Here is a 72089-nt window from a genome sequence, read left to right on the forward strand (position 1 = left end):
TTTACAATGTTAAGCTTTCATTTAGCTTACTAGTTTGGGAATTCGTAAAATGTTTAAATATTTATGCTAAGACTTTGTTATCGAAAAGAGACTATCAATCACACTACACATATTCTTAATATTATATCTTAAGTTATTAACTCTTTTATACTAAACAAAAATCACTTAAGTTCAAAGGTGCACGAATTTACTAAAACAAGTTAAGTTTTACTAGAAACAAGCTTTACAACTTGCTTATTCAATTCTTTTTATTGCGTTAGAAAAATTATAGCATTTTGCAAAGCAAAGCCAAGAAAGTAAAGATTTCTAAAAAAGTAAATAATATTTATCAATGGTTTATTATATGTTCAAACAGAACTTTTTTTTTTAAATATTACAAAACTAAAGTAATAATTTTACACTTTTATAACATTTTTGTGAAATCTATAAGTGAAATCAAACTAAATACAGCTATTTAAATCATTGTATAAAACTTACAAGTATGTCAACAAATATTATTTCTCTAAAAACAAAACCTTATATTTTTCATTAATATCGAATTTACAAAATAGTTTATTTCATTATGGCTTAAATTGGTAGTAACATATTTACGATTTGAAAAGTATAACTTCAATTTTTTTGGTTTGGTCACGTAACTGTGACATTAAAATTTTAGTTTATTGATAGCTTGAAATATAAATAACTTACAAGTTTATAAACAAAATTTATCAAATTTTCACAAAAAACAAACTACACACGTCATAAACAGTTTCAAAGTGCATATTATTAAAAAATTTACTAATTTTTATGTTTCAAATTCTTGTTATAAATTGTTTCTAAAAACTAATTTACTTATTTTATTAACCATGTTTAACTTTTGTTTTAAATAATAGTAAGAGCTGAAAGTTATTTCTTTTTAACTGAAAATAATTTTGACTCAAACTTTACAGTCTGCTTATTTCATTCCTTATCTACACTTGAAAAGATTACTTTTGTAAATATGTTTTATTTAAGCCTCTTATTCTAAGTAAAAACTAATATTATAAGATTAACTTCTACTAACTACTAGCTTTAAAAGTACATAAGGCGAAATAATCACAATGTGAAATTAAAATTTAAAGTATTAGTTCGAAAATTTGTTAATTATTTAGAAAAGAATTGTACTAAATATTTTATTGCAAAATTATGTGAAAAAATACGTTAAAAACTGATCTGTTTTACTAAAGCAAATATATAAAAGCACTATCTTGTTATTATTTTTATATACTTTAACTTTGTCTTATGTAAACTAGAAATTATATAAAGTTTAGAGACACATATTTTTAATAAAAGTAATTTGTATTATATTTAAAACAAACTTGCTTACAAAATATATTTATTGTATTTGAAAACAAATTAAACTTTGTGAAGCAAATCCGTAAATAGTTAATAACTAAAGATATTTTACTATGAATATGTGCAAAATACTTCTTGGATTTTTTTCAATAAAACAGAACAATTTTAAACATTTTTATACTAATACTTTGCATTTATGCTTAAGATTTTTACAAATTTTTAATTTGTAACTTAAATGTATGATGCGCATCGTAAGGGTTTTAATTTATTTAAACAATATAAACGCTATAAAGTGGGCTCCTAATTTTGAAATATTTGTACTTTAAAGCTATTTTTGACGAGCTAACTAGTTTATTTTTATGGTAAAAGTTTAAACAATATCTTTTTGATCTTAAAAGGAAAAAAAAAACTTAAATAGCTTAAAAAACAAAATTATTTTATACTTTACAGGTCTGTGATTAAATCAGTTTATTCAAAAATATATTAATGGAAAATGTGTTAGTATTTTTCCAAATTGTTATAATAACATTATAGGTAAAACTTGAACTAAAAAAACATCAATTGTTTAAACTTCTCAAAAGATTTTTTTTGAAGGACTTAACAATGCTTAAAATAGTTATTTAATTTCTTCACATGCAATAAGTCTTCTACTCAATTAAAACGGTTTCAAAACTACTTCTTTAGCAGAAAGATTAAATCAATATAGTTAATAAACTAAGATATATTACTAAAAACCTGTGTAAAACACTTGATAGTCTTGTTTAATTAAAACAGAGTAGTTTTAAACAATTTTAGCAACTTAGCATGTATTTTTGAAAACTTTTCAAAAACTTTAACTAGTAATTAAATGGACAACTTTTGTTCTTTAAACTTTTAACATTAATTATATTTTTTACATTAATAAACTTTGTTTAATGCAACGAGTAAGTCAATAATCTCTTTTGAAATCTAGACAAGTAATCGTATAGTCAAATCGTTATATTTGACCAAAAAGGAACTAAAATAAATTGCTGAAATAAAATCCTGTTAACTTTGAACTCAAATTAAAAAATAGCTTGAATGTAGTGTTTAGAACAAGTGTGTAAGCTTTAACAAACTAGTTTTTAAACTTGTATAAATAAAGAGAGCAATTTATTTTATTCTTTGTACTATAATTCGCACTGTTTTATTTTTAATTTTAGAAGTATTTGCACTCTGAAGCTATTTGTGACGTATGCAATTTATTTTCTTGTAAAACAACACAAGATTTATCTATAAATATTTAGGTTATTAAAAATGTATATAAACCTAGTAAAAATATAAATTTATAAGTCACTAAAAAATAAGTGGCTAAAAAGTTATACTTGTAGATGTTGCATTTTTTCATTCGTAAACTTTTTTAGCCATATGATATAAACTGTCTTTTAAATTGGCTGTTTGTACGAAATATAAGATATGTTTATTTGACAACCATAACAAATTGATATTCTTGATTAGTCTATATAATGATTTAATGTTTGCAGCTTATTAATCTAGTGAGTGCATTATATAAAATTCTTTAAAAAGTTATGAAATGTAGAGTTATTGTTTCACTTTTGTATTAATTATAGAAAAAAAAGATTTTTATAAACAAAACTTTTAAAACAATATTGATTAAAATCTTCGCTTTCTTTGTCATTTGTTCGCAAAATGTAATTTTCGTATAAAGTACTATGTACGCAAATTCTAATGTATTTTTTAATAAATTTAAATTAATATAAGTAACTTTAAACTTTAAGTAACATTATTCATTTTATAAATAATTATAGTCTTAAGATAAAAAACTTAGAACATATCTACGTGTAGGTATACATAATATATTTGATTTAATGAAAAAGAATAAATTTGCTAATTTTGTACTTATACTTAGCAATAAACTTTAGGGACATTTTAAAAAATTATATTAAAACATCACTTGGCATTTTTATTACTATATAAGTGTAATTACCAATATAGCTGTGCTTATATAATAAAGTTCAATTTAGTATCAGAAATAATAAGATGTATTTACCAATAGTCTTTTTTCAAATGTTGATACATTTGTAATGTTTGATTTAAAACGAATATAATTTATTTTTAGTAAATAAAGTTAACTTTTAACTGTTAGCTTTTAATTATCAGCTTTGTTTTGGAAAGGTATAAAAAATATATAAACAGTATCTAGAAAAAGTTTATTCGGCTTTGACAAACTTGTTTTAAAAAAACATAAAGAATGTTTACAATTTTTCTGCTACTTTTTTAAAATGTGTAACTTTATTACGTTCAAAATGTTCTCACTATGAAGATTTTTGTAAATAGATTTTATAAAATTTTATATTAAAACTATTAAATTAACAATATTCTGTTAATTTTAGCTGCTAATTTTTTTTTATGTCATAAGACTGAGACTAAATCAACGTTATATATTTTAACACAAAAAAGTGTATCTTATAACTCATAGTTTAAACAAGATCTTGTATTAGTTTTCTGTAACATAAAATCATCTTAATAACTTGGTTTCTTTTGCTTATTCATTCTTTTTATTTAAAATATTTAATTGTATGGTTTGTAGTTGTTTACAAACAATATTTGAAATATTAAGTTTGTAGTTAACTGAATTTTATTAATGTTTAAACTTAATTTTATTGATATTTAAAACGAGATGTCCAATACTATGAAACAAACTTGATAATTTGTTTGAGTTTGAAACAAATATTTACAAGAGATTACTACAATACAAAACTTCTACCGCTATAATTTATACATCTATTTAATGACAAATTTTTAACTTATTTATATCATATAAGTTATTTAAAGTTGTTATCTTTAATAGATTAAATAGATAAGTTATAAACTCTAACCACCAAAATATACTAATTACGTCATAAATAGCTTTAGAGCTTAAACATTTTAAAATTTAGTAACGTATTTTTTCTAAATTTTAGTATAAAGAATGAGAAAAGTAGTTTGAATTATTATTTTATGCTTTTTAAATTGATATGTTGATTAAAAATACTGTTTTTTTTTAAAGCTTGTATTTAAAGCTTAGTAGATAAAGTAAATTTCAATTATCATAAGTAACTTAAGTTCCATCTGAAATAAACGTAACATTTTGCCTATATAATTCCTTATCTAACTTTGAAAAAAGGATTTTTATTAAAATTTTTTATTTAAGCCTCTGTCATAAAATAAAATTTAATAATGTAAAAAAAAAATTAAGAAATAAAATAAAGTTCAGTTATCAAAAAACGAAAATCTTAAAAATGTGAAGCTTTAATCAAACTGGCTATTTGTGAAATTGTTAAACTTTAAAATATACATTCTAAGTATTAGAATAGAAATGTTTAAAGTTGGTCTATTTCATTGAAACATGACCTTCAAATAGTATTTCAAATATGTTCTTAGTGATATATCTTAAGTTGCTAACTCTTTTTATACCAAATGAAAACCATTAAAAGTTTAAAGATACACATGCTTACTGAAGAAATAAAATTCTATAAAAAACAAACTTCTTGCATGTTTTATTCTATTTATTGCATTTAAAAAGTTATTACATTTTGTGAAGCAAAGCCGAAGAAAGCAAAGATTTTTAAAAACGTAAATTTTATTTCAATGCTTTGTTTTTCTTTTTTGCCGAAAAACTAAAGCGTTAGCTACACATTTTATTATATTTTTGAGAAACATTTCAGTGGAAACAAACTAAATACAGCTATTTAAATCATTGTATAAAACAGACAAGTATTTCAATAAAAATTTCTTCTCTAATAACGAAATCTTATATTTTGTACAAATAGCCAACTTACAAAGTAGTTTATTTCAATATTGGTTAAGCTGCCAATAAAATATTTAAGATTCATAAGGGCTACTGTCAATTTTTTCACATAGGTTTAGTCACATCATTGCGATTTAATAATATATTATTTTTAAAATAGCTGAATCAATGAAAACTAACCGGTTTAACTTGAAATTTTATGAAACTTTTACACAAAGAATAACTGCAATTCGTCATAAATAGCTTCAAAAGCAAATGTTTTAAAAATTTGCTTATTTTTTTTTTGCAATCTAATTATATTTAACTTTTGTTTTAAATCAAAATTAGAGCTTAAACTTGTTTATTTTTTGATGAAGGTAGTTTTGAATAGAACACTACAGTTTGCTTATATAATTTCTTATCTACATTCGAAAAGAAACTTATTGAAAATATGTCTTATTTAAGCCTCTGGTAGTTAATAAAGTCGAATAACAAAAGAACATTTCTGTTGAAAACTAAAAGTAATGTTAGTTTATTAAAAAACGAAAATATTTACAATGAGAAGCATTCATTTACCTTACTATAGTGAAACTTTTAAACAAACATACTCAAAATATATTTTTTTTAAATCGTTCTGCTTTATTGATACAAGACTCTCAGTATTTGATATATATTCTTAGTAATATATCTTAAATTATTAATTCTTTTTACGCTAAACAAAAATCATTTTAAGTTCAAAGATAAACATGCTTACTGCAAGAAAATTAACAACAATAAAAAACAACTTTCAGCTTACTAATTTAATTATTTTAATTGCGTTGGAAAATATATTACTTTTTTTTAAGTAAAGCCGAGGAAAGCGAAAGTTTCTAGAAAAATTAATAAAATTTCAATGCTATGATTAAAAAGATGTTTTTTTGTATAAAACATTGTATAAAGTGAATTCATTGTATAAAGCAGACAAGTATGCCAATAAAAATTATTTCTCTAATAATGATATCTTATATTTTGGTAAGAATTACAAATTAGTTTATTCCAATATGGCTAAAGTTAGTAAAAATAATAACTTCGAGTAAAAAGCTACAGCTTCAATTTTTATACATTGATTTAGTTATAGTATTTTGACCTTAAAATGTTTTCTTTACTCAAAGCTGAACTATTGAAAACTAACTAGTTTAAGTAGAAAACTTAATAAAATTTTACTGTTAAATAAACTACATACGTCATAAATAGCTTCAGAGTACTCGAGTATTTCAAAATTTTACAAATTTTTATGTTGAAAAAAATCGATATAAAGAAACAGGTCTGTTTTGTTAAAATAAGCTTAAAAAATTAGAAACTATTTTTAGAGCTTTTGTGTTCAAAAACAGAGCATAAAGTTAAAAGTAAACTTCATTAACTGTGTTGTACAGCTTAATAACCAAAAGGTTTTTTCGTACACCGGTCCTTAAACTAAACTTTTTGAGCAGTTTTTTATCGTTTTATAAACAATACTAATAATAGATTAAGTTTTGATCTTACAAAACAAAACAGTTTACAACTATGACTCCTTATCTAAACTTAAAAAGAAACTTTTTGTACTTCTAATTATCATACTCCTGAAACTAAATTAAATTTAATATTACGAACTTAGCTTATCCTAATTATATACCTTAACGTAAAAAATAAAAACTAAAGTTATCATAATCTTAACTTCCCATTTAACTTACTAGTTTAAAGGTTTATGAAATGTTTACACAAAAGTTATCGTTATTTTTCTTTTTTATTTCTGAATGTTAATATAAAAGGTTACAAAAACTGTTCTGTTTCATTAAATCAAGTCTAATATATATGTACTCAGTGTTATATCTTATAAAATTAATTTGACATTGTCTTATCAAATTTTGATAATTTAAGCAATTACTCTGATCGGTATTAGTTTAGTAGTAAAGAACTAAAAGAGAAATGCTAACAAAGTTAAGTTTCTGTTTAACTTACTCGTTTAAACAGCTGTCAAATTTTAGCTCTAAAAATTGCACGAATTTTGTGTTGCCAAATAACAGTATAAAAACTGTAAAAAATGATGTTGTTTCAAACATTAAATTAAGTATCTCAATTACAATACTAAATATATATTACGTTTGAACGTTTTTTAATTAAAATATAAAGATAAGAGATAAACACAGCTTACTGTAAGTAAATTAAGTTAGACTAGCTGTGTAACTCACTCGTAAATTGTTTTTATTTAAATTGCAAATTTGTCACAGCTTTAACTTAAGCACTTAATATTAAACCAGTTTTGTCTGCCAGATAATATTATGTTTTTAGTTAATCTAAAAAAAGTTAAGATCTTAAGATTTAATTTAAGAAAATGTGTAGTGTATGTGGTAGACTTGTTTTAATGATACAGAATATTAATGCACGGCTTTATACCAAAACAAAAGTGTGTTTTTTTTTTGAATTAGGTTGAACAATTTTTTCAAGTAGTAAGTTAAATCTTTTACATTTTTGAAGCTTTTTGTGACGTAATGTAGTATCTCTACGCCTAAAGAAAACACATAAATTTTTATATACAAATAAGTTATTAATTTCTATAAATAAGTAAGCTGCTATTCTTTAAGTCATCAAACGGTGACTGAATCAGAGAAAAAAGTTTTTAGGGTTGAAGATGAATTCTTTTTAGTCTTTTGTAATTTATAACCAGCTTTATACATATAGAAATAAATTGCTTGTTTAAAATTTTGTACAAAATAAAAATTACCTTTATATTAGATATTGTCTTTATTAATGTGATTCACTGTTTTATCTGATAATTTAAATTGGTTATCTCGTTAATCTAATTTGTTTTACATAGAAATTTCACAAAAAATATATAGAGAATTGATTTACTTTGCAAAACGTAATTTACTTTAAAAATATATATATAACCCTGTTGTAAAGTTGTCTTCGATATAACTTAATTTCAGCAACATTTTCAAAAAAATTTAATCTATTGTACATTTATGTAAAAGCTCAAAGTATAGCATTAAAAACATATGTAAAATGCTTGATTGTCTTGTTTCAACAAAACAGAACAATTTGAACATTTATATACTAGTATTTAGCAAACATATTTAAAAAATTGACAAGTTTTACAACTAGTAAGTAATTGTAAGCTACACATTGTGACAACTTAATGTTATTTTAACTTTTATCAAAAATGGTTTTTACAATATTTTACTTTATTTAGTGTCAGAGGTATCAACTAACAGAGTAATTTCTTTTCTAATGCAAATAAAATATCATTTAACAAGCAGTTAAATTTATTTCAGATGGAGCTTAATTTTCTTTTAATAAAAAAAATGTTTTAACCGTTTAGTATAAGCTTTGACATTAAAAAGGAAAGATGAATACAGTAATTTAACTAGACTATTCGCTTTGTAAAACTCTCCGCAAAAAACTTAATTTTGAAAAACTTGTGTTTTAAAGCTATTTATGACGTATATAGTTCACTTGTGTTGGAAAATTTTTAACATTATCAATTTAATCTAGTAAGGATTATGTTTTAGTAATACTTAATTAATTATTTAATTTATAAGTCACAATACTGTGACTAAACCAACTTGTAAAAAATTAAGGCAATATAAGTTTTTTATTTTGATCTTAAATGCTTATATAAAATACTATTATAATATCATAAATAACACTAAGCTAAAAAAAATTTAATTATCAAAGGTTTTATTACAAACCACTTCATTTATCTATTTCTTTTTTGAATCTAACAGTGCTATAAATAATTGCTTTAATCTAAACATACATTAACTCTTTTACTTAATTGAAAGCGCGTCAAAACTATTTTTTTATCAGAAAAGAACTTTGAAATAAATATAACTTTCAATTTTTTAATAAAGTATTGGCTTAAGTTTTTGAATATACACAATTAAACTTTAATCGACTTTTCAATAAAAAGTATTGTAAACTCGTTTCCAAGTATGAACGTATAAAAAGGGAAACAAGTAACAGAATTTGTGTGTAAAGGATAATCATATTTACTTATAGTAAAAAAGTTTCATAAGAAAAATGCATTACAAATTACTTATAAGATGTTTTATATTTGCGATTTGGTTATATATGTAATATTGCAATTTAGTGCATCTAGTTACGTCATTGATGCTTTACTACAACAAAGCGTTTTAATAAACAAAAATATTTCTAAATAGTTTTACGCTCCATATAGATGTTTGTTTCTGAGTTAAAAGCACAAGTACATACTTGAACAAAAATGAAGTATTTAAGCGATTTTCGTTTAAAAGTTTGTTTATCATCAAAAAGAAACTTTAAATAAGATTATCAATTGAGAAAAAAATAATAATTTTAAGTTAGGTTGTTTAATATGTTACTATGTCAGCTGCTTTTTAAAAATAGAACTTAATTTCAAGTAACTATTTTATTAATCTTCATCTAAATTTAACAAGCAAACAAAATTATATCAGTTGATTTAGAAAAATAGTACTTGTGATCTTTTAAAATTTTCCTTTGCTTCTGAACAACTCAATTATAATAGTTTAAATTTAATTTTTGTAATTAATTTATGTATAAAGAGTACTTATACAAATTAATATATATACAATATGTCTATTGTTGTATCGAATTATTAAAAAAATATATACTTGATAACACCTGCAATGCAACTAACAGTCTTAAAATTTTAACAGTATGTACCTTTTTGATAATTACTTTAATAACTATGTTTTCATTCTGTTTATCTTTAATTAAATAATTCTAAAGCTGTCAAACTCGTTTGTAAATGCAAACAGTTACAGTGTCTAAAAATTAAAATATACACAAACTTGAGATAAATTTAGAACAATCAAACATTTATGGGCAACTTAAGTTTGTTGCGAAAAGTTGGTTAACTTTTGATTGCACTATTACTAACATAAAAAAAAAAGTTTTTAATAAGTTAATTATGCTTTAAAATTATTATAAACAGCATTTTTAATGAATTTTTTCTCAGTCAATATAAAATAGATATATTTTCTGAAGTATACAAGATGTTAAAATAATAAACTACTAGCTTAAATTTTACATAAGAATTTTAAAAAAGTTTATTTATTATTCCTGTGACGTAGATATTACATAACCACAGCAACTAGTTTTTAAATTTTGATTTTAATTAAAATTGCATAAGAAATCTTTTTTAACATTCCAATGCTATATACTTATACTTAGTATAACTTTCTTTTTTACACAGCTTATAAAACCTTTGAATTATGTAAATTTTATATTTTGCAAAGTAATTGTAGTAGTTACTTTATTTGTATAAAATATCAGATTGAAAAAAATTAAATCTTTGGCAAGGCTTTATGAACGAGTAGAAATGACACAGTATTTTAACAATCTAACTGCGTTAATCAAATAAAACTGTAACATCATTTACTTTTTGTGAAAACATAAACAATTGTAGTAGGCTTCGTCATTAAAAGTATACAGAAATGAAAAAACTGTCAAAACTTCAAAATGTAAGTACGTTTATTTTGTTTTAGTTATTTTTGCTACTATTAAACAAATTGTTTACATCATCATCTTTAAAATAGACTTTTATCAGCAGTGTTAAAACGAATATTAAAAATAAAAGGTAATTCGTTTTTTTTTACTTTGAAGACAGTATATAAACTTAACTAGTGCACTTTTATTAAGTTCAGAAACAATTTAATAGTTTTGACAAATGTTTGTATTAAAAAAAAAACAATTTAAATTAAATTTTGTCGTTAAAGAAACTTTTGGATTATTAGTTTTATTAAAACTTAAATTTAGTGTATAACTATATAAATTTGTATGAAAATCTAGTAGAAGTTTATTACAAAACAATATCGTATGTCTATACACACAAAAATAACTTAAACTTTACATTAAAACTAATAATTTTTTTATTTCAAATATTTTTTGTTAAATATCTTATTTATAAGAAAGCATTCATAAAATAATATATTTTAGAAACAAAACATTATAGAAAAAACTGCTACATAAGAACTTAAATTGAAATTATAAATTAAGAGACATAAATAACTTTTTTCAAAATTATAATTTTATATCAAACTAAGTGACAATAACTACATAGTGAACTATAATATTTTGAATACCTAAAAATTAAACTTAATTCAAGTTAGTATTCAACTAATCTTAATCACTTATATATAAAGACTTAAGTTTTTAAAAGATGTTGAACTTCAATAAAAATGTTAACAGGTGATAAATTTTTGTTTACTTAAGCTAATGGATAAATATTTTTAAATTAATAATTAAGTCAACTACTAAATGTCACCACGAACAAATATTAAATTAAAACTGTTAAATCTTGTCGGTGTAAACAACAAAATAATAGAATGGTTCTTTTATCGCACATTCAAGCTTAAAAATTTTTTGAGAGTTCTGTACACTTTTACAAAAAAACTTACAATCAAATTCTAAAAACTAAAAAGCGTTTAAAGTGAAAGAAGTTTATATTAGTTATAATAAGAATAAAATCAAGCATTTATATTTTACACTGTGAAGGCTTAGTACATAATGTAAAACAAGTTGTTTGTTAAAGACTATTGTAACACTAGGTTTTACCAGAAACTATTCTTATGATCTATAATATAGTTTTAGCTTTGTTACAATACAGTAAAACATTAACAACAAAGAATAAAAATAAAAACTGACCAATTAATAAAAATTATGAAGATATAGTTTGGTCTTTAGTAAAAAATTTACAGTTAAAAAATAAAGATTTATCAAAAAAATTCTCTCGATTCAAACGATAAAGCGATAACTTTTAAATATTTTAATGTACTAGACATAAAGATGCAAACTTTAAAGATATTTTTAAGCTACAGATAGTAAAAATAAATAAAGATATTGCTAAACTATTCTTATAATACAATTAAAAAGGTAGAACATTTCGCCATTATAAAATAATTAGATTATCATAGTCACAGTGTCGTGCCTTATAAATACTAACTTATATATTCTTATCGAGCTTTAGAAAAATTTTAATTAGAATAAACAAATTTGTATGATTTTACAATAACATTTTGTAAAAAAAAATCTTTTATTTAGAAAGAACTTTATCTCGATATGATTAAAGCTAATAATAAACTATTTACCATAACCTCTACCTTTATAGGCTTATCAAATTTATTTAATCACTGTTCAGTGGCATATAAATAATATTATTTTTACAAATACTAAAACTAAATAGTTTAACAGGCCTAAATAGAAGATGTTTGTATTTTTGACACGAAAATAAACTACATTACGTCACAAAAAACTTCAAAATTCAAAATTATTTAAACTATAGTAAAACTTTTAACTATGAAAATTAAGTATGAAATGTAAATAAATAGTTCTGTCTTCTTAACTGATTTTTTAAAGTCGATACATTTGTTATAAAAGTTATGTTAAATTTTATTTAATTTTAAAATCACAACTTTAATGTAAAAGCTTAAATAAAAAAGTAAATCTTATTTGTCAGAAACTAAGTTTCATCTGAAGCCAACGTTATAGTTTGCCTATAAGATTCCTTTTCTACATTTCTTAAAATAATTTTTGTAAGTAGGTCTTATTCGAATTTCTGAAACTAAAAAAATCTAGTATCAGAAAAATTTCAGTAAACATTTAAATTTATAATAAAATAACCGGAAATAAAATTAATAATATATCGAAGTTTTCATTCTATCAAATTTACTAGCTTAAAAATTAAGGAATTTTTACAAAAAAAGAATATACAAGTATGTTTGTTTTTTAGAATGTAGCAAAAGATGTTTACATGATTTTATGTACTAATTTACTAATAATAATAAAATCTTTTTCATTTAAACAGTTTATTGAGCAATGCTATTAAAGTTTAATTAATAATTTATTGAAAACAAATTAAATACTTACAAAAATTATTTAACTAAAAAAAAAATACGAGTAAACTAAAGAAACAATCAATATAAAAATAATTAAATTAGTCATAAAAACTTAAACAGATAATTAGAACCAAAATATATTTTCTTAAATATCGTAAATATTTAAGAAAAAACCAAAAAGCAAGTTTATAATAAAACAATAATTTCACAAAATACTAATTTGTGCTGAAATCTAACTAATATAGCTAACTAAAATGATCGTTGTAAAATAGTACAGTTATTTTATTCATTTAATCTATTATAAATTAAAAAGTACATCGAGAGTACGCTTAAATGTTTCAACTGAAACTAAATAAACTTATATAAGTTTTCGCAAGGCTCTGTTTAAACAAAGAGTATATAATTATATTACTTTATCATAAATTTAAGACAAAATTTTAGTACTAACATAAATTTACATTCAGTAACACATAGGTAATCAATCTTTAAAACTTAACTCAAAATTAATTAATTTGTGGTAAAAGTCTAATCAATATAGTCAACTAAAATAATTAATGTAATAAAAACAGTTTTTTTAACAATGAATTCTAAGGTAAAATGTAGGTCGAGGCTACGCTTTAATGTTTCAACTGAAAATTGAAATAATTTGTATAAATTTTCGCAAGCTTCTGTTAAAAACAGAAGTTATAATTATATTATTTTCTCATAAGCTAGTGACAAAATTTTAGCACTATATAAATTGAAATAATACTTCACTAACACTAACAACTATCAATTTAATGTTATATGATTTTGAGTTGACATTTGATTACCAACCTAGAATGTTTCTAATAAATTGTATGTAATCAAACTTCAAAAGTATAATTTTAAACAAAAAATATGTACTTAGCAAAAGGTTGCAAAGTTTCGATATGCTTTTCAGTAACGAGAATTTAAAACAAATTCATGTTAAATTGATCTTATAACGAGTTATTTACGATTTAAAAGATACAACTTGCACCGCTAAAATATAATTAATCTGATTCAATCACTTTGTTGTGACTTAGAAATAAGGTAAAAATGAAACAAAGTTAAAGACAGTATTTCAATTAGTAGAATATATAGAAAATGTTTAAAGTTTTTGTATAGTTATAAATTAATACGTCACAAATAGCTTCAGGGTGCAAATATTTCATATTTTAACTTTTTTATAGACAAACAATGCTATAAAGAATGTGAAAAGTTGTTTTGTTTTATTTAAAAAAAATTTTCAAAGTCAGTACTTTTGTCCTAGATATTATTGTTCAGATTTATTCACATTTATAAAGTTAGAGCTTAACGTTTTTTTTTAGTAAATTTGAATGAAACGTAATGGTTTGCTTTAATGAATTTTCAACAATACTTAAAAAATTTAAAGGTTTAAAGATGTTTCACTCAAAAGTGTTACACTAACAAAATGTTTTATAACAAAACAACATATATAATTTTTAACAGTAGAGTGAAAAGCAAACAAAAACAAAAAACAATAGTGTTAAGTCTCCGATTATTTACTAGTTTAAAAGTTTGCGAAGTTCTAACACAATACTTAGACAAACTTTTGTATTTCTAAATATTTACACAAAAGTGTGCGAATTTTTTCTGTTATATTAAAAAATCTATTAAGTTTGTTAAACACTTTTGTTAATATAAATGCTAGTTTTTTAATTCTTTGTATCTTAACTAAAGTTCTTAAAGTTTAAAGATACACATATTTTATTTTAGTCAGCAAAATCCATCAAAAAACAAACTTTACAACTTCCTTATAAAGATTAGTTTATTGTAATTGATAAGAAAATATTTGTCATTTTTATTTATTTAAATTTTTGATACTGAATATGATTTCATAATAACAACATGTTGATTATAAGTCTTTTTGTCAGTTTTAAAAATCAAAAGGTAAAATATTTGGTAATCAAACGTCAAAATATGTATATAGTAACAACTTAATTTTTTTTTTCGGAAATGGTTGTTTAAAATTAGTTACTAAACCATATTGATGTATTGTAACCGCTCTGTATCGGTAGAAAATTGTCTTATTTCTTTCTTTCTCTTCTCTGAAGTTTCCCGTTAAAAGTAAAAAACTAGTTTGAGTTTGGCTTTTTTCGTCGGCTGACTGTTTTAATGTCTTTGTTTTATTATTGTATTTTGCTTTTTTTTCGTTGCTTTGGCTGTTAAGCCGACGTGTTTTATGTCGAACTATTTTGCAAGTCTAGTTACAATTTTGTTTCAGTATCTCTACTTTATTCCCACTTTATTGTTTTTTAAAGTAATGTTTATGTACCATTCAAAAAGATGAACGTAATTTTGAATACAATAATCGTATTTAATAATAAGCTTTTAAAGAAACTAAACCACTATGTAAATAGTTTTCATGAATGGTTTTCATACAAAACAAATAACACCACTACACGATAAAGTTAAGAGGACACAAATATCAAGAATTTAATAAATAGTTTAATATCTATTTGTTGAAAGAAATGTACAAAAATATACTGTTTTATTGAAACAAGTTTGTCAAATATTTAGTTCTTTAAACCATACCTCTTAATACCAGTATTTTTGTTTGTTTTTATGTTAACTCAAATATCTTAAAATTGAAAAAAAACTATTAAAAAAAAATTATTCTTGCTGTAAATTAAATCAAAAACCAAAATATACGAAATGGTTTAAAATCAAGTACAAGAAAGAATAAATATATTTAAAAACATTTAAAAGTAGATTGTTTGTGTAGGCAACAAAAATTAATATAAGTTAAGCAAATCGAAACTAAAAACAAACAAAAAAAACAAAGCAAAAGTAATAGTAGATACAGAACTAATTTTACAAAACTATTTCTACTTATACTAAAAAAGACAAGAATTTTAATAGTTTTTGATAGTAGGCTCATACAATTTGTATCAAGTTGACAAAATATTTTTTATTAATTAAAGTTTTAACTAAAGTTTTAAAATAATTATTTAATAAATGTTGCTTTTTTACTGGTGCTTTACTAATAATTTCAAAATTAAATCAAATTTCATGTTTACTTGCGATGCTAATACAAGTTCTAAATTTATACGCAAAGTGTTTTAATAATTAATTGAAATTTTTGAAAACTCTAAAAACAACATATATATTTAATTCAATGTTTGGTATACACTAACTCACTTTGAGTATGGATAAAGTATTTAATTCACCACTTACTATGTATAACTACTTATATTATTGCATGTTTTACTTTTGAAACATTTACTCTAATAATTATTTACTTCAGATAGTTTGTATCAAAAGTGAAACATTAAACGCTTCATGTTTAGTGATATTTAGTTTTTTGTTGTCAATTTAATAAACTTATTTTTACTATAACCTACATAAAAAGGAGGTTACTTTACTTAATAAATAGTAAGGCATATTATATTTTAAACCTGCACTATGACCCATAATGAACAAAAAGTTAATTTAATATAACTATTAAAGATACTAATACTTATAGCTACTCTATACAAAACTATACATCACAACGAATGGACATATCGTACTGAAGAACAATTAATTAGGAAACACATAAACATTTACATTTTGATTCTTAGAGAAACATGTTTGAGAATGTAAAAAACAATGCAATATTTAATTACTTAGAATTTAAATCAAAAAACTGCTCGTAAAAATAGTATTGTTATAAAATAACTTTACAATAAATATCTTAGGATGATTTCGGATAGTTGTACTCTGCAAAAAACGTGTGCAAAAAAAAATCAAAAACAAGAAACTTCTAACAAATCAATGACTAAATCAGCACTATTTTGTGCTCAAAAAGGATCACCAGCTCAAATAACTTGTTGTAAAAAAGCACAGTTTAGTTTTCATTCATAATTTGTTCCAAGTTATAATAGTACGTCGAGAATACAACCAAATTTTCATGCAACCACATACTAAGAATAGTTGTGTAACCTTTCGTAAACTTCTGTTGAAACAAACTTGCTTTCCTAGTTTACTTAAGTTGGTAACAAAATGTTGCATTGAAATTAATATTCGTTTAAGAACACTTATATTTAAAACATAGTGATATTTACTCTGAAGTTTACACACAGCTACATACTCAAGTACTTATAATAGTTTGTATTCAATAGAAATAAACAGCGATAATTTTGAATCAATATATGAAAAGTACTCAGATATTTTTCAGTTGAACTAAATAATATTAAAAGGTTTAATAAAACTAATTACTTTTTTAATACAACTCAAAAGGTACATCACCCACCGTTACAAGTATTTTTATTATTTTTTTAGTCACAGTCTTATAACTAAATGAAATAAAGTACAAGCAGTGAAGTAAATATGTTAAAAGAAATACTAGCTTTAAAAAAGAATTTATAAATATTTTACACAAAACTAAATTACATTAAGTCATGAATATAACTTTTGTTGATTATGTTAATTTTTTGAGTTTAAATTTGTTAGAGAAACTATAATATTTTTATATAAAAAGAGTACAAAGTTTAACTTTGTATTAACAAACTATAACCGGTAAATAACTGTAAAGTCGAATGATTATTTTTTATTTAGCTTTTTGTCTGCTATAGAAATAGTTTTAATGCCCTTTAATGGAGTAAAAGACTTAAGACATGTCAAGAATTAAGAAAAAGATATTCAAATTGAAGATTTCTAAAATTCGTTAAACAAAATCTGTTCTACGAAATCTTTAAATAATCAAACGTTATTTAGCTCAAGCTTTATTCATATGTTATAATATTGATAAATATTTAAAATCAAGCCAATTGCTGCTGTTGGAAATTTACATCATTGATTTAGTCAAAGTTCAGTGACTTACAAATTAAACAATTGCTGGCCAATTTAGCCCTAGATTTATTACTACATTTAATAGAAAAGTTACATTATTTTCACACGGAAATAAATTACATTATGTCTTAATATCTTAGTATCTTAAATATCAAACTAAAGTTTATGGTTATTTCAGTTTTTTGTGTACATTCTATATCTGAGATATTTGTTAATTGTAATTTTACTATGTTGAAAACAAGTTAGTTATTTAAATGTAATAACATTTTTGAAACCTAGTGTTTTGAAATGAAACGAAATGCAGTTTTTAATTTAATCAAAGCTTTAAGAAAAATAATCTTTCGCAAAAGACGCAACTTTGAAAAACCTTATTTCCTAAATAACTTAGTTGATGATTATTTATTTATTTGTTGGCTATTCATACAACTAAACAACTATGCAATAAGTACCGTATTTAGAAATTATATTCCAACAAATACTATTTTAAAAAATGTAAAAAATAACTTAAAAGACTATAACTTATTAAATTTTAGTTATATATAGACTAACAGGTTATTTCGTAGCAAAGCAGTAGTTATTTTGTTTCAAGGATTTTTTAACCTTAACCTCATTTTAAATAAACTAAAAAAAAAAACTTAAGTTTGCTGTCAGTGGAAATTTATTTTTAAACCGCCCGTGATTATAAACTCCATAAACTTTTACCATAAAACAAGTATTATGAGCTTTGTAAATATCTTAATCATACAAAAAGATTGATAGTTTCTTTACACGCATAGAAAAAACTTTAATTTTGACTTAAAATTATACTATAAGAAATCTAAGCCTTAATCTATAGGAGTTGTACAACTTGACTCAGATTTTTCCAAGAATGTTTACTGCAATATTAAACTTAGTACGTTTATACAATGCATTAACTGCTATCTATTTACAAAGTTATATTATAGTTATTTTCTTTTTGTAGGTTGCTCCAACTACAATATGGTTTTTACTTAAACTTTAAAAACTATAAACAGTTTTTCTTCTATTTCTTTAGTAACTAACAAGCTTTTAATTAAGATTAGGTAGTAAGTATATACAAAAAGTAAATTTTACTGAAATTTTATCACTCACGTTTTGCAGTTTTAGTCTAGTTAATTAATCTATTTTTAAAGGTTGAAGAATATTTATAAATTAAGTTTAAATGCATCAACTAAACTTATTACGTTACAAAAAATAGCTTCCATTTATTTAAAATGATAATGAATAAATGTGCTTAAACAAAAAGATCCAAAAACAAACTAATTTTACTTAGCTAAAGATAGACATTAACACCTTACTAATTAAACATAAATTACATAAGTAAATATATGACCAATAACTTGATTTGATTATCACATAAAAATTTTAGTTGTTTATCAAAACAGTTAGAAAAAAACTAACTTAGCAAAACAGTAGAAAAAATAGCCTTTCTTTAAACCTCAAAAGAGACAACTTAAATAAAGTAATACTTATGGCTATTTTTTAATTTGTTGAAGTTTAATTGTTTTCTTGTTTTCTTTAACCACAGTTTCGTGGCTTACAAAATATTTATTCTTTGGTTTATCAATATCTGTAATGTTAATAATTTACTTTATCTAAATACAATACTATTTTTAGTTTTTATACAAAACGGATAACACTACGTCACAATTAAGTTAAGAGGATAAAATATCAAGAATTTGATAGATAATTAAGTTGCTAATTTTTGAAAGAAATGAACGAAAGTATACTGTTTTATTGAAACAAGTCTATCAAACATTTTATTCTTAAAGTTATGCCTCTTAATACCAGGATTTTGGTTTGTGTTACTTATGATGATTAATAGAGTTTAGTAAGGAGAAAATAGTTTAGGTAGTATTTAAAACTTGGTTAAATTTTCTTTAAAAAGTTATGTAAAATATTGTAGTGATGTTCAGCAAATTAGCAAAAATGTTCTGCTTCATTAATTGAAGTCTATCAAATAAACTACACATACTCTTACTATTATATCTTAAGATTTTAGCTGTTTTTATATTAACTAAATCATTAATTGATACAAATATTTATTGAATGTAAACTAAGTTACATCAGAAACAAACTTTAGAGTAGGCTTATAAAGTTTGTTTGCTACATTCGAAAAGTAATCACAATTAGCGAGGCAAAGCTTAATTATAAAGTAGATAAGCTTTAAATCCTCTGTTTAAAAAACTTCACTACAAAGTTGTGCAAGAAAATTATTTTTTCAGAAATAGCTTTGAATGTTCAGATAAAACATTTTTTTTCCAAAAACTAAAATAATAATTCTTTATTTTTTGATATTTTTTTTCAAATAGAAATGAAAAATAAACTACATAAAGATGAACCCATTTGAAATATTAAATAAAACAGTAAACAGATGAGTATGAAACATCTTTTGAATAATAATACCATATACTTTGCAAAGACAGCTATCTAAAAAATAGTTGATTTCATGACTAAAATTAGTAATAAGCTAATTACGATTATAAAATTATTACTTACACTGTTATAACTTCTGATATTGGTTTTGTCGCGTTTTTGTTACTCAAAAATATATGATGAAAATAGCAGATAACTTATGTGCTTAATTTACTGATTTAAACAGTAAATTTTTCTAATTATTACACGAAAAACAACAAGCTAGAAGTTCAAAAAAATGAACAAATTAAGAATTTTACATTTCTCGAACATTTAATATAAAGAGTATGATAAACGTTCTGTTTTACTATAACAAGCTTGTCAAAGCCAATATAATCTTTTAGTAAACAGTAGTCTTTATATTTTTTTTATAAAAGTTTTCTGTAGTAATAAATTTGAGTATTTACAAACTGCATTAAGCTGTCAAAATGTTTCTATTAGTTATTTTGATAAGATAGATTTAAATTTAAAAGTTTAATTACAGAATAGTATTTATAATATTATGTAACAATGTTAACAAAGTATTGCTCTAGCGTAAAAAATTTTGAAAATATTTTGTTAGTTTTAGTCAAAATTTTGCACCTTATAGCTTTTATACAATTTTATACATGTTTATCAAGAAAGTCAAGCTAGTACACAGGCTACTGTATTGTCTTTTTACCAAGAGCTTTTCTATATCGTAATTAATTCTTAACTGAATTAAATTATTTTACTAATAACTTTAGTACTTATCTTACAATACTTTGACAAACAATGAAGTATTATCTTTTTATAATTAATATTCTATGTATATCATTCTCAACTTAACAGTTTTATCAGAACGCAAATTTTGACGAAATAAACTCAAAGGTGTTACAAAATTTTAACAAAACAAATCGGGTTGTCAACAAAATTGTGATAGTTAGTTTAAGAAAGAGTTTTAGAAATTTATTTATACATTTTCAAAAGTAAATTTATGTTTTGGGTACTTTTTGTAATGTGGAAAAATAACGGAGCATGAAGTGATCTTTGCACAAAGCATCACCTTTTGTGACCCATTCGTTTTTAATTACGTCGTATACTACGGGTTTTTGTGAATTACTGTCCGCTGTATTAGTAAACACAAACAACTTGTTACCAATAGTTAGGGTTCTTGTGTAAAGGTTGTTATAACTTTTCATTCGTAGTTGTGAAGTCAAAAACACAAATCTTCTAGAAATGTTGTCATTTACCTCAGCACTACACCTTTGAGCTATTGTACCTATTACAAACATTTTATTTCCAATACTAACTGCAGAAATGTTAACTTTAGGTTCTAAAATTTCAGATAAAATATTCCATTTGTTCTCATGATGATCAAACGACTCTACTGACTTTAGCATTTTTCAAGAGTAACCTCCAATAACAATGATTTTGCCTTCAAATATGGTGCAAGCCGACGAACGTCTTTTTATGTTCAATTTAGCTACTTTAGTCCACGTGTTTAGTGATTTGTTATATGTGTAACAGTTGTTTTCGAAATGATAATCTTTTTCGGAACCTCCAATTACATAAACACTTTTCATGAATGAACAGGCACTATAGTATTTTAATGGTTTAGGGAGTTTTAATTCTTTCCAGCATTTGGTCTTTGCAGAATAAACTTCAAAAGAACATGTCTTGTCACGGTCACCACCAAATACATACAAATCTGAACCAACTACGGCTGTATTAATGAATATCATTCTTGGTTTTACCATTGGAATCATCTCAGAAAATTTTTGAAAATCAGGACCTTTAATTTCTCTAACCTCATTTGTAACATCCCAATTTTCATCTTTTCCTCCGCATACGACAATATTGAACTCATCCTGACTGCAGTAACGATTTTCATACAATACTGGAGATCTTACTTTGTGAAAAGGAGAACTCATTTCTGCTTTTAACATTGAGTGTTTTATTTAAAGCCTCTTAATTATTTTAAATTAGAACAAATTTAATTAGTTAAACTTAATATATGAATTAGTTAAGAAATTTATTTTTATAGTTTAATTTGAAAATAACTTATATTTAAACATAACTAAATAATATTTTTACGTAAAATGTATCACATTTGTATTACAAGTTTTAAGCTTACCAACAATATAAACAAGACTTTGCTAAAGCTTTAAATAAAAACACTTTACTAATCGATAAATATAATTAATAGTTTATCATTTTTCAACATTAAAAAACTTTGTTGTAAATTAATCAACAATAATTACAAACCTAAATTAGTTTTTTTAATTGATTTAGAGTCGTAAAAATGTCTTACATAATATTAAAACGAAAATTAATTTTTAGTAAAGAAATAAAAAGTCTGAGTTTAATGAGTTAAAAAAGCTAAAATGTATGAACTTTTAAATAAAGAGATTTATAAATAACCAATAAATAAAACTAGAAATTAACGTTGTCATCTTACTGAAGTATGTGAAATATAGTTTTGTTTTTTAACTCTAGGATATAAGAAAACACCATATATATAAAGTTAATTAATCTGTTAAAAAGCAAGATATTTTTTTGTTTATTTTCTAAATTTTTACAAATAAGTTAGCTTTAATTTGGTTTTTATAAAACCATAATAAAAGAAAGCTACTATCTTTTAGTTTAACAGTAAATTTGGCAATGTACTAAAGTTTATTGATAGGAAAAATATAAACTAATTTTTATTTATTTGTATAATTTATATAACTAAACTTTTTTGATACTTTATTTATTTAATTAGCTAGTACTTTACGGTTATAAAGTTTTAGTCATTAACAGATCTCATTATATGTCACTTGCTTAAATGTATTTTAAACAGATATTTAATACATTTTAACTAGAATAACCTAAAACGAAAAAAGATTGTTTAACGTTTTATTATTTTTGTTTTATTAAAACAGTTACAATATTATTAATATTATGTTATTATATATTTAAAACTAAAAATTTAATTATTATTTTTTATGTGAATATCTTTAATATTACTTTTTTGTTTTTATTTCACAAATACTTAAACTTTAAAAAGGATATTTATTTGAAAGTCTATCCTAATCATGTACGAATTAAGCTAATAGTCTATTTAAAATTTTACCGTAGCAACTAACCTTATAGTTCTTAAAAATATTCAATAGCCTGAAATTTTTGAATATTTATAAAAACCAAGTTTGTTAATTTCGTTTAGTAAAACTATAAGACACAAGTTTTTAAAACAAAGTAAAATAATAATTTAACTTTAATAACCGTTAGCTTAAAAAGTACAAGTCATTTATTTTGTTATTTTTTAACTTCTTTAAGTAAGTTTCTATATCAAAATTAATATTACTTATAATCATCAGTTCTGTAACTCCCATACCATCTTAGTGATAAAATTTATTTTTTCTGCATATACCTATTTATTAATAATTTAATCATGTATATATATTTTATGATAATTTAGTAGACAACTGTCCATAGCCGAATAATAAAGAAACGAAGGAGATAAAAATCGAATTTATAATATTAAACAGTTTTGTATTTATAATGTTTTTTGAAGCTTGTTTTTGCGAATAAAAACAAAACTATTATTTAAACAATTTTTATTATTTTATTATTGCTTTGCAAGATGAGAAAAACGATTTTTTCTAGAAACCTAAATATTTTAATGCGAAGTTTGTGTTAGTTTATTGCTTTAATTGAAAAGTTTGCGAAGTTTTGTAAAATTTCCTACTGAGTTGAAGAACATCTTCAAAAGTTTTAAGCTTTTGTTTAACATAAATAAAATTCAAGTTTAATGTACAGTAACAGTTTTAATTCAATAAAAAATTTTATTCGAGAAGTAAACTAAGACAATTTTTCTTTTTAATAGTAAAACTTAGTAAATTTGGACTTATCTTAGTCTTAGTTTAATTATTACATGTTTCTTTATTTGTTCTTTAAAAGTCTGTCTTAAAATGTGTCTTTAAAAATAAAACAACAATTTTATTCATTTAAATAAAAATTGTCAATCAAGTTTTTCAGACTATTTATAATTATAGTTTATACCATAAACTATAATTTTTTTAAGACTTATACAAGTTTCAGTTAAGTTGTTGTAAATAATATTTTACTTGCCACTTTTTAGTTTCAATACAAAATATACATTTTGGTATCTTTTTATTATATTAATATATATTATTGGAAAATCGGAAATATCACTTTCTGATAATAATACTCAACCAAAAATTATGTGACATTGAACAAAAGTGCACTGAAACTTGCTAAGTAATCCTTTGAAATCATTATAAACTTCCGATTTTATATTAATGTATCACCTTCAGCTTTTACTTGCACAATAAGTTTTTAAGTTCAGGTTTTGAAAAGACATAAAAAAATTAACTTCAAATCTCTTCATCTTGATGTATTGCATTATGTAAAACTATTAAATTTTGCAATTATTGAATTTTTTAAGCTATTTATGACGTGTGTAGTTTATTTTGGTGTGAAAGTAAAACAATTTTTCTTTTTAAAATATTAAGTTAGCTAAGATTAACAACAGTACAATTGATCAAGTTTTGAATTCATAAAACTGTGACTATTCAAATATAATAAATTTAAATACAAAAAGTTAAGTTTTTGTTCGTAAATTGAGTATTAAAAGATTAGTTTAGCAAGGTCATGTATTAACAATTTTTACTGAAAATAAAACTTGATAGTTTGAACCTTCTTGTTATGTAAGTATTTCTAATTAAAAATATCGCTGTATAGTTTGTTTACAGAAAAGTAATTGCAAGTAATTAAATTATTAATTAACTGTAAACTAAAACGTAAATGACATTAAAGTTCAAATCGTATATGTTACTAACCTAAAACTAACGTCTAACGTTACTAACGTAAACTCGATTCGAAAAAAAATTACCGTAAGATAAAAAAGTTGATCAATACAAATTAACCTGTATAAGTTAAGTATAGTATTTTGAAAAAATGTATCGGTTTTCCGATCTTATTTAAACAAAACAGAATATTTTTTTACAATCTATATACTAATACTTTAAAGTTTAAAATTTTAATTAAATTTAACATTATAAACTCTTAAACTGTTTATGACGTAATGTAGATTGCTTTTGTGTTACATAAAATTTATTTTTAAACTAGGAAGTTAATCAATAATGGTTAGTTTTGTTTTTAAAACTATTTATATGTCACAAAACTGTGAATAAATAAATTAATAATTATTAAGTCAAAGTGTGTCCCAACCAATTATATATAGTTTAATGACAGCTTTAGCAAAAATGGAATAAACTACATTATAAGTTAGTTATTGTACAAAATATTGAATATCATTCTTTTAGAAATTATTTCTATTGATATGTTTTACTGTTTTATATAATGTTATAAACGGGTCTAGCATACTAACCTAGTTTATTATAAATAAAGATTTTACAAAAATGTTTTAAGTTTTAGAGTGTTTTTTTTAATTTTATTATAATAAAGAAAAAATACGGTTTAAACAAAGCTATAAAAACTACACTAGTTTCTCAAACAGATTCGCTTTATTCAACTTTACATCAAAAATGTTTCGTTACAAGTTTCGATAAACCGGTCACGTCCTTCCTTCAAGGCTTGTGGTCTGATGATCGAATTGGCATGATCAAACCTATTGTTAAACCTTAGTTTTGTCTCAGGGCAAAAAAAAAGTCTTCAGCTCTTCATATTTTCGTTGATATTTTGTTGAGAATGTAAACTTCTATAATATAGAGCAATAATTTATATCCAAACTGTAAATTTTTTTCTTTGTATTTTAATTAACTTTCTATGAATATATGTATCTTTTAACTTCAATCAAATTAAATATACAAAAAGTTAAAAAGTTTAATTATAATACTAAGAACATGTGTAGAGTATTTAATAAACTCGATTTAATGAAACAGTACAGTTTTGTTAATTTCCCATTCTAACATAATAACTTAAAAGTTTGTTCAATTTTTGTGTAAAACTTTAACAAAATTTAAAGCAATGAAAATAAATGGAAGTTATATGTGGCTACTATTTTTTTCCTTATTAACTAAAATTTTTATAAGTAACATAAACTAATCTTACATTATCAAATTTTATTTAATGTCAAAATATATAACAAATACTTACGAGATGTCTCTTATCAAATGTAAATGAGAGATCAAATACCTGTTTTTTTTGCTTTAAATGGAGTTTAATTTACTTAAGTAATAAAATCACTTTCAACTTTAAGAATTTCACCTTTTACTCCGTTTTAAAATTGAAACAAAGTTAAAACGGTATTTAAAATCTATATAAATTTTGACAATCTTGTTTTGATAATACTAAATATAAACTAAATAAAACTTAATTCATACAATCTTATCACTAATATTTTGCAACATAAAAATTTTTTTAAATTTTGAAACATTTTTGTTTTGAAGCTTTTTTCAAGGAAAGTATTTAACATAGTGTTAATTAATTACAAATTTTCTATTTAGATTTTTAAACCATATTAACACCTACGTGTTATCAAAGTAAAGTATTTTATAAGCCACAAGACTGTTGGACTAAATTAAAATGAAACGGTTTAATAATTAACAAAATTAAGCTTGAGCATTTAAAACTTATTTAATATCAGTGGTTTAAAAACAGTTTCTTTTTATATACAGATAAGAAGCCATGTTGAACTGTAATATTTTTATTAAATAGAAGTTGAATTCATTAAAATGATTTTCTTTTTTCTTATAAGCTTTAAATAGAAAAATGAATGAAGTGTTTAAGACAAATATAACCGCTTTGATAAACTCGTTCCAATAAAATAGAATAATTTTATACTGTCCTTATATGTACATACTTATATTTTTGAATAATTTTTCAACTAGATTTTGAAATATTTTAGTTCTTATTCTGTCTATGACGTATTTACTTTATTCGTGGTAAAATATTAAAACATTTCTATTAACAAATTGATTAGTTTGCGAAAAATTATTAATTTAGTTCAGTTTGAAATATTTTGTAAGTCATAAAACTTTGACTAAATCAACGTTATATAAATTGTACAGGTTGAAGTTGTATCTTTTAAATTGTAAATTTGATTAACCATGTTGAAATAAACTGCTATTTCAAGTAGCTACTTGTGCAAAATGTATGGTATAATTGTTTGAGATCTTTTTTTTTCAAATAATGACTGTTTTGTGTAGCAATTAAAATGTTTGTAAGTAATAAATAATTATTTTTCATATACATTTCACATAAATATAGATGTAAATAAATAAAGTTGTAAGATTATTGCTGTAGTTTCTTGGTAATAAAGAATCAAAAACTGCGTTTACATAGACAAAGCAATCAACGGTATATTTTTTCCCTTTTGTCGCAAAATTATATTTCGTTTCAACAGTAATAAAAAGAAATGTAATCAAGATGTTTTTATAGGCAAACAATTTTTTGTAAACTATTAGATACAAAATTTTGTACACTGATTTACAAAATTTTTTGCAGTTTATAAGTAAGTCCGTGAAAATATAACGCCTTGCGAAAGTGACGCTTTTCGAAAATGTTGCCATGAAATGTAACGTCGTGCAAAAATTTTGAAGTGTAAAAATGTCGCCGTGCAAAAAAGAAGCCGTGCAAAAATGACCCTGCATACAAAAGTGATGACCGTGCAAAAGTGTCCCCTCGTGATAAAGTATTCAAAATTGTATAAATAAAAATTTTTCCTAGTTAGCGCTTTAAAATGCTAATTTCACCGAAAGCATATTTAAAGACAGCAGTAAAATACAGTTAAAGTATATTTTTTTAAAATAAAAACGTATTTTTTATTGTTATCGTTTATTCTAATTTATTCCAATAATTGTTTGTTGATGTAAACATTAAAATAGAACAATCGTAAAAATAATTAGACTATAAATATTATTTAAGAATAACTATTGAAAAGTTAACTATTTATATTAGTGAATTAAATTTTACTGTTATGTGCTATGTCAATTACAGGCTTTTTAAGTGACATTAACGCGACTAAACCAATATCAAAAAATTATAACAGTGTAAGTTGTCCATTATTAATTGTAATTAACTTGTTATTAGTTTTAGTCATAAAGAAAAAAATCGCTTTTAAATTATATTTTTGCATAATATATCATATCATTATTTAAAAATGATTTATACTCATATGCTTACTGTTTTACTTAATGTTTTTAAACAGGTTAATCTTGATTTAACGTGTATAAATTTTCACAAAGACTTTATAAGATATAAAATTTTTGTTTTTGTTTTGTGATAATTAAAAATAACAAATCTATTTAAAAGGAGTATTAAAAGAAATTTCTGAAAAAATATCTTCCCAGCAAAATTTTTGTAGTAAGCTTTTTTAATAATACATTTAAAGCTAAATTACTTTTATGTAAAGATTTGCTTTCTTCGGATTTGATTCGGAGATTTTGATTACTTTTGGAATAACGTTATTTTAATATTTTGTAAAGTTTTATTTGTGATGTTTATTTTATTTAAACATTTGTATCATTATACTTGAAATTATTTTAGTTGGTATAAAAACAGTAAAAATGTTAAAATATAATACTTTAAACATGTGTAGTTTATTTGATAGACTTTACTTAATGAAACAGAACACTTTTGTTAATTTCAAGCACTAATATTATGCATTAAAAAAGTTTAGATAACTTTTTTGTGAAATTTTTACAAATTTTTATCTAGAAAATTATTTGGAGTTTAAAAATGAGGCTACTTTTGCTTTTGTAATTTCGCACTAAATGTTAAATAATCAACAACAAATGCGTTTATTATACTGTCAATTTTTGTTTAAATACAGAAGATCGGACATAAAATGTTTAAAAACATTGTCGTATCAAATTTAGATAAGAACTCATATAGGCGAACAATTATATTTACTTTAAACGATACTTAAATTATATTTAGTAAGTAAAATTTATATTAAGCTGCAAGCGTTTAACTTTTAGCACTAATTGAAAAATAGTTGGTAGTGTATGAGAAACAAGTTTATCGGCTTTTTTTCTAAAACTGAAAAGTGTTTTACACTCCTAAATATTTATGTTTTGCAGTTTAAAAACTATTAAATAATAAATAAATTACACATTTGCGCTATTTTTATAGTACTATACTTCACGAAAATTTCTGTTGTAATACTTGACTGGTTTATATATCATTAAAAAAAATTGTAATTTAACAATCCAGTTTGTATATACATTGAAACTGCAATGAAAATAAAAGAAAAGATAAAAAAAGTTAAACAATACATTTAAACTACTTTCTCAAAAAACTTCACTTTCTTCAAATTGTAACTTTAAAAACAAATTAATGACAAAATAAATTTTACAAGCGATCTTGTTATTAATATAATAGATTTTACTTTGAGTAAGCATGTGTATCTTTAAACATTAAGTTAATTTAGTTATCAAATAAAAATCATAAGCTAAAAAAACAAAATAGTGTACTTGTTGTATTTGTTTTGATAAAACAAAACTGTTTTTACACTGGCATTTTGCAATAGAAAATCTATTATAATTTTATTGTAAAAATTTCACAAATTTTCCAACTAATATTTTAAATTTTAAGTTCACATTGTGATTATTTTGTAATATTCACACTTAACATTAAGTAATTAATATAAAATAATCTTATAACAGCAATTTTTATTCAGAATCAATTTAAATAAAACATATCTTCAAAAAGTACCTTTTTTAAATGTAGATATTTAGGGACAAATATATGCAGACTGTCATGTTTAAATCTCATAAATCTCTAAATTCATGCTCTGATTATAATTAAATGAAAAAGTTAAATATAGTTAACAAAAAAAGTAAAACAGTTTTTACAATGTTTTTATACTAAAATTTTTCAATATAAAAATTTGCAAAATTTTGAAATATTTTCACTTTAAAGCTATTTATGACGTATGCAATTTCTTTTTCGTAAAAGTTACAAAAAATTTTGTACTTAAACTAGTTAATAATTTTATATTTGATATCTTCGTACCAAATATATTTTGATGTCACAAATATGTGACTAAATCAATGTCAAAAATTAAAGTTATACCTTTTAAAAAATACTTTCTTCCATTGTTTTTATAGAAAAATAACGAGTTTATTTAAATTGTTTTACTAGTTTGAAATTTTTGATTAAAATATTTAAAACTATTATACGGAAAACAAAAAAAAGTAAAGTTTTTTCATACTTTTATAACTTTCTCTAATAATAAATATACATGATGCCATAAGATTATATGAAAACTTAAATTTTATGTAAAAAAAATATAAATGTTGAAATTGTAACTCATTTATTGTAAATAAGTTGTTATGAATTCATTTTAGCAAAAACTTGTTTTTATACTTTCTGTTACTGAAAAACAACTTAATAGTTCTTTTGTTATTAATTTTTTTAATCAAAGTTTTTGCTGTATAGTTTTATTACAGAAAAATTATGGAAGTATTTAAACCTGTAGTTAGGTATAAACTTTACTAGAAGTATATTTATTTCAATGCCACAATTTCATTACAGTCATCTATCAAGTTGCTCAGTCTTAGTTTAACCTGTATGAAATCAGTTTAAATAAATGTTCTTAGCACTATTTACTTGTTTAGCAATGTGAAGAAAATATGTAGTTACTTTACTTTTTTTGCTCTTGATGTATAGCCGTATTTAAATCAGCTAGAAACTTATAATTTTTTCTAAGCTTTGACGTGTAAAGTTTTACAAATAAAATAGTTTGATAAAATTCGACTTAAATGGAAAATTTATAACTAGACACATCACTAAACTTTTACACTTAGATACTTGCTTGATAAAGTTTAATAATTACAATTTACCATTTATACACTTGAACTAAGTATAAAACGCAAGGACCTTATTATTAACCTAATGTATAGTTTGTACAAAGTCTTATTACTGTGCTTACTTGCTTTTTATATAAACTTTGCAATGTAAAATGACTACTAGAGTTACTGTTTTAGTATTGTAAAGTTAAAGAGATAAAAGCTTTATTAGCGAATAATTTCTTAACTTGTTGAACAACAGTTAATAGTATTGATGACAACTAAGTTAAAATCTTTATTTTATTTATTTAATTTAGACAAACTCAAGTTCAAATAATTTCAAACTCCAAATTCAGAATACCCTTGAACTATACATAATAAGATAAATTGTTATCACTAAAAGTAAAGTTTTTATATAGTATATAGTATTGCCAAAATACAGTAAATTATAAAACAATTTTTGTTGAATTAAAAACGTTTAATAATTTTTTTTTTCACTCTTGTGTATAAACGCTCTTTAAATAGCAAGTTTTAAAGCTTGTTGCTAATGGAGCTTAATTTTGTTTCAGTCAGCATTTCACAAAAATGTAATACGTAATAGAATTAGTTTTAAGGGTTTCTTTTTTAATAAAAAAACGAGAACTTCTGTCTGAACAAAGCATTCAAACTTAAATTACTTTATCAAATAGTATGCTATCTTCAGCTGCGCTTTGCAAGCTTTAAACGTGGTATTTATTGTAGCTTAGTTCAGTGAACATGTGTATCTTTAAACTTAAGAGAACTTAAGTTTAGATAAGATGTATTGAAAATTTTAGACATAATACTAAAAACATGAATATCGTGCTTAGATTTACATTAATCTAATTTAGATTTGATTTATAAAAACAGAACAATTTAGTACAATTTAGCTATACAAAACTTAAAAAAAATTTTTTTTGAAAATTTCTTAAATTTACTAGCGAATAACGTAAACAAAAAATCATATTAAAAAAAGTTTTAAAAAAGACCAAACTTGTGGTCTGATGATCGAATCAGTATGATCAAATCTTAATATAAAGTTAACCTTTTTTCACGGCATACAAAAGTCCAGGCTTCTACTCTATAGGCTTTCGCCGATGTTTTTTTAAATATTTATCAAATATGTTAATTTATCAAATTTAAAGTGTTTGAACAGAGAATAAATTCATTACGTATGTAGTTTATGTTGGAGTAAAAACATTATTAAATTGTATATATAAAGATTTAAATTTTCTAATTTTTATGTATATATAATGGTCAAACTTTCAATAGTTTCTAAATTGTGACTAAATCAATATTTAAACTTTTTAGCGGTAGAAGCTATACCTTTTTGACAGATAGATACAATAATACTTCTGGTATACAGTTCACGTACATATTTTAAATTAAAGGTTGTATCTGTTATTTCTTGTTAATATTTATAAAATAAATTCTATAAGCAAGTTGTATAGCTTTTTTTAGTGCATTTTCAGTATTCATGAGTTTCTCTGAAATTTAATAGCTTTTAGCTTGTATAAAAATATCTAAAATCTCAAAATATAGTATCAAGGACTGTGTAAAGTACGTGATAAACTCGTTTCAATAAAACTCAAAACATTGAAATATTGTTTATATATTCTTAGCGTATGTGTGTAAATATTTTACAATTTTTAAAACTAGTAAGTTAAATGGAGTTTTCAGATTTTCAAAACTTTTGTTTTTTTAACACTTAATATCAATTGAATTTTTAACAGAAAACGCTTTTTAACCCTAAACATTGTTTAATGCTGTAAATATGACAATATTCTCTTTTGAGATCTAGAAAGGTAATCATATAGCCAAACCGTTATGTTTGACCAAAATGGAACTTAAATTAACTTCAAAACCAAAATTCCGTTAACCATGAATTTCTACTAATTAAAAAATAACCTAAGTATAGTGTTTAGAACAGCTGTATTGGCTTTTACAAACTAGTTTTAATAAAACGAGCAACTTCTTATACGCTTTATACTTTATTATATGCAACGTTTTTTTTTACACGTAGAAATATTTGCATTACAAAGCTATTTGTGACGTATGTAGTTTATTTTCGTGTAAAAGTTACATTACTTTTATACTTAATTAATTAAATTACCAATATCTTAAAATGTCTGAAAAATAAAAAATTTATAAGTCACTCAACTGTGACTAAACTGTGTTAAAAAGTTTTAACTGTAGTTTTAACTGTAGACGTTATCTCTAGACTTTTTAAATCGTAATCTTGCTTTTTTTCAGGAAATCAAATGAAAAATTCTTTTTTTTTAATGTTTGCAAATGTTGCTTGCTTCATAATATGACAGTTTTAGACTTGGAAAAGTATTCGAAAAACAATAAGGTAAAAAGAATATTTCAAAAAAGAAGGAAATTTGTCGTTTTTAATATCATTTTTGCTGAAGTTAGTACTCTTTTTTTCTTTTTTTAAAGTTTTTCGGGTAACATAAGTAAAATTTTTTTTAGTCACAGAAAAAAAACAAAAAAGTAATGAAATTATAAAAAAAAACTCGATTTCTTTAAAATCTTTATACCTGTATAAATTTAAAATTTATTAACTAAAACTCGTGTGTATAAACAAAATTTTCTTTTGATATATTTTGTCAAAGATGTTTTAACATGTTCAAAATTAAAAAAGTTAACAAGCTAACATATCTTAAAAAGCTAAACATTTAGAGTTTTAACTTAAACTTACGTTTGGTTTATGTTTGTTTTAACAACACGATTTATAAATAAATTATGTTATAAAAACAGTACAGTATAACAGTATAGGCGTAGCGTGGTATTTTTGTTAGTGGTTCGAAAAATCTACTCAATTAAAAAAAAATAAAAAACTTTTAATTTTAGCTGTATAATAGTTCTAATTTAAGTACTTTTATTAAAGTAGTTCTTTTATATAACGTTTACAACGATAATTTACAACGTTTCATAAAAACATTAACTTTTATTTTATGTGTGTAAACATACTTAGATAGTCTTGTTCTTCATTCGAATTTCTGCTTGATAAAACGTACTTTATAATTCACTTATTCATAATTATTAACTAAATAACTTTGTGATTTTCGTTTACTTTAATACTATGTAAGCTTAAAACTTAAGAACAAAATTAGTACTTGTTTAATTATTGAACCATTATTTTAAACAAGTTTTTTTATTAATATACCAAGTTATTGTATATTAAAAGGCTTTTGTTTTTTGGAGTAATATCATTATTTTTTTGTTACGTTTTTTCAAAAGCTTCAAAGTTAAGTTTTTTCTGTAGTAAATTTTGAACTATTTTTTTATGATACGAGTACTTGGTTTTTATTACATACCAAGTTTAATTTAACACCATTTTAAACCGAAGTAATCTAGCTTTATTTAAAAATTTAATGTACGAAAAGAAAATAATTTTATGGAATCAACAGAAACTACGTTTATATTATAAGATTCTATTCAATATAATAAAGATATAACAAAAAATACTTTAAATTATTACAAATGTGACAAACTTTAGAAGCAAGTTGTGAGGATTTTTCTAATGGAGTTCAACTTACTTTAAGTAAAAATGTGTATCTTTAAACGTTAACTAATTTCAGTTTAAATAAAAAGAGTTAATATATTAACGTATATTATAAGAACATGTGTAGTATAATTGACAGATTTCTTTCAGTAAGCATCACATATTTTAATACTGGTATTAATTAATACAAAAGTTTCTATCATTTATGTGTTAAGTTTCATAAACTTTTAGCTAGTAATTTTATTTAAAACCAAGTTGTAGTCTGTGAACTCATATTTTGCAATATGTATACTTCATAAGTTTTATAGTATTTAGACTATGAAGCTACTCATGACGTATGTAGTCTACCTTTGCGTGAAAAATTTTTAAATTTTCTATTTAAACTAGAAAGTTTATAAATTGTTGTTAAATATAATAAAATAAATATTTATAAGTCACAAAACTGTGACTAAATCATTGTGTAAATTTTGGCAGTGTAGGTTATACATTTTTAATCGTAATAAGTGAACTACCAGCTTGAGCCGTACTTAAATTTACAACTTTCGAATTTGGCTATATGTACAAATTATAAGATATCATTATTTGAGAAAATAGTTTTATTTATTTATTTGACTTTTTTATACAGCATATTAAGTAGATGTATAATATTAGTCTATTGTTTTATGTATAAACTTTTTAAAGAAATATCAGGGTTTAAAACTATTGTTTTAGTTTTTTGGTACTAAAGGAAAAAAAAAAAACACAAACTTTTAAACAATCGATTCAAAACTAAGATTCTTTCTCTATGATATAATATAACTTTTTTCAGCTTTGTTTGGCTAAATTTAAATTTTTTTGATGAGATAAAAAAACTTTTAAAATAAGCTGTAATGCTTATTTAATAAATTTAATTTATTCTTTGTAATAAGTGTGTATCTTAAAAATTTAAGAGGTCTTAATCCAATACAGAAAAATTTGAATTATAATACTGAGATCATGCGTACTGTATATAATAGACTTGATTTTGCAAATTTTATATATATATTATTAAGTAATTCTAAAAAATTTTACAAGTTTTGTCAAATATTTTCACAAACCTTTAAACGTTCATATTTAATGGAAATCTTATTTCACATTAAACGTTTATAAAAATTAAAAGTTTATCTTTTATTACTACTATTTTATTAGTGTCAGAAGTTTAAATGAGAAAATTTACAAATAGTTTCGGCTTCAAATGGAACTTAACTTATATCAGTAAATTAAACTTACTTTTAACTCTTAGTGTTTAACTAAAATCTTAGATTTAAAATTAAAATAAGTCTAAATAAAGTAAAAAAAGTTATCTATCGATTTTGTCAAACTTGTTTTTTTTTTTAAAGTCTGCAATTTCTTACTTTTCATAATAATGTATTTTAGAATGTAAATTTATACATTTTTATAAAAAAATTGCTTTTTAAATCTATTTATCACGTATGTAGTTAATTTTTCATTAAAAAAATTAGAAACTTTTTGTTTAAATTAGTAAGTTAACTACAGTTTATTAACCAAAGACTTATCAATTTTGTAAGTCATAAGATTGTGATAAATTGATATAATGAAATTATTATTAGTACTGTTTCCTAAAATAGTTTTTTCGAGACCTTTTGTATTAAAGGAATACTCTTTACACTGATTATTAAATTTTAAGATGGTAATAGGTAACTTTTCAATAGTAAAATTTTCACAAAGAGTATAAAAAATAATAATTAAGCTAAATAATTCGAGATAATTGAAACTAGAATTATTTTTTTAAATTCAATATCAGAGTATTTACTAGAAACTTGCAATAGTAAATACTCTGATATAAAATATAAATCTTGGTGATAATGGCTTCATTTTTGATGAATATTGTTTGACAACGTTTTGTGAAAATTTAAACTTTTTATTCTATTTTGGAAACATATTTAGGAACCCTTGCACTTAACGCTATATTCTTCTCCATAAAAGGTATTTTATAATTCAATTATTCTTAGTTAGTAATTTTTGTTTTAATAAAATTTAACTACTATTTTAATTTTAAACTGTTGAGAGTTACGTTAATAATTTATAACATAAAAAATAAATATTTTTTGAAAATGTACAGCAACTTATTTAAATATTAGGCAACAAATTGCTAACTCAAAAGCATTTAAGTTAAAAAAATAAGAAGTAGTGTACGAAGGAATCTATCGGTTATCGAGTCATACATCACTTTGGTACAGTTTAATGTCATTGCCTAGGTCGTTTAGTAAAAATAACCTTTTTCAAAATGTTTTTTTTTTTAATTACAAACTATAATTTATTTTCTGTTAACTTGATTTTCAAAAACTAAAACTAAAATGTTAAATACATAATTAGATAAAGTTAATGTTTAGTTTTGTTAAACAGCTTATACAAAATAATAGAAGTACAGTAGATTAGAATAAGTTTTTGTTTTGAACAACTGTTTTAGCGCTCTTAATAGTTAATTATTAAAATAGTTTAAGTTAAGATAACTTAACAGCTACAATAGTAAAATCAAAAGATGTTTCAAAAAATGTTTCTTTTTTCAACAAACTTAAAAAAAACTAACTTGTCACTAAGCAAAAAAACTAAAAGTTTCACAAAAATTAAATTTATACTAAAACTGTCAATATTACATCAAAATAGTTATAGCGTCCTTCTCAAACATAAACACCATACCAACATTACCAAAGATAAGAATGTTGCATTAAACTTTATAAAACAAAATAAGCTTAAAATTTTATTAATCTTAGTGATCATGCTTCATGGCGTTTCCATGAATATTCTTTGACAACGTTTTATAAAAATCTAACTTTTTATTTTGTGTTTGTAAATATATTAAGAAACCCTTGCACTTAACGTTAAACTACGCTTCATAAAAGCTACTTTATATTTAAATTATTCTTTGTTAGTAATTTTTGTTATTAAAGTTTAGTTTAAAACACTATGAACTTAAATCTCTACAACAAATTGATACCCGTTTAGTTTTTGAATCCCTATTTTAAGTAAAACCTTTAAACTAAGTACAGAGTTATTGTTTTTAAAATGCTTATATTACTTTAATTAAGGTAATATCATTAGATTAGCGTTAACTTATTTTTAATCTACTAAGATAACTTTACGCTTTTTAGCAGCAAAAGTTGAACAAGTATTTTATAGTTAAAGTATTAAGTTTTAATTATATTCCCTGTTCTATTTTATCCAATTTTAAATATAAATTAATAAAGCTGTTTATATTTGAATGTACGAAAATCGGTATAATCTACAAAGATATTGCTTGTATTATCGAATCTTATTCAGTTAAAGTGAGGTATAGTAAAATATGTTTTTATTTGCAAATTGAATACATCAGAATACATAAGCATGTAAGCATTTTTACTAAAGAAACTTAGTTTAATTCAAGTAAACGTGTGGATCTTTAAACGTTAAATGATTTTAGTTGGTATAAAAACAGCTAGGTCTTAAGATATAATAATAAATACATGTATAATGCATTTTCAGACACGGGTTAACAAAAAAAAAAGTTAATACCTTTTTCTTGTGATAAATCACAAACTGTTAAGTTTCAACTTTTATAATGCAGTTTATGAAAAGTTATGGATTATTTTCTTGTGTAAAAATATGTAAATTTTCTATTTATTATAGTAAGTTAGCTAAAGACTTAAGCTATTGTTTACAATTTCCATTTGTAAGTCACAAATCTGTAACTATACTAATGTAGTTAAATTAACTAGTGTTAAGTGGAAATCGTAAATCGGAAATTGGAAATCGTAAATTTTTGAATCGTAAATCGCATATTACTTGATTTATCCATCCATATTAAAATAACGGTTTTTCAAACTGGCATTTGCACAGAAAAAACGAGTTTATTATTTAAGAAACTACTTTTTTAAATACTTTACTGTTTTTTTGTAAAATTTAAAATAATTTATCTTATTAATCTATTTTGGAGAACATTCGAATTTCTCAAAAGTGTAATAAGATGTATAAATTTTATTTTTTCTTAGTAGTAATAAAGGGAAAAAAAGTTCGGTTTAAACAAAGAATTCAATGTTAAACTACTATTGCAAAATGAACTTCTTTCAGCTAAACAAAGTAGATTTTATAAGCAATTTGCATAGCTGGTTTAAACTGGAACTTAAATAAATTTCAGTAAGCATGTGTATCTTTTAAATTTAAACTATTTTGATAAATAGATTCAAATCTTTGATGTAATAATAACGACTTGTGTAGTGTAATTTATAGGCTTGTTTCAATGAAACAGAATAAACTTGCACACTTTTATACTAAAATTTAGCAATTCAAAACTTTGTACAATTTTTTGTGTTGCAATTTCACAAACTTTTAAACTAACAAATTAAAAATTAAATTTTCCTTTTTTTCAAAACACAACTTTTTTTTAACATAACTTTATTCTTAAGTTTTTAGATCCGAATTACTGTCAGATACTTAAGAAAGTTTTTTTAAATTTTTCAATTTATTTTTACAATCAATCTTGTTTTGAATATAAATGAGGAATTATAAAGTAAAAGCGTAATGTCTAATTTATGTAAAACTTAATTATATAGTAGTAAATAAAATCTACTTTCAGCTATAAGCATATAAATTTTTTTCTCTGATTCAAATAAAACATTTATATATCTTGTTTAAAACATTTCTAAAGGTTTTACGAAGCTTGTTTTAATAGACAATTTAGTTTAATACAATGTCTTTTTTGCAAAAATTACAAAAATCTTTTTTGTCACCTAGGTTATTTTAGTTTACAGTATTGAAGTACAAATATCATTAAAACTTTATACAAAACAGGTATGTATTTAAAATTTGGTATTTTGATTAAGTTTAGTCTCATCTTATTTCTACAGTTTTTTAATTACTATTTTATTTATACAGTACTTTGATTAAACATAAATAGTTTGAACTAATTGATAATAATAATTGTTATAAAATTTCATAAAAACTTTTTAATAATTAACATCTTCTGATATTTTTAATTTATCTAGTTGCTTGATCATTTATTTAACATATTACTAAATAAAATGCTTACAAATTTTATATAACTTCATTGTTTTAATTTTAGATAAGTTCTTCTAACAGTTTCTAAAGAAGTTAAATTAAGTTTTAGACTAATACTTGAAATGTTTGCTTGTAAAAAAAATAGATTTTAACTTCAAACTTGGAAACTTTTTCTAAGGTTAGACAAAATCTATTGCTAATGGTAGATAATTAACAAGTTATTAATTTCATCTCTATAAATTTTACATTGTTTAGTACTTGTAAATAAGCACAAAATAAAATTTTCTATTAAAAGACTAATTAAAAAATTTTTATCACTAAGCTTTTAAAAACGAAAATAGCTATCAACACACACACATTTGTAAAAATATAACTATAGTTTCGTAAATGGATATCTTGGTCAAAAATTTGAAAAAAAAATGTTATTATTTATATGTTTATGAAAAAAAAATAGTGTATCTTATTATTGTTTATATTATTTTAACAAATCGATTACTGTATTTTTTATCTTAAATTTGTTTTGTAAAATGTAAAAGTTTATTACTTTGAAGCATAGTTGCTAGATTGAAATAAAGAGTGCCCATAAAAATTTTTCAACCATTGTAATATTTATTTAAAACGTTAAAACTTTTATTAGGTACTCAGAAACATCTATTTAAAGATTTATGCAATATTGCTATAAAAAGCACTAAATTTTAGTTTTGATAATCAAGTGCAAGCTATTGATCATTTAAGTGAAAAAGTTAAAAGTATGAACATACTAAACCGATGAGTAATTAAGGTATTTGTCTTTCGTTGTTTTGATTCTTTTAAAATATTTAGTTTGAGAGGTGTATGAATTTAAAATGTTATAAATAACTTACAATTTTTAAAATTCTGAAAATATTATTAATACATGTAAAAAATATTCAGTTGTTTTTACCACTTAGGTAGTTTTACCTTACTGTATTGAAGTAAACTATTATTTAAGTTTTTTATAAATTAGATATGTATTTTGAATTGGGTGTTTAGATATAGCTTAGTACTTGTTATATTTTTACAGTTTTTTTTTTGAAGTAGTAGTTATTTTCTCATTACTTTATTTTAAGCTAAATAACTTATACTAGTTGTATATTAAAGTTTATTGCAAACAAACAAAATACAAAATAGAAGTACTTTTCGGACACGCTCTTCAGTATTTTTTCGTGTCAAAACAAGCTGAAATAATGATTAACTGATAAAACTAAGTATTTAAGAAAACAAATTAAATTTAACACAATAGTAAAAATTAAAAAATTAAGGCAATCGTTTAATCAGAAATAATATAAATGTAACACAACTTTACTAATCAACTAATTTAAGTTCAACGAATTAAACAAGATGGTCGAATAAACAAATTTCTTTTGTTTACAGAGTTCTGGCTTTAAGCTTAAAATGTATATAGCTTCTAGAGTTTTTAGGTGAAATTCATTACGAGCAACTGATATAATTTTGAAGTTGTCCACTTTATAGTTTTCGACACACTTAGGATTAGTAATCAGGTGTTGGCCAATCGCTGAACTACTATTTAGTTTTTCCAAATCATCAAATTTCTTTTCCTCGTTACATGACTTAATCTTGTTTAAAAGGTTTTTTGGGATGTGTTGGTTAATTCTTGTAATCAAATTGTTACTCGTTCTACCCACGTATGTTTTTTTACATAAACATACAAATTTATAGATTACATTGCTGGTGTTTAGGGTGGGTAATTTATCTTTGTTTTTAATCTGAAACAGTTTATTGGTTGAGTATACTATTCGTAAATTAACAGGTCTATAGCCATGTTCTACTATTTTCTTCAAATTATTATGCACAACTGTATTCTGATTGTATGGCAACTTAAGGTATACCGGACACTTTTTTGGACCAAATTTTATTGACTCAAACTTTGTCTTTGTTTTTTTGTATTGTGTTCTTTATTATGTCTAGAGGGTAACCTAAAGTCGCAAAGATTCTTTCCACATTTGATAATTCTGTTTCTAAATATTTTTCAGAACAAATTTTCATTGCTCTATATGTAAGGCAACTGATTAGATTTAGTTTTTGTCTCATTGGACTGTATGAATTATAAGGGATTTCGTCCCCACTGAAGGTACTTTTTTTTCTAAAAATGTTCGTATAGAACATTTGATTCTCCCTATTGACCATAACATCTAAGAATGCTAAATTGTTTTCAGTTGCTGTTTCCATAGTAAATTCGAGGTTTGCATGCATGCTATTCAGTTTTAATAGAAATTCATCTCTGTCTTTATCGTCTGTAAAGATGGCAAACGTGTCATCTACATAACGTTTGTAATAACTGGGAGAGATATCTTTTATGAGTTGTTGTTCATGGAAACCAACAAAAATGTTTGAGAGAATAGGACCAAGTGGCGACCCCATTGATATACCGTCAATTTGCTTATACATATGATTATTAAAGCTAAATTCTACTCCACAACATGCTAATATTAATAATTCTTTGAAGACTTCTGGTTTTAGGTATTTTGGAGCTAGTCTGTATTTAAATAGTTCATTCACAACTAAATTAATGCACTCCTTAATCGGTAAGCTGGTAAAAAGAGACTTGATATCGAAGGAACACATACTAATGTTTTCCTGACTGATTTTTAACTGTCTAATTTCATCAGCGAAACTGAATGAGTCTTTAATACAATAGATCCAGTATACTGATTCTAATGGTTTCAACATTTCCACACACCATTTAGCAATCTTATGTTGCGGTGAATTAATCATTGAAAGGACTGGTCTTAGAGGTACTTTTGCTTTGTGTGTTTTTGGCAACCCATACAGTCTGGGTCTGCATGACCCGGATGGGCGTATAGCGTCATAAACGCTTGCAGTGATTTTATTATTATTTTTTAAAGATAGTAATCTTCGTTGAGTTGCACTTTCTATTTTTTGGGTATTATCACAATTATTCGCTGGACCCAATTTTTTAAATTTATTGGTGTCCAGTAGGATATCATTCATTTTTGCCAGGTATTTATCTTTTTGGAGTAAAACTACTCCACTTCCTTTGTCGGGCTTGGAAATAAACAAATTTGGATTATTGACTAACTGTTTTGCAGTTTTACTGAATTCGTTGTAAAAGTTGTCCAATTGAGTTGAAGTTTTGTTCTTATCTTTGTAGTTTAGCGCTATTGCCACCAATTTTGCATTTAACGTCTTTTTTGTTAACTCATTCAGTGGTTTGTGATGATTCAGTTGGCCGGCCAGAACTTCAAATTCACTGCAAATATCTTCAAATTTCAGTTTTATGCTAGGTATGCAGAATTTTAAACCCAAATTTAACACAGTTTTTTTTTTATCTGTTAAAATATGTTCCGACAAATTAATTATGTTATTTATCTTTTCTGTATTTATCATTCCAAACTTTTTCTTTTTTAAGAGTTCCACTATATTACTATATTTTTTTCTTTTGAGAAACATTAACATCAGAAACTTTCCTTTCTACATTATTCAAAATCAAAGCCAAATCTTTACTGTCAATGTTGCTAAGAATATCCATTACGTTGTATAAATTCAATTTAGTTCTACTCAGCTGGGACTCCATTTTTCTTATATCGTCATTACAAAATATTCTTTCTATAATCGTTGAACTTTTTAGTTTCGATTTTTTGATTCTAAACTGAATATATTTTGGTACAATGTGTTGTGTTACACACATTTTAAAAAATTCAATAGAATTTTTCAGTTTATTCATTTTGAAAGTTAAAGAGAGAAGTTTACGAATCAGCTTTATGACTTTGTGATCGTACTTAGACTTTAAACGTTGAAATAATGGTTTTTCCATTATAACAATCACAATTTTTATAAATTAAAGTTTATTGCAAACAAACAAAATACAAAATAGAAGTACTTTTCGGACACGCTCTTCAGTATTTTTTCGTGTCAAAACAAGCTGAAATAATGATTAACTGATAAAACTAAGTATTTAAGAAAACAAATTAAATTTAACACAATAGTAAAAATTAAAAAATTAAGGCAATCGTTTAATCAGAAATAATATAAATGTAACACAACTTTACTAATCAACTAATTTAAGTTCAACGAATTAAACAAGATGGTCGAATAAACAAATTTCTTTTGTTTACAGAGTTCTGGCTTTAAGCTTAAAATGTATATAGCTTCTAGAGTTTTTAGGTGAAATTCATTACGAGCAACTGATATAATTTTGAAGTTGTCCACTTTATAGTTTTCGACACACTTAGGATTAGTAATCAGGTGTTGGCCAATCGCTGAACTACTATTTAGTTTTTCCAAATCATCAAATTTCTTTTCCTCGTTACATGACTTAATCTTGTTTAAAAGGTTTTTTTGGGATGTGTTGGTTAATTCTTGTAATCAAATTGTTACTCGTTCTACCCACGTATGTTTTTTTACATAAACATACAAATTTATAGATTACATTGCTGGTGTTTAGGGTGGGTAATTTATCTTTGTTTTTAAACTGAAACAGTTTATTGGTTGAGTGTACTATTCGTAAATTAACAGATCTATAGCCATTTTCTACTATTTTCTTCAAATTATTATGCAAAACTGTATTCTGATTGTATGGCAACTTAAGGTATACCGGACACTTTTTTGGACCAAATTTTATTGCCTAAAATTTTTTCTTTGTTTTTTGTATTGTGTTCTTTATTATGTCTAGAGGGTAACCTAAAGTCGCAAAGATTCTTTTCACATTTGATAATTCTGTTTCTAAATATTTTTCAGAACAAATTTTCATTGCTCTAAGTTGTATATATATATTAATTTTTAAATATTTAATTTGCTCTGATATTCTGAATTTTTAAAATTGTTTAATCATTTACATTGAATTAGCTAATAAGTAGTTAATTTTGTTGAGTAAATGTTAACAGATTTTAGCAATTAATTTAATAATCATGTTTTAAAAAATTTATAACTTATACTTTTCACCATAAGTTACCTAAAATGTTTGTTGCTTTACTAATATTTCAATAAAAGTTTATATTTTAGTTTTAACTTCTTTTTTCGTTTTAATACCCTTACCATTTGTTTTAAATTATCATTTTGTTAGTTTTTATATTAACTTATTTATAAAAATGTTATGAAAATTATCTGTTTATATATATTTATTAACTTTATTTAAGATTAAGCTTTAAAAAATTAATTTAATTTGCTACAAAAATAAAACACTACAAGTGTACAAAAAATATAAGAAATACGTTTTAAATAAACTATTGAAAAAGTAGTCTAAAAATAGAAAGAAACAACTTTTAATTAGTTATGTTATTTTTGAAAACTGTTGTTTGAGACATTATTAATTATAATAATAATAATAAACAAATTATGACAAAAACTTAAACACAAAATATTATTGATATAACTTATATGTAATTTGTATTTTATAGTGTATATAACGTATATAAAAAACACTTATAGTTTATTTGAAAATTTTAACACAACAAATAAAGTATTAAACTTTATTGTGTTGTTAGAAAATATACAAAAAATTTCCCAGAATTAAATTTTGAAATATTTCGAAAAATATGCACTTATTGACGCCATCAACTGTAAACTACAAAAACGTAGCCATAATACAATTTAAATTATAAAATTTAACCTTAAAAATGGAATTTGAAACAGCTGCTATCTGCTGTAATTTAATGTAATTGTAATTAGTCCACTTATAAAAAGCATTTATAGTGTTTATTTACATTTATTAGCCAATTTATTAATTTGGTACTTTTATAAACTTAAAAAATAAATGTATGTGTTTTTAAAATTCGTTTGCTTTTAAATTTGTGTAGTATATTTTAATGTGTTAATCTAAATTTATTTGCTAGACTATCTATGAAGTACTTTTACAAATTTTAAAATGTATAAATATATTTGAAGATAAACATATAAGAAAGCTAATTATTTTTAAGCTAAATCATTAACCTAACAAACAAATTAAATGAAACGTTCGCGATATAATTTTTAAAGTTTTGAGCATCAAATTCTTTTCCCGCTTTTTAATAGCGCTGTGACGTAATAATAACCAGTAAAATGCGTTCAAATATCGATTTAAATTAAATATATTTTTACTCTTGAATATAATATTTAATGATGTTAGTATTTTCATTATCTTGTGCAAAGCTTTATAAATTTCTAACTTTGTGAAAAGCTCTTTTAGTTTAAATTATGGTATTTAGTTTACATTTACTTGATTCTAAATGTTTTAATGCTTTCTTAATTGGTTTACAAAATTAACAAAAAAATTAGATCTGCAGTATTATTACAAAGTAGAAAGTTAGCTAGTTGAATTTTTTCACTCTTAAAATTCAAAAATACTATGATACTCGATCAAAAACTTTTATATCAACTAATAAAATACATATAAACTATTTTCAAAATTTTTTGATAATAACATATGACTTTACTTAACTTAAGTTTTAGTTTTGAAAACAATTTAATTTATATTTTTTCAATTGAAGCTAGACATAGATAAAATAAATTTTGTTTTTATTGAAATAAAAAAAAATATTTATATAGATTAAAAAACAATTTCATTAACGATTTTACTATAAACTTGTTATTTTAAAATAATGAAAGTTAATCACTTTAAAAATATAAAACAAAAAAAAGCTTAAGTTAAATTTAATTGTGATAACAAAAATTGTAACCTAAAAGATTATTGATATTAATTATCAAAACAATAAAAATAAAAACTGCAATATGGCTTAAGTAATGTTTGTAAAGATGTATTTCGATTTGTATTTTTTTCAAAAAATTATGCACTAATTGTCGTCATCAACTGTCAAACACAACATAACACTACACAAACGTACATAGATTAAAAATCAAACTTTTAAGTTTAGCAAAAGCATTGCCTAAAAAGTCGGAACTTAAAACAGCTCGTTATCTTTATAAAAAGAAAAGAGGTTTTTTTTATATAAACAAACAGATTTTCAACAAAAATGATTTCATTTCAAATTTTAAAACACTAAAATACTTTAAAACTACTGTAAAATATATCATAATGTTAATTTAAGTAGCTTGCTTTTAAGTTTTTTAGTTAGTAATTTTGAATGAAATTTTTTCAAATGCAATATTTTCAAATTTCTAAAAATATTCACACATAAAAAAGTTAAACTAAGTTTTTAAACCAAACAGTATGACTTTTAAAAGTATGTTTCTATTTTTAAACACTTCTAATTAAACATTTTATGTTTAAAGAAAAAAAATTTAATAACAAGTTATATGTTATGTATATCAATTAAACTTAATGCACAGAATTTTATTTGATGATACAAACATTACTTATGATGATTATATCTCTTACTTTACGTACATATTAAGAATGAAATATATTTTTTTACTACATTACCACATGTTTCTATGTTTTAACCCATTAACACACTTTAACGGAGCTCTTTAAAAACAAAAATAGTTAAAGAAAACAATAGAATTTAAAACACAGAAACATGAGTAAGTTTAAAAAATATACTGTTTATTTTGTTATTATTACTATTTATTTCAGAGAAAATGTTTCGCAAGGATTTTTATTAGCAAACGCTAAAATTTATATTTTAAAACTTATACCTTTCCTATTACTTTTTTTACCTAGAAAATCTATTTATGATGTTTTTTGATACTAAGAGTAGAAGCAATATACCAGAATACCTACACTAGCTTTTTTTTTCCGTACACTATCTATTTTTCTACATGGCTCCGTTGAAGTATGTCAACCCATTAACACAAAAACAACATGTGTTAGTAGAATAAAGAAATAAGATTGTTTAATTTGTTATTAGTGTTTAAACTTTAAGAAATAATAAGTATTTAGTCTTTACAAAATAATAAATGCACTTAGGAAGAGTTTTTTCCTAATAAACTTGTTTAGTATTTTAAACAGCATAACATAAATTAACGTATAATTTAAAAAATGAAATAATGTTTAGTTATCAATAATCAAATTAAAAAGCAGTGTGTCTAAAAACAGCTAATACTTGTATCAAGCTATTTAAAAATAAAAAAATACGGCTTCAAATTTTATTTCTAGTTTTTAATTTAGTCACAGATTTGTGACTTATAAAAGTTTAAATAGTTTAAAAGCGAGTAACTTTGCTAACTAACAAGCTTAAAAAAATATCTATTTCTAAACAAAATAATAGCATCAGAATACAAATATTAATAAAATTAAGACATTTTTATAAACAAAATTTAAATTAAAAAACTTTAGAAATATTTCTCTTTTAACAAAACCAGTTTGTTTAAGCCGGTACTTTTTTTCTAAATTTATTTGAAATTGTTATTTTCTAGTATATTTAGTTGAAGTTTATATTTTAAAAACTCATAGATTGTATTTAAAAGCTAACATTTTTTTTTTTTTTCTGGTAGGAACTTAGAGTTAAATATAGCAGATTGCTTTTATGGCTTATTAGTTAAATCTTTAAAGAGACAAATTAGCATATTTTTTACTTGGACATTAATTAAATGAAATTCAAGTTTTGTAATAACAGAACAACTTATGTTAAATATTACAGGTTGAAATCACAAAACGAAAACAAAATTTAAATAAAGCGAAGTTTCCATTTAACTAATAGTTTGAATTTTGCGATAGATTCACACAAAAAGTATACAATTTTCTGTGCATTTTTAGATTTAAGTATAAAAAATTCTACATCAAAACAAGTCTGTTTAATACACAACAGATGTAGTTATGATTGTATATTGAATTTTTCATACTTTTATATCAACTTATTTCAATTTAGATTTTAAAATGTATATGACCATCTATAGTGAACTAATTTTTGTTAGAAACAAGCATACAGCTTGCTTATTGAGTTTTTGAAAAAAATTCAAAAAGAGCTTTATATATTCAAAAAAAAGCTTTCCGAGAAAATAATTTTGCTTTAAACCAAAGTATCCCAAATTGAGCCATAAAGGGTCAAAGGGGGGAGGAGACATAAGCAGTAAAGTAGTTTTTACTTACTACATTTAAATAACAATAACGTTTTTTAACCATGAGAAACTAATCACTAACTCACATAATTAAAACTATATTGTTAGAAAAGTCGATATCTTGTTCTAAAACTGTGAGTATATACCATAAAAATTAGAATGTCTTTGAGTTCTAATTTAAATTTTAACTACTACTATAAAGCTTATAAACGTTTTGCAAACTTCTGCTAAAACAAAGCAAAATAATTAACCAGAATTTTGCTTTCACCAGCTGTGTTTCGCAAAATTTATGCTAAACTTATAAAACATTTATCTACATCTAACTACTTTTGTGAAATTCACTTATTGGGATAAATTCAGAATAGATGAGCTTGCTAATGAAAAAACAAAATAAAGAAATTATGGTAATATATCAAAAATTAAAGTATTAGAAACTTCAGTAAAAAAGTTAGAAAACTCAATAAAAAATTTTCGAACAATAATGTTGGTGCAATTAAAAGATTTAAATGACGTAATATATAAAGTTCAACCAATTTTTCTAAACTTCAAATATATAAATTAAATTGTAATGTTTAAATTATTTTTCTTTTGGTAGTTTTAAGCTGTTCTATTACAGCCATAAAGTAAAAGTAAAGCATAAAAAGTAACTACGAACTTGTTTTACATTAGTAATAATAATATAATAGTAAAAATGTTAAGAACTGTGGAAAGTTCATTCTCAGCTAATTAACACCGTGCTGGTCTTATACGTCTAATTTATCTTAATTCATTGTACATAAAGACGAGAGAAAAAAATATTTACATTCAAAATTAATTGATGTCGTGCATTAGAAATAGTAACATTAAATAGTATAAAACACATAAAAAATATCCCTTTCTTTTACGATTAAACCTTTAATTTAGAATTTTTAAACATATAAAACACTTTAGAAAAGTATATCAAAATCGTTAGACAAAGAACTGGTTTAATCTGCATTTAACTAAATTGTGCTATATAAACACTATTAGTTGAATGAGATTAGATTAAAAACTTTACAAGTTGTGTAAACTAGTCATGTCGGCATTTGTTTATTATTTTAAATATTTAATTCAATAACTATCTAAAATGTTGTCTAAAATTTGTCAAAAATTATTACAACTGAAATAAGTAAATACACATTTTATATCACATTTAAAGATAAACTATTATTATCTATTGAAAAAAAAGTAACGCTCAAAAGAGTTGTTCACAAAAAAAAATCGGTTATTGAGTCGTACACTGCTTGGATACTTTTTAACGTCTTGTCTAGGACTATTAACATAAATAACATAATATTTTAATAATCCTAACCTAACCTGTTTATAAAAATATTAAAGTATAATTTCAAAAATTACCTTTACATAAAATTATTTCTCGCTGAAATTGCAACCCTTTTCGTTAGTCCATGGTAAAATGTTGTAAAAAGTTTTATTATATTTGAGTTTTTCATATTTACACTAAATTAACTTTAGTTTTGAAACATATTATTCATATCGTTGTATACATTTAACAAGATAAAAGCGTATTTTTATAGCTAAATCATTTTTTTACTGACAATTTTAAGAATACAAGGCCCGCTATCAGCCGGGATCAGCTATGCTTAATTATGCATAGAGAATAAAATTAAATATAATAAACTAGAAAGCACAGTGATGCATAAATGATTGACAGATAAAAAGATTTAATTAAAATGAGAAAATTCATTTTTATTTTCAATTCCGGCCCGCGGAAGAATTGTGCGGCCTGCAATAAAAATTTCCTAAGAAAATTCGTGACTTAAAATGACTGCTAAATGACGAGCTTGCCCTTAATTTAAATAAAACAAACCACAGTAATGATTTTAGGTTTAATTAGATAAGTACAGTAATGGTTTTAGTGCTAATCAGACCATTACAGTAAAAGTTTTAGTTCCAATCAGATAATCACAGTAACGGTTTTAGTTCTTACCAGATAATCATAGTGATAGTTTAAGTTTTATTTAGGTAATACAAGTAATAGTTTTACTTTTAATCAAGTAATAACATTGACGGTCTAAGGCCTTACGTTGCCCATTTTAGTCTAAGCTATCATAACTATATTAAACCATAGGAGAATAGAAAAAAACTATAATACTTTTCGTTTGATGAAATCAGCAATAAGTTAAAAGTTTACTATTTTGCACGTAATTAAATGATACAGTGCTGCTTTAATCCATATTTATAATACGGTTTATAATTTTATACACTACTATACTCTGTCTAACTATAAATTAATAAATTATATTAGTTTTATTTTAGACTTCTTAATTTATTTTTATTTTAATCTATTTGTTTTCAAACAAAAATAATTACTATTTTACAGCCCAAAATTGTTGTAATCAAGTAGTTAAAACTATAACGGTAAGACTAGATTAGCAGAAAAAAAGTTACAAAAACATGTTTAAATAAATAACTAAAAAAATAATAAACTGTAGCTTTGTTTGGATTTGTATTTAGGTTTTAAAGTGAATCTTATACCTTTAGAAAGCCTGAGTCCAACTATATTGTTAATCTGTAAAATTTAAAGTTATGGATGCATATATAAAGGCTAAGAATTACATATAAGAATTACATAAAGGTAATGTGATGTTAGCTAAAGATTGGTTACATCATAAGAAAATTAAATCAAATAAAATTTAGTTCACAACAGAACTTGATGCTGTTTTTAACTAAATATATTTTGGTCATTCATAAAACCTTTATGTTTTTTAAACTTTACTTTACGTTTAAACTTTTTTTAAAGCCGGTTGCAACGTAATATATCAACACTCATGTGAAACGTGTAAAGAATTATGTATAGGTACAAAAGCATTTAAATTTTTTTAAGTTATATATACATTTATATGTTTGTTTCCTTTAATTTTGCCTGCTGTTTCGAACAGCTTTTCAACTAAAACTATTTATAAACTAAATTTTATAAATTTTGAAGTAAAGAAAAAAACGATAAGTGAACTTGAAATTAAAATTGTAACTGTTAAAACAAGTTGAACAAAATAAATATTTATTAAAAATATATATTTACCGTTTTTACCATGTAAAATAAAGTTAATTTAAAAAATTACAGAAAGTTGAATATTATATAAATTGTAACTATTATAAATTAATTTATTTCATATACTATATAACAAATATGTAAACATAAAGTTGTAATTCATTTAAATTTTCATAAGACTGAGGATCTGATTAATCTTCTTGATTAACTTTTTAAACATTGTTTTGTGAAAAAGTTCATGAAATAATAAATTTTATAAATGAAATAGAACGGATTGTAAAAATTGTAGATTAAGATATGTAGTCCGTTATGTTCTCATTAATATAACTACATAATAAAATCATCAAGTACAAAAAACTTATGTGCTAAGCATTACTTTTTTTGATTTAACTAACTGAAAGTTTATTTTTAGTACAAGTTTGAAATTGTGTTGTTTTTTAAGGTTGCAACCTTTAAGATTTATTAAACTTACATTAAGTTTTATTTAACTAAGTTTTTAAAATAAAATATAGCTATTAACACACTAACAATTGTATGTAAATAGCTTCGTAAATGAATATTTTGAAATAAAACTTGAAAAAGGATTTATTCTGTGATTGTTTATGAATTAGATACTTGTGTTTCATACAACTAATTTTTATATTTTCACAAAGCGATTAGTATAATTTTAAGTCTTTTACTTTTTATTTTAAAGAAATAAAAAAAATTATTATTTTGAAGCAGAGATGTCAGAATCAAATTAAAATGTCTTTAAAATTATTCAATCATTGTAAATTTTACTTAGAATATAAAAATTTGTATTAAGTATTTAGAACTATTTATGTTTTGATTTTATGCAGCCCTGCGAAAACGACCTTAAAGTTTTAGTTTAAATAATCAAGTACTAGCTATTTTCTATTTAAGTGAAAAAAATAAAAAGTATGAACAAACTAAACTAATGCGTCTTTAATGTATTAGGTTGTCGTGATTTTAACTCTTTTTTACTGTAGTTTACTGTAGTAAAGTAAAATATTATTAAAAATTCAGATAAATCATATATTTATTTAAAACTTGGTGTTTTGATATAGTTTAGTACTTATCTTACTTATACAGTTTTATTTTCTCTAAAAAATAATTTTTTTAAACATAATTTTGGTTTAACTTGAGTGGTTTATACTTGTTGTATGTGGTTTAAAACTTAAAATAGTTAACATGCTCTCATATGTTGAATTTACAAAGTAGCTCAACCATTTCAAAAAAATACTACTACTAAAATGTTGATAATTTTTTCACAATTGTAGAGTTTTAGTTGTAGTTAAGTTCTTCTAACAGTCTCAAAATAATTTTAATCAAGATTTACATTAAAATTTTACACTTTTTCTTATAAGATAAATTAGTTTTTTTCGCTTTTAGGTTTAAAAAAACATTCTGATAAGATTTAAACTAAGACAAAATTTAATCTTTTAATAGTGATAAATAAAAACTGTTTTATTTTGTTTCTATATATATTATACATTGTTCAATACTTTTAAAAGAGCAAGAATTATTTCATCGATTAAAAATTTTACTTTCAGTCACAAGTAGTTATATTCTTATTTAATAAGTCAATTATTGTATAAAACTATAAAGAAGTATATATTTCAATTTATCTTTAAATTATTTAAAGAACCTATTTTCTAATAAAAAAATTAAATTTGTTCTGGTTTTTAATTCAAAGTAGTTCCTTTATAACAAAAAACGTTAAGACTTAAGTAACTTAAAAAAAAACTGAATAACGTTTAAAGCCACTTTACATTCAAAATTGATTAAAAACTTATGTTTTATTAAGTAGAAAATAAAATCAGTAATTATATTTTACAAAAATAACATGTACGCCTCATACTGACGTCATAACTATTTAACCGCAAATTAAAACTTTATAATCTTGTATATATATATATAAAAAGGTTATTGCTAATGAAAATTAAAGCATTTGTTTTTTTTCATTTATAGTTAAGCAAGTACTTGCTGTAATATTTAACTAAAGCTTTGTCTTCAATTATCAAATGATACTTATAGATTTTTAAAGTTTATCAAAGTATTTATTTACCATATTTAGCTAACTAGTTAGTTATATTTCTGATTATTACTTAATTTATTAAAACTTCATATTAACTTAATAACCAAAAAATAAAATACCTTTAATTTTGCAACTAGCTTTTGCTTATAAATTAAGTATAAGCTTTTAAAGTTTCTAGTAAGAATAATTTTTATCAATTAAATCAATCTTAGAAAACTAGTATTAAAAAAAAAACTCTTAATTGATTTTTTTAAATATTTTGCTTTTCTTCATATGTATGTAGCAGTCTATACAACTATAATAACGTTATTTCATAGTAAAAATCTTTTTCAACTAGTATATTTTCGAAAACGCGTTCATTTTTTTAATGATTTCAAACGTAAAAACCTTAAAAAAAGTTTAAGTTTTTAAGAAGTATTAGTACCGATATAAAATACTATTTACTATAAAAACTAAATAAAATTACTTATTTTAGTAATTAAACAGTAGTATTAACTTAAACATTCCTTTAAGTACAGGTAAAAGTTATTTAATTTATTTAATCAAACATAATGTTACAAGTGACTTCATATCAGTTCTATTTTCTACTTGCAATAACTAGGTTCATATTCAAATATATAAACAAAATTCTAAAAATAATAATCTTATAAACATTTACATTTTTTGTAGAACTAGATAAAATTTAACTGAGTTTGAAAACTGTAACAAACAAGATCCCAATTACATACTATTTTTAATAAATTCTAAACCTTCAAATAAGTTAAAACAAAATAATTTGTATTTATATTATAGAATCAAAGATTTTAATGAACCATTTAAGTTTTGTTAAAACTTTAGTTTCAACAGCTAAATAAATAACTTTAGATTTAGTATTATGATCATTAATTATGTTTTTTTCTGTTTTTAAATATTAACTATTGATAAAATAAAATAGTATCAAAATGTATATGCTGTAATAAAATTAAAAACAGGATGAAAAATGTTGTTAAAAACGAATGAAGTTAAAACAACAAATGTCTAAAAAAATAGGTAAATGTTCAAGGAACTTGATTTAGATTTTTTTATATAAATTAACTTAAAAAAGTACTTTTCAAACAGTGTTAACCAAAAACAATAAGATTGAAAAGTGTCTTTAAAAAGCTTAAAATTAAAAACGCTATGAAAGCAGAAAAGTTTTGAGTAACAGCAAAACAAGTTTTGCGACTAAAACTGTAAATAAAGCTCTATTCTCTTATAAAGCGCAATTACTTTGTAACGTAATGTATTCAATAAGTGGTAAATTACGCCAAACTATTATAAATATTAGAATATGTATGTTCTTACTAATGTTAGAAAGAAAACTAATAAATATTTATCATTACTTGGAAGCTGTTCAACACAGCTAAAAAAATCTATTTATATTCAAACTAATATAATACATACTTATTCTAATTTTTAGTAAGCTAACTTTATTTACTTGATTTTTAATAATCAATATTGAGCGCAAACTACAACTTTGTACATATCTTTATTTATACAGGTTATTTATGTAAAATAAAATCTTTTTTTTAAATAAATGCTTTATTATATTTATTATTGCCATAAATAATTTATCATTCAAGATTACTATCATGAATAAGGTTTAAACTAAAAAAAAAACATTTGTTTTAACAAAAAAGACTAAACTGAGGTTAAAAACTATTCTAAAACATAGAACAAAAAATAAACAAAAACTTGTGAAAAATCTTAATTTGACTATAAATAAAAATATCAAGAAAATTAGATTAAATATTGGATTAGAGGTCCTTTTCCTTAATTGATAGCAAACGTTAACGAAATATTATATTTACCTTTTTGATTTGTAAATGCAAATCTTATATTTGAATAAATTATCAATTTAAATAAACCATGATTACTTAAAAAACAAGGGAGAATGTTTTTTTTTCTCTTTATTACCACATAAGTAAAACAATAATTCTACAACCAAACAAGTAAATACAATTTAGGTTATTTAATTTGCTTCTGGTCAACATCATTAGCAAAATAAATGCAAATCTGTATAAATTTAAGTTTAAACTAAGCTACTAACTTAATAACTTTCAATAACTTTTCTACATTTAAAATTAAGGAAAAATTAAAAATTAAACATATTTAGGTAACAAAAAGTTTCAAATTATCAAGATCTTCTCAGTTCCAATAAAATAAACATGATCATGTTTTAGTTATCTCATAAAACTCAATTTACAAATAAAAACTTTTACTTTTACAATTTTATATTATTTATTTAGTCACAGTTTTGTGACCTATAAAATGTCTTCTTAATAACACTAACACACTCAAGATAACTTTATAGATTAAATAAATTATTGTTCTAATTTTCTTTATAGTAAAACAACAACATTACGTCATGAATATATTCAAAATTCTCAAGTACTAAAAATTATAATTTTAGTTTATTAGCAAACTTTAGTATTTTAATAGTGTAAAAATGTTCTTAAATATTTACACGAGCTTGCTAAAACCTAAAGAAATATCTTTTATAATAAAAATATTTTTATTTACAGTCAAAGCAAAAATATTAATGCTAAAATTTGAAATTAGACTTTTCTACTAAAACTTGTAAATTTATTTGAATTAAACATTACAAAATTATTATAACATTTGTTGTTTAAGTTTGAAACAGGATTATTTCTAACAATATGTCTTGTTTACGCATCTTTCATTGATTCAAATGTGAAAACATACGAACAACGGTTTTTTGTTAATAAAAGTTAAGTATAAAAAAACAAGAAAAACCAGTAAAATTTAAGTTTTTACTTAATAGTTATAAATTTGTAAAACTTACACAAAAATAAAACAATATTATTTTGTTACTAAAAACTAGTATCAAAACGTGCAAAATTGTTCCGTATCATTGAGTTAAGTCTATCATATATACTACACATGTACTATGACTACTACTAGATTTGAGCTATACTTATTGTAAATTAAATAATTATAATTTTAATGGTACACGGACTAACTGAAAGTAAATTAATTTTCATTTAAAACTAGCTTTACAGCTTGCTTATAAAATTTATTTTTCTACTTTTAAATAAAAAACATTTTACGAAGGTAGTTTACCTTTAAATACTTTGTTTAAATATTTTTTTTCACTCTGCTACCACAAAACTAAAACAGTAGTTATACATCTGAAGCATTTTTGTTGAGTATGTTTATAAAAATAATCTATCTAAAAATAATGATTTTCAAATTTATTCTTTTAATACTTGTGAATTTTAAATTACTGCTCCTGGTGTTAATATTTAAAAACATTACAAGTATAATAAAATAAATACGTCATAAAAGCTTTCAATGTAAATATTTGTAATCTTCCAAAAATGTCAAACTGCAATAATTAAGTATAAAAAATATGATAAATAGTTCTGTTTTATTTAAATAATTTTGTCAAAGCCGATACACTTAATATTAATGCTATGTTAATTATTAAAGCATTTAGTTAAAAAAAAAACAGAATATAGATAATTACGATGCGAAATTTCCAATTAAACTACTAGTTTGAAAATTTGCGAAGTTTTAATACATGATTTATACAAGGTTTCCTATATTTAAATATTAGTAGAAAAGTTTTCGAAACTGTTCTGTTTTATTAAAATATAACAATCAACTACACTACAAATGTTTGTAGTATTTATCTTACAAATAAAACTGTTAATGTCAAACTAAATAATTAAAGTTTAGAGATACACATGTTTACTTACAGAGACTTCCATTATAAACAACCGCTACAACTCAATTCAATATCAATTATAATGCATTCGAAGAGTTTGCCATTGTATTTCACATAAGCGTTTAATACTAAATTATATTAAATAATATAAACACGATTTCGGTTAGTTATGTTTGTTTTTGTACGTTCATATTTAGAGAAAAAACCTATAATATTTGTTTGAAAGTTAAATAATTTTATTGTGTTTGTTTATAAATTTAAGAGAATTTTTTTTTTACAGAAATGAAAATTTGTATTGATTTCAATATGGTATTCTGCCAAAGAACTAGTTTTAACTTAAATAGAAACTTGAAGAAATATAAAAATAACAAAATAAACGACTTGTACTTTTTAAGCTAAGGGTTATTAAAGTTAAATTTTAAGTTCACTTTGTTCTAAAAACTTGTGTATTAAAATTTTACTAAACGAAGTTAACAAACTTGGTTTTTATAAATCTTCAAAAATTTCAGACTATTGAATATTTTTATGAGTTATAAGGTTAGTTGGTACGGTAAAATTTAAATAGACTATGAGCTTAATTCATACATTATTAGGATAGACTTTAAAATAAATATCCTTTTTAGGGTTTTACTATTTGTGAATTTAAAACAAAAAGATAATATTAAAGATGTTCACATAAAAAACAATAACTTATACTTTAAATTGTACATATATAATTTAAACATAAACTGTTTATATAAAACTAAAATATTAAAACGTTCTAACAATCTTTGTTCGTTATAGGTTATTGTAGTTAAAATGTATTAAATGTCTGTTTAAAATACATTTAAACAAGTGACATATAAAAGATCTGTTAATGACTAAAACTTTATAACTGTAAAGTACTAGCTAATTAAACAAATAAAGTATTAAAAAAGTTTTGTTTTATAAATTATACAAATAATTAAAAAAAGTTTATATTTTTCCTCTCTATAAACTTTAGTACATTGTCAAATTTACTGTTAAACTAGAAGATTGTAGCTTTCTTTTATTATGGTTTTATAAAAACCAAATTAAAGCTAACTTATTTGTAAAGATTTAGAAAATATACAAAAAAATATCATGCTTTTTAACAGATTGATTAACTTTATATATATGGTCTTTCTTATATCCTAGAGTTATAAGAGTAACTATATTTCACATACTTCAGTAAGATGACAACGTTATTTTCTGGTTTTATTTGTTGGTTATTTATAAATCTTTTTGTTAAAAAGTTTAAAGATTTTAGATTTTTTAAGTCATTAAACTCAGACATTTTATTTTTTTACTAAAAATTAATTTTCGTTATAATATTATGAAAGACATTTAAACGACTCTAAAACAACTAAAAAAACTAATTTAGGTTTGTAATTATTGTTGATTAGCTTACAACAAAGTTTTTAAATGTTGAAAAATGCTAAAGTATTAATTACATTTATCGATTAGTAAAGTGTTTTTATTTAAAGCTTTAGCAAAGTCTTGCTTACATAGTTGATTAGCTTAAATCTTGTACTTCCAATGTGATACATTTTACGTAAAAATCTTATTTAGTTATGGTTAAATGTAAGTTATTTTCAATTTAAACTATAAAAAAAAAGTTTCTTAACCAACTCATATATTAAATTGAACTAATTAAGTTTGTTCTAAATTTAAAATAATTAAGAGGCTTTAAATAAAACACTCAATGTTAAAAGCAAAAATGAATTCTCTTTTTCACAAAGTAAAATCTCAAGTATTGTATGAAAATCGATACTGCAGTCAGGATGAATTTAATATTATCGTATGCGGAGGAAAAGGTAAAAATTGGGCTGCTTCAAATAAGGTTAATCAGGTTAAAGGTCCTGATTTTCAAAAAGTTTCTGAGATGACTCCAATGGTAAAACCAAGAATGATATTCATTAATACAGCCGTAGTTGGTTCAGATTTGTATGTATTTGGTGGTGACCCTGACGATACTTGTTCCTTTGAAGTTTATTCTGCAAAGACCAAATGCTGGAAAGAATTAAAACCCCCTAAACCATTAAAATACTATAGTGTGTGTTCATTCATGAAAAGTGTTTATATAATTGGTGGTTCCGAAAAGGATTACAGTTTTGAAAACAACTGTTACAAATATAACAAATCACTAAACACGTGGACTAAAGTAGCTAAATTGAACACAGAAAGACGTTCGTCAGCTTGCACCATATTTAAAGGCAAAATCATTGTTATTGGAGTTTATTCCAGAAAGACTCTTAAGTCAGTAGAGTCATTTGATCATCATGAGAACAAACGGAATACTTTATCTGGAATTACAGAAGCAAAAGAAAAAATTTCTGCAGTTAGTATGGGAAATAAAATGTTTGTAATTGGTACAATAGCTCAAGAGTGTAGTGTTGAGGTATATGACAACATTTCTAGAAGATTTGTTCTTTTGACTGCACGACTACGAATGAAAAATTATTACAACCATTACACAAGACTCTAACTATTGGTGACAAGTTGTTTGTGTTTTTTAACACTGGTAACAGATACACACAAAAACCCTTATTATACGACGTAATTAGAAACGAATGGGTCACAAAAGGTGATGCTTTGTGCAAAGACTACTTGATGCTCCGTTATTATTCCACATTACAAAAAGTACCCAAAACATAAATTTACTTTTGAATATGTATCAATAAAACTTCAAAAACCCGATTTGTTTTGTTTATATTTGTAACACCTTTGATTTTATTTTGTTAAAACTTGCGTTATAATATAGTTGTTAAGTTGACAATGATATACATAGAATTTTAATTATTAAGAGATAATTTTTCATTGTCTGTCAAAGTAATGTAAGATAAGTACTAAAGTCATTAGTAACATAATTTTTTTTAGTGAAGAATTAGTTACGATATAGAAAAGCTCTAGGTAAAAAGACAATACAGTAGCCTGTTATTTTATGACTGCAATGCTCATTAATTAATTATCTGCTATACTATTTTGCTTAACATGTATTGTAACCCAGTTTACTTACAAAGTTAGTTTTCTGTACATATCGACTTTATAAAAATGTTTATATGAAAAGTATTTTTTTTAAATAAAAATGACCAATATTTAACATATAAGACTTTTACAGTTCAGCAGTTTTTTTAAATCTTTTTACATTAAAGTATTAAATTTTGTTGATCGAAAATACCAAGCACTCAAGATTTTAACAAAATAAGAAGATAAATTTCAATTATTTATAGAACAAAAATTAAACTAAAGCTTTAGTTGAATATAACTTTGATATTCTAAGCAAAAAAAAGATATTACAAGAACGTATTAAGTGATAAAAACATTTTTTGTATTAAAAAAAGTTTTACAAAATGTGTTTAACAACTAAATATTTTTTCTAAAGTTCCATTACTAAATCAGCAGAGCTAAAACAAAATGCAATAAGGTAAAAATGTAGCTTTATTAAAGCATGTACCAGCTGTTTTAAATTGAATTTTGTGTTGGATGAAATCTTTAAAATAAAATTATGTTTTGAACATATAAAAATTTATGAAACTCTTGTTTTCTGGAAAGCATCCGTAACGTCATTAAAAGCATAAGTTAACTATAACTACTTTTAAAAACTTTTAGAAAAATTAATGTAGTAAAAGTTTATATTGTTCTACAACTCTTCAAAGATGCTTTAAAATCATATAGGTTAAAATATTTTAACAAATTAATACTTTTAATCCATTAGATTTTAAGTTTACTTGCATAATATTTTTTTGAAGCTAGATATTGTGGGTAAGCACTTATGACAACAAGACGGTCTTTTATATTATATGATTTGAAAACTAATCAATTACTAAGAAAAATTAAAATAACTCTGGTATTTTATAATAAATGTTAACATTAGAGTTTTCTTGCTGTTGTTTTAAGTGTTTTTTTAAATGACTTTTATAAAATCAAACATATAAATAACATAAATTTCTTTCACCAATAAAATAAGTTCAAAAAGTTTAGACTTCACCAACCGTTCAGAATATCAACAGTATAATTTTAACTTAAGTTTGTTAATAACTACTAAGAAAAGGTTATAGTTATAAAAAAAAATTTCAACTATTACTAAATCCATGAATTATTTTATTAGTTTATTTGAAGTAACAATTAAAAGTATGTAAACTAATATAATTTTAGATAGTCTTTGTTTTAAAAGAAACTTTCAAGTTCATAATTTTATTGACTCACCCTACAAAGAGTTGACAAGTCCTCGTGGGAAAAATATTAAATTTTCACCAGCAGTAGTTCTATTTTTATTCATTTAATGTTTTTACTTAGTTTTAAATTTAATCACTTTCAGTGAAGCGCATCTTTAAAACAGACATCACTTTTATAGTCTAAAACTATACTGTCCTCATCAACCCTCTACAATTATATTGTAGAGCAGCTACATTGGTCAAACTTCTCGACACCTCACAACTAGAATAAAGGAACATGTTCCCAAGTGTATCACTTCATATATTAAAGACGAAAAAGACGAAAAGAGTATTGCAGTCAAAAATGCAATAAAAAAATCTGCGATAGCAGAACACCTTGTGAATAATCCAAGTTGTGGAAAAAAGTTTGCATTTTCTAATTTCAGTGTAATGCGACAATGTTCAAATACATTAGAATTAATCAGACTTGAAGCCATTTTAATACATTTAAATAAACCAAATCTATGCAAAAAGAAAGAATTTGATTACACCCTAGCCTTATTTAGTTAAGACCATTTTGTGTTGATTTTTAAAGCTGTGTTGATAACATTTTCTTTGATTACATTTATGTTTACTTAATTGATCAGTTAATTAGTTTGTAAAAAATATTATTTTGTATATATACTTGTTGTGTTTTAATTTATTGTTTCAATTGTAGTTTCCCTGAAGAGAATTTGACGAAATATATTGGAATGAAAAAAAATTTGAGTGTTCTTTTATTCATTAAAAAATTATATTGTACCTTTATGCGAATTAATCAAAAAAACTATTTTTATTTAATAACCAAACTTTGGAAACAAAAATGATAAATTCATCTATCATTCGAAATAATCTTTTTTTTTAAACATGTACAAGATACTCAACAGTAACAAATAAAAACACAGTGATGCTACAAAACACTTTACAAAACTAAAATTTGATTTTCTTATCTTCTTCTACCTCTAGTTTCATTATTCAGTGTTTTGCATATTATAATTCAATATTTGACGTTGTAATTTCAAAGCGACTCCCACTTATCATTGGATAACTTGTAAAAACAACTTAAGCATTAAAAATGTTTTTTCGTCATTTATACGTTTTTATTTAATCAACCTTTTTTTTTATATTTCTATTTATAAAAATAATCTAAAATTTCTTATTAGATTATTAGTTTTGTATGTTTACTGTTCTGTTTTATATCATTTTTTAACAATACAAAATCTTACTGATTTCTTTTAACATTGCGTTCTGAAGTTATTTTGAGACGTAATGTAGTTTATTTTAACTAATTTTTTTTTTAATTTTATTCATAAACTATTTACTTGAAAGTAGTACTAAGTTTATGATAGTTTTTAATTTTTTTACAGAATATGTTTTAACTTTTATTAAGAACATTAAAAACTCTATAACGAAACACAACTATATTCTTGCATAAGATGTTATCTATGCACGTTTAAACATTTTATCTATTAAAAGAATCAAAAAAAAAAATTTCTAATTCAAACCGTTTCTAGAATTTTCTTATGATGAATTGATGTTATGGTTTATATTTTGAAAAAGTATTCAACTAAATAACCCGTTAGTCATTAAAAATTCACTAAATAACTATATAACCTTGAGTCTTAAAGAAAAGTTAATTTAACTTTAACAGTTTAATATTATTTTTACATAACAATAAAAAAGTAATCGTTTACTAAGCTATAAACTAAAACATTACATACTTAAATTAGTTTGTGCTTTTATACAATTGCTTACGAATTTATATTTTAATAATGTCATTAGTTATACTTCAAAAAGAATTAAAACCTAGTAACTTTTAACACTTAAAGACTGTGATGAAAATTTTAACGTTGAAATTGTGCTTGTTTTACATTTGCCCGCTGTTTTATTGTTGACTTCATATTGTAACAGTTTTTTAGCTGTTTTTAAATATTACACGCTTTTTGCATTACTTAATATAATCTAGTTAAAGTTTATACGTTCACACTTGAAACTAGTTTTTGCGACTAAAAAATTAAAATTGTAATGACTTTACTAATAGCGTAAGCTTTATTTGCTTAGAAATTACGTTTTTACCGTATCTAAATGAATTATATCACCTTTGTTGTTAATACTCAATATTGTTTATGAGTCATATCCAATTCAATTTAACTAGGCAAAAGGTCATTTTTAAAATGATTTTATAAGCATTATGTGTTGTATTTTAAATTTTATATGTAGTGGTTTATTATTTAAAAAATTTTTAGGTGTAATTTAAATCTTTAAAGTAATTATTATTTTACATTATTTAATTTAATCAAGTTTTTTAGAGCAGATAGCTATTTTAAAGTTATGTAAAATTATTAAAAAGTTAATTTGTTATAAACTCATAATTTTTAAGTGTTAACCAAAGAAATTAAAGTTTACTTTTTAACTTCTAACTATTTAAAAACGAGAATAAATTGCAAAAAAAAGATATTTTTTTTTTATTTGAATATATTTATCTTTTACAGACCTTTTAATTTAGCAACTATAGCTAAATAATAACAAAAACTATATCAAAAAAAAAGTTTCCAATGAAATAAAAAAAATGTTGTAATTGTTGACCAACCATTTTAACCAATAATTAATTAATAAAAAATTTAATCGATTTAACACTAATATTATTTTTACAAGTTTCAAAAGTATAAAAACTGAGCCTCTTTTCACTTCTTAACGACAAACTTGCTAGAAACAGCTTTATTTAAGTGAATATTAGAACCAAAACCTGTACTTAAATTCCTAAAAAGTTATATTCTAAATTTATAAATCAAAACAACGAAAATCTGATAACTTATAAATAATAAAATTTCTTTGTATGTTACATATTGACATCATCATAAAATTTTTTTTAAGGAGTTATTATAATATGTTGTACTTAGTTGGTTGTGAATTGATAATTTTATTTATTCAACTCCATGAAAAAATTTAAACATATATGATTTATTTATAAAAACATGTGAGGCTAGTTGTTGTGGTGGTTAAGAAGTACTGACGTCACAAAGAGCATTGTACTTATATTTCTTAACTAGAAAAAGTTTTGACTAGCTTTGGACTTATACTATTACTTTTTGATGTTACTACAACGGTCATATGCTTTTAAAACTAAACGAGTAAAACTACTGTCATTTAAATCATTCGGTAATTGTTTATACATATTTCAAAACAAAACCCGGAAACTTATTTTAACTATTATTATGTTTTCACGAAATTTTATATGTTTGAGTTTTATAAGATTTTAAATAGTATTTTATAGTATAAAATAAAATATTAAATAGTAATATTAAATAGTAAAAAAAAATTACAAATTTTAAAACTAGTAAAATTAATAAAAGCTACACATTATAAAGATTTTTGTTTCTGTAAAAACTAAACATTATTTTTAATTTTCAACAGAATTTTTTTTCTTTATTTAACTTTATTTAGTGTCAGATGCACAAATAAGACATAGTTACAAATTTTTTTTTTCGAATGTAGATGAAAAATCATATAGGCAAACTGTAATGTTTCGTTCAAAACTACTTTCAGCAAAAAAGAAAACAACTTTAAGCTCTTATTTTAATTAAAACAAAAACGTTAAATATGGTTAATAAAAGTAGTGAATCAACTTTACAAACTTTTTATTATGAAAGTTTGAAACTAAATAATTGTAAAATTTTAGAGCATTTACACTTTGAAGCTACTTATGATGTATTTTAATTTATTTTTGTGTAAAAATTACAAACAATTTTATATTTCAACTACTTAACTAGCATTATTTAAGTTTAACACCGCGTTAGAAAGTTGATGTCATATAAACGTGACTAAATCAATGTCAAAAAATTGAAGTCATAGCTCGTAAATCGTTAATATTTTCTACAATATCTAGCCATAATGAAATAAATTACTTTGTAAACTGGCTATTTTTACAAAATATAAGATATCATTTTTAATGAAGTGATTTTTACAGACATACTTGTCTGTGTTATACAATGATTTCAATAGCTGTAATAAATTAATTTTTACTTATATATTTCACAAAAACTAGATAAAGTATAAAAGGATTGCTTTAGTTTTGTAACATTATAAAATATTTCTGTTTAAACTCAGCATTAACACATTATTTACTTTCTTAGAATTCTTCGCTTTCCTGTGCTTTGCTTTGCAAAATAAAGTTTATTTTTTAAAAGCATTAAAAAGAACAAAATATTCAAGCTGTACGGCTTATTTCTTATCAATTTAACTTCTTTCAGTAAACATGTGTATCTTTGCACTTCAAATTGTCTTAATTTAGTATAAAAAAATAATAATTCAAGATATATCGTAACGATTTAAACATTTTATTTGTTAATTTTAAAGCGTGTGAATAACTATGTAATTTTTTGTAACAATAAAATCAATGATAAGCTTTCTCAAAACATATTTATTTCCGAAAACAACATTATTTTGTTCATTCGAAAAAGGTAATTTCTATTCAATTAATAACGTAAGATTTTTTTTCTAAAACACAAAAAAAACTGTACTTTTAGTAAAACGTGATGCAGTTATACTGTACCTTCGTGCTTTTGAACTTTATGTAAATAAAAGATTAGTTTTTATTATTTTTGTTTATTAATCTTTATGTTTCTATTTCCTACCACCCCTTAGGAATTGCTCAATATTGAGATAATATTACCAAGAATAATAATTAATGGTCTTGTTTCAATCAAACAGAACATTTGAAAAAAATATATAGTAATACTTAGCATTTTACAAACTTTTAAATTAATAAATTAAATGAAATATTTACATTAAAAAGGTTTTCGTTTTCTTAAACACTAAGCAATAATTTCAATTTTTAGAGAATTTTTCTTAAATTAATAAATTTTATAAGTGTCAGAGACTTAAATAAGCCATAAGTACAAAATAGTCTCTTTTTAAGTGTAGATAAGGAATCATATAAGCAAACTTTTATGTTTTATTGGAAGTTATTTTCAGAAAAAAGAATTAATATTAATTTATGATTTTGATTAAAAAAAGGTTAAATATAGTTTTTAAAAGAAGTAAATCAATTTTTAAAAACTTTTCATACCAAAAATTTACCACTTGAAAATATATAAAATTCTAAAGCATTTGCACTTTAAAACAACTTATGACAAATTGTAATTTATTTTTGTGTAAAAGTTCCAACCAATTTTATATATAATCCAGTTAATTATAGATATTTTAGCTTTTTAACATGTAAATATATTGATGTCACAATAACGTAACTAAAACAACGTCAATAATTGAAGTTCTACCTTATAAATCGTAAATATTTTATTACAAGTTTTAGCCATATTGATATAAACTACTTTGTAAATTGGCTATTTGTACGAAATACAAGCTATAATTATTAGAGAAGTAATTTTTATTGATATATTTGTCTATTTTATAGAATGTTTCAAATAGCTGTAATTAGTTTTTTTTTTTATTATAAAATTTACGAAAAAGTAATAAATGTAAAATTATTATTTTAGTTTTGTGATACTATAAAGAAACTTCTGTTTAAACATAGCATTGAGATTTGAAATTTATTTACTTTTTTAGAAATATACGCTTTTGAAAGGGTTATATCTTTTCCAACACAATAAAAGTTATAAATATCTTATTGTTAAACTTGTTTCTTATAGAACATTACTTTCTTTCAGTAAGCATCTGAATCTTTGAACTCAGAGTGATTTTTATAATAAAAAATGGTCTCGTTTTAATAAAACAGAATATTTTGAACATTGTTTTACTAATACTTAGCATGTATGTTTAAAAATTTTACAAGTTTTCAAATTATCTTCACGTTATCTAAGATTTTTTTTAACACTAAACGTTATTTTTAATCCTAAACAGAAACTTTTCTTACATTATTTAATTTTGTTATTTTCAGAAGCAGAAATAGAACAATATTTTCTATTTCAAATTTTAGTCGACAATCATATAGGGAAACTGTAATGTTTATTTCAGATTAAAAAAAAAATACTAACGATGTATAGCATTTACTTTGACCTTGAAGCGGTTAATTCAAGCTTAAAAATCAAATAAAAATTTAAAAACAGTAATTTTAATAAGTCTTACATTTTTAAATATCTTGTTTAAATAAAATAAAACTTTTTTATACTCTTAATCAGATGCGTAGCATGGGGAAAAATGTAATTTCTTTATCCTTTATTGTTTGTTTTTCTGCTAAATTTGCCTTTTTCAAATAAGTTTATCTAGTATTTGAAAAGTTATACGAAATTTTTAATTCCAACTAGTGACAAGCTAGGGAAACTACCTAATATACTGATTCGGTGTGCAATCGAAAGTGCGCAACAATATTGATGAAAAACTCCATAAGGAAAAATTGTATAACCTGACAAGGTCAGGGGTCGGCAGCCTTTTGCAGGTCAAGGCGCCAATTTTCCTATAAAAAATGATATCGGGCAATACTATTTAAACAAAAATCTTATAGGGCCGCATTTACTTATATAAGTTTATAGTAATCAGTAGAAAAATATTAAAAGTAAGACAAATTAAGCCATAGTTGAGCACTAGTAATGAGTATTTGTTTAATAAAAGCCTAAATGTAAAATTTTATTACAAAATTTTTATTGTTTTAAAAATGCATATGTTTAGCTCGCTGACGGCTTATTCAGACTTTAAGATCCGCATTTAGCCCGTGGGCCGCAGTTTGCCAATACCTGTGCTAAATGAAAATATAACTATTAGTAATGCCTAATCAGTAAAAACATGTTTTAGTGTAAGAACAGAAACAAAAAATGTATATAATCCAAAAAAAAAGAGTTTTATAAGATATTACGTCACAGAAAAAGTCTAAAAATGCTTGAATATAGTTTGATTGAGAAAACTCAAAAAAAAATATAAAGCAACTTTTTGTAAGGACATGTTTTTGCTTACACTCAAAAGTTTGCTGTATGTTACTTAAAGTAAAGTAATTTAGCTATCTTATATATTTACTCTAAAATGTATTTATATATTTTAAAATTTGTATAAGTACTTCATTGATAACCTAGCTAATTAAATGAAATAAACATATGTATATCCAGCTACTATTGTTTTTTAAAAAACTATGTATGTGTAGTATTATGTTGCTGTTTACAGTTTATGGAGTTGATAAGTTTATATTGTTTTTTATTTCTACTAATCAACATACAACATAAAACTAATTTGCAGATAATTTTGTTTTGTTAACTGTTATAGGTAATTAGTTCCCTGCGAAATTCTAAAAACTTAGCTTACTGTTTTATTTTTTAAGTTATACTTGTTATAAAAAAAAAAAACTTTAATTTTATTTTAAGTTATGTTAAATAGGTAAAATTAATTTTCTATTATATAGTTTAAGTAATAAAATGATTACTAAACAATTTATTATGCGTCATACACCGTTACTAAAAAGGTTATCAAATATACTAAAATAGAAGGAAACTATTATCTTAACAATCATCTTAAGTATAAACATAATGTTTAATTTTTTTTATACAAAGTAAGCTTATAGTTTTGTATTAAGAATTTAAGTTTATAGTTCTTAAATTTTATTGTAGGTCTAAGCACTTGGTGGTCTAAGCTTTTGCTATTCGAAAATACATTTCAATTGTCGAATCATACACCGGGGATAAACGTTAATGTCTTGTCTAAAACTAAAACGCTCGAGTACTTGTCCAGAGAAGTACTGTTAAAAGTTTTTTTTTTTTTTGGAAAACTGCTTCAGCGCTCTAAACGATTAAACATTAAAATGTCTAAACTTAAGATAACCATAGAACGATTGAGTTAACAACTGTTTGAAAACACTTAAACAAAAACTAATTATTTACTTAAATAAAAAACTGAAATTTGCGAACGTTTTTAATTTTGTTTAACCTTTATCATCAAAAAGTTCTAGTGTCTTTTTCAAATATAGAAACATTCCATGGAATCCACACATACAAAGCACATGTAGCAATTTATTTACACAATTATACTACTCTGTTTAATGTTGCATAAAACTTTATTAAAACCTGAATCAGTTAGGAGTTTTGAAAAGCTTGGTGATCATGGCTACTGGTTCAATAGAGTATCAATTTACAACGTTTTTAAAAAAAACCGTTTCTTTTGCGTGTTAACATAGTAAAAACCCTTTGGTCTTCACGCGACATTGTGCTTGAAAAAAGCTAATTTATAATTTAATCAATAAAAAAAACTTTAGAACAAAATTGATACCCGTTTATTTGTTATATCCCAAATTTAAACAAAACTTTTAAACCAAAATGTATAATAATATTATGTATAAAAAAGCTTATATCACTTTAAAGTAATATCAGCACATTAGACTTATGTTAATTTTTTAAAATCTACAATAGTAGTTTTACGCTTTTTAGTAGTAAATTCTGATCAATCGTTTACTAATTAGAGCATAAGTTTTCATTACATACCCAAATTATTTTTATTCCATTTTAAATAAGAAGTACTATAGCACATTTTTAAATTGAACAAAGGGAAAGAAGTATATTCAATTGAAACTATTTTAATTTTATTAAATTTGATTCAGGTTAATAAAACTAAATAACAAACATTTTTATTTGCAACTTAGATATAATAGACTTTATAAGCTAATGAAATCTAATTCGCTTTAAGTGAACATGTATATTTTAAACTTAATATAAATTTAGTTATTTTAAAAAGAATTACTATTTGATAGTCAATTGTAAACTATAGTGGGTTCTAACATACTTGTGTCAAATTTAATGTAAGTATTAAGTTAATGTCCAAGGTTGACTGCCGATTGGTACGAATTTATGCATTCTGCTTAAAGTTGGAATTTTTTGATAAATTATTTGATAAACTAATTTTTATTGTTATAAATGATTATTTGATATAGTAATTTAAATGAGAGTAACTTGTTAGTTTTATTTTACATTCAAGTTTGAAAAAATTTAAGAATATGCAGAATTATTCGTAGCGTATTTTTTGGTTATAAAGGAAAAACTTCCGTTTAAATAACGAATTGAATGTTAAAATAATTTTGCAAAGTGTTTTTTTTTTAATGCGATAGAATGATTTTTATAAGCAAGTATAAAGCTTTTTTTCTTGCAATTTAGTTTAATTTCAGTAAGCTTAAGTTATTAAGTTATACATTTAAAGTTAAAATAAAAAGAATAAAAAACTTAAAATATTTACTAACTTTATGTTTAGTAAAGTCTATACAATCTTTAAATATATCTTTAATTTTTGTTGGTTTTAGTTACTATGAAAACCTTTTTAAACTTAAGATATAGTACTAATAACTATTGTAGTGAACTATAGACTAGACTGGGCTTAATGATTTCAGCTTTTTGAAACATTTTTTCATGACTATATTTTAGACCTTACACTTTTTAAACTATCAAGTTAAAACTATAACTAAAAATAAAAATGTTGGTATGTTATTTTACACGAAACATCAAATAATTAACTAAACTTATTTTTCTATTATTAAATTTAAAAGTAAAATTAACAAATAGTCATTTTTAAACACATATATAAAAATTATTTTCAGTAAAAAATATAGTAAAGCATTGATTTTAAAACAGTAAAAATAACTTAAATATAATATTTAGAACAAGTGTACCGACTTTGACAAAATTTTTCAAAAAAAGATATTTTACAATCTTTATACTAACTTTTCGCAATAAAATATTTTACTAGTCTAAAAGTATTTGTGCGCCAAAGGTATTCATGACGCGTAAAAACTACATCTTTTTTGTTTATTAATATGTAAGCAAATTAACCATCATACAAAACAAAATTTAATAAACTTTCAAGCCACCAGAATGTGGCTTAAGTAATTAATAAAAGTTATATAATTGTTGTAAAAATAACTTAATTTTTTATTATTAATAAGCAAGTAATTTATCACAAATAATAGACATAAGTACAAAATTCATAAGCCATAAGACTATGTCTAAATTAATTTTATAACGCCACAAAGCTGTTCTTAAAAAGCTTTTAATTGTAAGTAGTTTATTAGCACTTTTAGCAATAAGAAAAAAACTACTTTATATATTTAATATTTGTACTACGTTAAAAACCATATTCTAAAAGTTATTTCTATTTATATAATCTTAAAATGTTTGTGCTCTAAAGGTTTTCATGACGTATGTAAATTATTTTTTAGTAAAAATTGCTTTATTTTGTTTATTGATAAGTAAACTTTTTATCATTAAATATAGACATAAACAAAAAATTTATAAGCTATAAAACTATGGATAAATTAACATTTAAAGTTATAAAGTTGTTGTTAAAAAGCTTTAAATTGTAAGTTGTTTATTACCACTCTTGAGAAAAAGAAATAAACTGCTTTTTAAATTTGAGATTTGTACAAAGTATGATATATTATTATTTTTAATGTTACTTTTACTGATATACCTGACTGTTTTAATTAATATTTTGAATGCATGTATCTTTGTTTGTTTCGCATACAAATTTTAAAAAATATTAAATAGATGCATTATTATTGTTTGTGTTATCAAAGGAAAATCAGTAAAGAATTGAAAGCTAAATTTTTTACTCTAAAATCTACGCTTTCTTCAGCTTTGCTTCTTAAAATATTTTTTCGTTTAAAGTGTAATAAAAAACTTGTTAAGCAACTTATAAAGCTTGTTTCAAATATACTTAATTTTCTATTAGTTAGAAAAATAATCTTTAAACATTAAAGAATTTTAATCTGAAAATAATTAAAATTTTAAGATAAATATTACGAACAAATTTAGTGGACTTGACATATATGTTTCAATGAAATAGAATACTTTTGCATAGTCT

At 22.8% G+C, this 72089-nt stretch overlaps 2 protein-coding genes across 2 annotated transcripts; both read right to left on the reverse strand.

The window, feature by feature from the left end:
- Positions 1–21509: 21509 nt before the first annotated feature.
- Positions 21510–22037, reverse strand: LOC145832486 (uncharacterized). The gene has a single exon (XM_082939803.1). It carries the CDS (start codon positions 22035–22037, stop codon positions 21510–21512), a length of 528 nt encoding a protein of 175 aa, XP_082795929.1.
- Positions 22038–41304: 19267 nt separating this feature from the next.
- Positions 41305–42792, reverse strand: LOC145832487 (uncharacterized). Its single transcript, XM_082939804.1, has one exon. The coding sequence runs from the start codon at positions 42790–42792 to the stop codon at positions 41305–41307; it is 1488 nt and encodes a 495-aa protein (XP_082795930.1).
- Between the last annotated feature and the right edge of the window lie 29297 nt (positions 42793–72089).

Source organism: Thalia democratica, chromosome 3 (assembly GCF_965202585.1).
Source record: "Thalia democratica chromosome 3, ktThaDemo2.hap1.1, whole genome shotgun sequence".
Lineage (NCBI taxonomy): Eukaryota > Metazoa > Chordata > Thaliacea > Salpida > Salpidae > Thalia > Thalia democratica.

Coding starts and splice junctions, on each gene's coding strand:
- LOC145832487 (XM_082939804.1), bottom strand. CDS start 42,792: ATGATAAATACAGAAAAGATAAATAACATAATTAATTTGTCGGAACAT.
- LOC145832486 (XM_082939803.1), bottom strand. CDS start 22,037: ATGAGTTCTCCTTTTCACAAAGTAAGATCTCCAGTATTGTATGAAAAT.